At 44.7% G+C, this 71,547-nt stretch overlaps 2 protein-coding genes and 1 non-coding gene across 4 annotated transcripts; all 3 read right to left on the bottom strand.

Annotated features, from left to right (window-relative positions):
• Positions 1-16,524: 16,524 nt before the first annotated feature.
• On the bottom strand, positions 16,525-28,293 carry Tomm20 (translocase of outer mitochondrial membrane 20). The gene is made up of 5 exons (XM_059263792.1): positions 28,042-28,293; positions 23,735-23,781; positions 21,833-21,914; positions 18,917-19,059; positions 16,525-17,028 (listed from the first exon to the last, which is right to left on the bottom strand). Exons 1-5 carry the CDS (start codon positions 28,160-28,162, stop codon positions 16,984-16,986), a joined length of 438 nt encoding a protein of 145 aa, XP_059119775.1. The 5' UTR covers positions 28,163-28,293; the 3' UTR covers positions 16,525-16,983.
• On the bottom strand, positions 27,227-27,359 carry LOC131912135 (small nucleolar RNA SNORA14). The gene has a single exon (XR_009379542.1). It is a non-coding gene; the product is annotated as a small nucleolar RNA SNORA14 (small nucleolar RNA).
• Positions 28,294-33,102: 4,809 nt separating the features above from the next.
• Rbm34 (RNA binding motif protein 34) lies at positions 33,103-54,979 on the bottom strand. Of its 2 annotated transcripts, none has more exons than XM_059263790.1 (11): positions 54,720-54,979; positions 54,468-54,639; positions 53,687-53,817; positions 49,669-49,900; positions 47,633-47,692; positions 43,588-43,631; positions 37,775-37,858; positions 37,389-37,452; positions 35,554-35,593; positions 34,923-35,041; positions 33,103-33,591 (listed from the first exon to the last, which is right to left on the bottom strand). In XM_059263790.1, exons 1-11 carry the CDS (start codon positions 54,767-54,769, stop codon positions 33,313-33,315), a joined length of 1,275 nt encoding a protein of 424 aa, XP_059119773.1. In that variant the 5' UTR covers positions 54,770-54,979; the 3' UTR covers positions 33,103-33,312. The 2 variants fall into 2 exon arrangements, with proteins under 2 accessions (XP_059119773.1, XP_059119772.1); XM_059263789.1 differs by having other exon boundaries at positions 53,687-53,820; positions 54,720-54,976.
• Between the last annotated feature and the right edge of the window lie 16,568 nt (positions 54,980-71,547).

Genomic DNA, 71,547 nt, shown 5'->3' with positions numbered 1-71,547 from the left:
TGCCTCAGTCTCAAGGGTGCTTGGAGTCTAGATGTGAACCATCACACCCAGTACAAATTATTTGTTTGTTTTTCGAGACAGGGTTTCTCTGTGTAGCTCTGACTGTCTTGGAACTCGCTCTGAAGACCAGGCTGGCCTTGAATTCACGGAGATCTGCCTGTCTCTGCCTCCCAAGTGCTGGGATTAAAGGTGTGCACCACCACCTCCTGTCTCAAAAAAAATATTTTTTAAGGCCAGTTTGGAATATGGGTTTGCCTGGGTGTTTGTTTTTGGACTGGATTATTAATTAAATCAAGTTAGTCAAGCCAAGTGTGATGATGCCAGACACCAGAGCTCAGTGAACTGAGGCAGGAGGACTGCCATGAGTTTGAGACTGCCTGGGCTTCATAGCAAGACCACCCTTTCTCAGTATAGAAATCAGTATTCAGTACAGAGGTTCTTCAAAAAGCTAAAATAGATCTGCCACGTGACCCAGCTCTTCCACTCCCAGATGATCTGCCCAAAGCGCTCTAAGCCAGCACACCCCATCAACATTTGCTGTGCACTAGTCACAATTGGTAAGTTCCAGAACCCATGCAGATGTCCAACAGCAGAGGAACAGATAAAGAAAACTTGGCTAATATACATGACAGAATTCTCCCTGGACATTATGTACATACAGTTCACAAGGAAGAGGAAAAGTTACATCATCTTCAGGAAAATAGATGCAACTGGAGATAATCATATTAAGCAAATATATGTTTTGGCTTATACACAGTTTCTAGATGTATACAGAAACATAACTGAGGCAGATTATGTGGGAAACACGCTCAATATGCAATATGTATGTGTATAGACATGCTCTCGTGTGACACTACACCATGTACATGGTGAAATTTTTTTAATTTAAAAATCAACCCATGAACAAATAAATCAGCTTATCAAAGAGAGAAAGCAGAATCAGACCCAGGGGTGGGATGAACAGACACAGCCCAGAATCACGAGGGTCATCACACTTGCCACGGTGCTTTTCAGGTACATTGTTTTGCCCACTGTTCACAGCATCCCAGCTCTGAGAAGGGACACCACCGATCCAAGGGTGTTCTCAACTCTAGCTCTCTCAACAGTCTGTGTTGCCCATGGCCCACGGCTGGAATCCTTTGACCCCGTCCATCGCCTGCCGACTACTGCCTGCTCCTTGGAAAGAACCTGTCTCCAAAAGCCTATATGATGTAGCACACACTTGGTAATCTTTCTGTTGTTTCATATGTGTGTGTGGTGTATGTGGACATGTGCACATATACATGCATGTGGAGGCCAGAAGTTGGTGCCAAGTGTCTTCCTCTATCACTCTCCATGCTTTTGCTTTTGTTTTGTTTTATTTGTTGTTTGTTTTTTGAGGCAGGGTCTCTCACTGAACCTGGGGCTTTCCAATCCAGCTAGGATAGCCATCCAGCCCCAGGTATCCTCGTCTCTCTGCCTCCATGTTAGGATTATAAATGCACACAGTCCCCAGCTTTTACATGAGTGCTGGGGACCGAACTCAGGTTGTCACACTTGTAGAGTGGCATTTTCCTGACAGACGTCTCTCCCGGGCTGGCCTCAAATTCTTGATCTTCTGCCTCAGCGATTACAGTCATGTACCACCACGTGACACATGATTCATTTTTAAACCAACACCACATGGCTCCACGCAGAGTCTGGCTCTTGGACAGGGAAGCCATCTTCACATTTTCCACCAAGGCATTGTGTGGGTGGTCAGGAAGTTGATCTTGTCATGCACCAAGTTGTTGGGGAATATTATTTTACAGTGTGTTACTTTTGTTTATGTTGCATTTGTTTCACTCTGTGAAGCTGTGTTACTGTGCCTGCCTAAAACACCTGACGGTCTAATAAAGAGGTGAACGGCCAACAGCAAGGCAGGAGAAAGGATAGGCAGGTGGAGAGAATATACAGGAGAAAACTGGGAGAAAAGAAAAGAAAGAGCCAGAGAAGGAGGAGGACTCCAGGGGCCAGCCACTCAGCTCCACAGCAAGCCACAAAGAGTAAGATTTACAGAAGTAAGAGAACAGGAAAAGCCTTGAGGCCAAAGGTAAATGGGATAAGTTAAAAAAAGCTGGCTAGCAACAACCCAAGTCAAGGCCAGGCATATAATTAAGAATAAGCCTCTGAGTGTAATTTATTTAGGAGCTGGGTGGCGGGACCCCAAAAAGAGTAGAAAACAACCAACACCACCGAGTGTGGGGAGTTGGAGCCCCTTTGGACAGAGAACATCTGGAACAAAGAGGGTGGGGTTTTTTTGTTTGTTTGTTTGTTTTTTAAAGATTTATTTATTTATTATGTATACAGTGTTATGCCTGCATGTGTCCCTGCAGGCCAGAAGAGGGCACCAGATCTCATTACAGACAGTTGTGAGCCACCATGTGGTTGCTGGGAATTGAACTCAGGACCTCTGGAAGAGCAGCCAGTGCCTTTAACCGCTGAGTCACCTCTCAGCCCAAGAGGATGGTCTTACGCTGGCAGCTCAGCAACTCAGGGGCAGAATTTGGGACTGGATTTATTTACCAGTGCTGACCTTAATTCCCGGATCCGACACAACAATCTAGCTTCCAGAGCGGCCATCCCAGTTCTGGCTCTGTGCTGACCGAGATTACACCAGGCCAAGGGCTTGGGGACCCGGCCACCAAGAAAACCTTCCTTTCTCCCTGCCTTCTCCTGAAATCCTCAGTACCCCCCACTTGCTGGGATCGGCCATCCAGGGAGAATAATAGACAAGACGCAGGAGAGAGACCGGAAAGAGGGTGGGGCTGTCTTCCACACTGACCGTCGACTATGCTACAGGCACCCTGCTGGGCTTTGGGTTTTCATAGTTGGTCCTAAGCACAGGCATTTGAAATGTCGGCCTGCCTGCTGTGTTCTTCGAGTTGACTGTCATTGAAATCGCTCGAGGAGATCACAGGGCTTACCTGCCTCTCGTCTTCCAGGCCAAGACAATGTGCAGCCTGCTAGTCTCAAAGCCCAGACCACTGACCTGGCTGTCCCTCCTGGCTTTTCAGTGCTTCCCAATGAGGGAGGGAAACGGGGCCTCCACAAATCCAGTCACTCTCTCGGCTCCTTGCCTCCTGACTCTGCAGGGTGGGGGTGTGAGAGAGCAGGCACAGCCGTATCTAGGAGATCTTGCAGTAGGTTGCCCTTAATGACACCCACTCTGTTTCTGGGTCACACGGGACAAATGATGACAGCTTGGTGCATCACACCTCTCTTTCCTGTTAGGGAGGCTCTTTGGAGATTTCCTAGGCCAGAGCTCCCGAGAGGCAGGCCCACTGTGGAGCGCAATGTCCCAACACATACCAGAAAATACATGGGGCCAGTTCAGAGGTGAAGGTGTAGCATCCACTGGGGCAGCTCTCCAAAGGCTTTCTGACCAGTCTATCACATGACTCTTCCCTTGGAGTTACATTCTTACTGGCAAAGTTTAACAACAACAGTGACTTCTGGCCTTCTAAAATTGGCAGCGGGGAAATGAACTGGAGAAGTCATGGGCGGGAACCACTCTGTGAAGACATTCTGTATCCTTCACATTTTCTGTTTGTTGTTGGCTGGTTTTGTTTTTTTCCTTCTTCCCCTTTCCGGGCATGTGCGTGCGTGTGCATGTATGTGTGTGTGTGTGTGAGCACGTGTGTGTTTTCAAATGGCAGAAAATATTTTCCAGATACACTGTGCTGGCACTGCCAAGCACATGTTGATGCCAAAGTTATAAAAAGCAGCTGCGGAGAGGCTGGATGGAAAGGCTTGTCCCTATCGTGCTTCCAAGATGTAAACTTACCTTTACGACCCTCGCTTTCTTCACCATGTACCTCAGAGGAACACGTGTGTGGCCAGGGTGCCATGTCCGCCTCTTACTCTTCTAAGTTTTCACATCGCAATGGTTTATGTGCCAGGCATCTGCGTGGCAGGTCCTTATCATCCCTGAAATCCCCTGAATCCTCCAACTCAACTGGATGTGATGGCGCATGCCCATAACCCCAGCACTTGGGAGGCGGAGGCAGGAGGGTCAAGAGTTCAAAATCATTCCCAGCTATGGAACAAGTTCAAAACCAGCCTAGGATATGGGAAATCCTGTCTCAAAAGTTCCTCCCCACCGCACCCCCAAAAAGAATCTCTCTCACACACGTGCACCAGAAACTGTTGAAAGACTCAGGCTACAGATGCCTGGAAGGCTCAGAGGGGCAGAGTGAGGTTGGACTGCAATGGTGAGAACACATGGTGGTCCCCACGGGTCAGTCCCCTACCAACCTCTCCCTTCCTGCCTTGTGTGTGTGTGTGTGTGTGTGTGTGTGTGTGTGTGTGTGTGTGTGAGCTCATCTGTGTGTGCATATGGGTGGAAGCCAGACACCGACTTCAGGGGTCCCCCTCTATTGCTCGCCACTTTGGGTTTTGTTTTGTTTTTTTAGATAGGGTCTCTCACTGAACCTAGACTTTACTGCTTCGGCTAAACTAGCTGGTCAGAGAGTTCTAAAGCTCTCTCTGTTTCCATGCCCCGACCCCAGCTGTGGGGTCATAGGCATGTGACCCACCAAGTCCAGCTTTTTATACGGGTCTGAACTCAGGTCCTTACACCAACTTAGCAAGCACTTTACCTGCTGGGCCATCTCCCTAGTCACAAGAAGGACACTCTGCATGGAACCAGGACTCCCCAGTCTGTAACATCCCCCAGGTGTCTCTCATTCCCATCCAGGGATCAGCTCCAGCTCCATATGGGGGTCCCGTCTCATCCTGTCCATCCAATACCATGGGGCATCCTACACTGAAGGTACACACTGATGCTCGTCCTGGCCTGCAGTAGGATCCTCCTCTCTCCCCTCCCCCAGCTCTAGCCTAATGAAGACAGTAGTAACCTGTACTGTGGCTCTCCTGGGGTGACTAATTGGTTAATCCTGGGAAGGCAGGCCCTTTGAAGATGAAACACCAATGTTACTCATAGGCTGAAGGCATGCACCTGCCCCAGGCCAGGCCTGAGTCAGCAGAGAATGGCTTCCCACCTGCATACAGGCTGGGCCAGCCAGCCTAGGTCCTGCTCAAGGTCAAGGCTGTCTCACAGGAGAGCATAGCAGTACCAACCAAGGGGGATGGAGAGGTCTTGGTGGCCTGTGTGGGGTGGGCTGTTCTGAGCCTGAGAACTGAGCCCTATTGAAGTTTATGTGGTGCAGAAACCCTCGGATCACACCGCCAAGAGGACAGCGCATGCGGCAAATCTTGGTCAAAACAGTACTTCCTGGTCATTGTTTGGGAAAAACATTTTTCCCACAGCAAACTCCTCATGAGCCACAGCCCATCTCTCTCCCCTACATCCTTAGCCCATAGCTGGTGAACTGGAAGGAGAGTGCTGTCAGCCTAAGGCTGGGGGAAAAGAGGTGGGCAGCTTGTGGATTTCCTTGACCTTCCCACAAGCTCTTAATGCAGGCAGAGGTGATGGCTGAAACAGGATCCCACTATTAAAACCAGGCTGGCCCTTCACCTCACTGGGTAGCCCAGGCTAATCTTTCACAACTCACTTGTTTTAGCCTCCTGGGATGCCTGGCCATCCTATCTGTCTATGGGAGAATTAGAAACTAGCCAAGCATGGTGATGGATGGTGATCATCCCAGCATTCCAGAGGTGGAGGCAGAAAAATCAGGAGTTCAAGGATAGCCTAGGCTACGTGAAACCCTGTCTCAAAAAAGAAACGGGAGGGGAGGGGAGGGGAGAAGAGAGAAGGGGAGGGGAGGGGAGGGGAGGGGAGAGAAGGGGAGGGGAGGGGAGGGGAGGGGAGGGGAGGGGAGGGGAGGGGAGGAGAGGAGAGGAGAGGAGAGGAAAGGAAAGGCTAGAAGGCAGGCCAGTAGGCCTGTTTAGAAATCAGAGGTCACAATGGAGAACGGAAGGAGGGAAGGGCCCTGTGACCATGCCCTACACCCACCCTTGCCCCTTCCAGGAGGATTTTGACACCACATCTGGAAGGCAAGAACAGACTGCCTTTAAGATGCAACCCAGGGTCAGATTCCACAGTAACGGAGCAGCAGGCCCCACATCCCGCCCTCCTGCACATCCCCGCAGAGTCCTCTCCCTCCTCTCTGCACCCCTACCCCTGCCTTTCCTCTGCGCTCTTCCCCTTGCATTTCCTTCTTCCCGAAAACAACCTCCAGGGCCTGAAGGATTTCAGGAACTTCTCTTTTCTCTTCTAAAGTCACAAGGTCTTTAACTTTTTCTGCACATCTTCCCTCATGCCAAATGCTTGGGAGCCCAGAGACTCTGAAACACACAGAATGACAAAGCTTTAAAAACAAACAGCTGGATGTGGTGGCGCACTTTTAATCCCAGCACTCAGGAGGCAGAGGCATGTGGATCTCTGTTGGTTCAAGGTCAGCCTGGTCTACACAGTGAGTTCCAGGGCCACATAGTGAGATTCTGCCCCCAAATTATTAAATTAAAATTAAAACAAAAATCCACAATAAACCAGGAGGGCCTGGTAGGAGCCTGATGGCAGGAAAGGGGACAGAGGGTGGGTGACTGAAGGCTTGTATCAGGCCAAGGGGCAGGCACAGCAGTAGACTGAGCTGAGAAGCCTTCTGTTTGCTTTGGGTGGCTGCGGAGGCGGAAGTAGCAGTTTGGAGACAGGCGCCAGGACTGTCAAGAGAGAAGCCTCTTTTCCCAATTCTCACACTGCCATCAAGTGGCTCAGTGAGCCAGTGCAGGATGCCTGGGACAGCCTAAGGTACAGTGGGTTGGCCTGTCAGTGGGAGACTGTCTTAAGTAAGCTGATGCAGGAAGGGAGGTGGGGCTTTACCCAGAGACTCAAAAGCACCCCTCAGGAACAGAGGAGCAGCCTAGAGCATTGAGCTGTGTGGTAAATGCCAATCCCTAGCAGCATCTGCATGGATGTATACAAGATCTTTCCAGGCATGTGCAGAGTGTCTATGAGCGACTCGTCCCTTGCAAGGTAGGCACACCCTGTGGACTTCTTGCCATATGTGGAGACATCTCTGGAAGCATCAGTACAAAAGTCCCTGTCTCAGCTGGGCATGGTGACAAACACCGATAATCTCAGTATGCAGAGGAATCTTTTATTTTTATTTTAAGGGTACTTTTTGAGTGTTTTGCCTGCATGTATGTCTGTGCACCATGTATGTGCCTGGTGCTCATGACAACAGAAAGAAGGAATCAGGCCCTCTGGAAGAGCAGCCAGCACTTTTAACTGCTGAGTCATCTCTCCAACCCCACAGGCAGGAAGATCTCAATCACAAGTTCAAGGCCAGCATGAACTATGTAACAACCCTGTCTCAGTAATGAAAGGGAAGGGACCAGAAGATAGCTCAGCAGGTAAATTTCCTGCTGCACAAGCATGAGGACCTGAGTTCAGGTCCCCAGCACCCATGTTAAGGGAGTGGCGGAGAGGGAGCTGGGCATGGCATGACCTGAACTCTAATCCCAGTGCTGAGGAGGCAGAGACAAGAGGGGCTCCCTGGTACACCAGCGTGACTGAATCAGTGATCTCCAGGTTTAGTGATGGACCTGATCTCAAAAACTAAGGTGGAAAGCAATACAAGATACCCAACTCAGAGCTCTGGCCTTTGTATCCACAAGTACACACATACATGTATACCTAACGCACACAATACACACCACACACACACACAAAGCAATTTAGAATCCAGCCGTCCTACTGGGATAACTGGGGATAGGAATGAGGAGAAGGGAGGGGATGCCTAAAGATTCAAGTCCTGGTGCTCTCTGTCCCTTTATCTCTAAGGAGATAGCTTCCCCTGAGGAAACAGAGCACAGGGCAAGATCCAGGAGATCCAAAGTCAGCTGCATGGCCTAACTATGTGACACCAATTGAGTAGGACTTCAAGCCTCATTCCCTATGGTAGGTAGCTTTAATCGTCAATTTGACACAACCTAGAATCACCTGGAAAGTCTCAGTGAGGGACTGTGAGCTGCCATGTGGGTGCTGGGAATCGAACCTCAGTCCTCAGGAAGAGGAGCCAGTGCTCTTAACCATTGAGCCATCTCCCCAGCCCCTCAATGAGGGACTGTGTACACTGGGTTGGCCTGTCAGTGGTAGACTGTCTTAAGCAAGCTGATGCAGGAAGACCCAGCCCACTGTGGGTGGCACCATTCCTAGGCAGAGGGTCCTAAATGCTATACTAATAGAGAAATTCAGCTGAGTTCAAACAAGCAAGCAAGAGTATATACAGTTATTTCTTTCTGCTCTTGACTGTGGAGGCTTAAGTGACTGGCTGTTTGAAGTTCCTGCCGTGGTTTCTCTCCAATGATGAGTTGTCCTGGGATCTGAAAACTTCCTCCTCACAGCAACAGAAACAACACTGCGGTACTTCCTTTCCCAGACACCTGTCTACTTTCACGTTTAGCTTTTGTTTTTGTTTTTGCTTTGGTTTTTTTCAAGACAGGGTTTCTCTGTGTAGTTTTGATGCCTGTCCTGGATCTCGCTCTGTAAACCCGCCTGGCTCTGCCTCCCAAGTGTTGGATTAAAGGTGTGCACCACCACACCCAGGCACATCTGGCTTTTGAACAAAAGGCTCTATGATGGACAGTCACGTTTGGAGTGAGGTCCATTGCTTTAGACACCTCCTGTCATGCCTGCAGCCACAGCCAGCAACTCATGTTTCTACTTTGTAACTCTAGACCTCAGCCACTGTTGGTTGGACAGGAAGTGGACACCCCTACAAGAGCCCATTCAAATCTCCCTCCTACAAACCAAAATTGAGTCAAATTTGGTCACAGTCAGTCTCTGCTAGAGTCTAGAGCTGTGCATGTTAACCCAAGACCGAGGTAGCACAGAGGCAGCCAACTGACACTGTGCACACCCATTCCCTGTCTCCCAGCACCCACCCCTGGCACCTCTTTCCTGTAACTTGTTCACAAGGACCTCTTCTGTTATGGTTTTATTTCTCTGATATGGAGATCAGCCAGGGTCTTGAGCACATTGAGCAAGTGTTCTACCACTGAGCTACATCTCTAGCCCATGTGTGTGTTATGTGTTTTTATGTGTATTCATGTGCAGAGGTGTACATGCAGGTGTAGGCCAAAGGATCACCTCAGTATTGTCCTGCAAATACTTTGTTCATTTGACAAGGTCTCCCACTGCCCTAGAGCTACAGGGGATCACACAGGCTGGCCAGCCAGCCCCAGGGAGCCACCTTTCTGGCTTTGGGGAGGGTGAAGGGGTTCAACTCATATTCTTATGCTCGAAAGGCAAACATTTTACCAAGTGAGCTATGTCCACATTTCAGACGGGGGTCTCTCACTAGATTGCCTAGGCTGGCCTTTGAGTTTGCAAATCCTCCTGCCTCAGCCTCTGGAGCAGCTGAGATGACAGGTTTGAACCACCACATCCAGCTTCCAAGGACAAGGAGTTAGTGATACCAGTCACAGCACTCATGATGCAAGATTTGCCTTGAGTTTGAGGCTGGGCTAGAAGCAGGTTCAGTCCAGCCTGGGCTATAGTGTGAAACCGCACGCACGCACGCACGCACGCACGCACGCACGCATGCACGCACGCACACAAAGCCAGCAGTTTCTGGGCCTGGCCAGCCAGTCTTCAAGCCCTGCTCAGCCACCAACTACCACAAAGGTCATGACCCATGTTCCTGGTGCCCTGGGATTCTCAGCATTCCAGAGTGCTGCACACAATGGCAGTGTTTGTGGCAACTCAGAGCATGCTGGGAAACTTAAACGTCCAAATGAATGATGTGGAAAGATGAGGAGAGAAGCTGAAGCCAAGAGGCAGAAGCAGGATAAGGGCAGCCATCTGGAGCTCCGACATCCTTTAATAAAGGGTTACTCCCAAGCAGCACAAATGTCAAGAGCTGTCAGAAGCTGAGATGTGTTAAGAATGTGCAGACTCATGAAGTCTGCAGGGAAGGCTGGGTGTGGACTGTTGGTTTTATTCAGGAGCTCCCTATCAGTGGCTAGAGGATGTGAGCTGGTTGAAATGGCATGAGAAGATACATAAGCTCCAGTCTCACAGAGAGGAGTCCCTAGAAACCAAGTCCCCACACTGAAGGCCAGGCCCGTTGTGAGTGCCCTGGGTGTCTTGATCCCTGAGGAACACTGTCCTCCTAAGCCCTTCCTCTGTGGTGCTATGCTCATGTTACTTGCATTGTGCTGGATTTAGGAAGTTGTGGCTTGGCCCCAGACCCTGCCTTCCCTATGCCTAACTCTTGATGTTTCATCTGCAGTGGACCAGGGACTAGATACAGTCCCATTCCCTTGGATGGCAAGAAACCAGCACCCAAGCTGGGGATGCAGCTCAGTAGGAGAGCATTTGCCTAGGACACACAAGGCTTGGTTAATGAGCCCGGAGTAGTCAAGGAGAGACAAGAGGACCAAAGACTATGGCCATCCTCTTCCACATAGCAAGTTCAAGATCAGCCCGAGCTACAGAAGACCTTGTCTCAAAAAAAAATAGATAATACAGGGAGCTCCATTTTGTGGGTGAGGAAACTGAGTCCAAGAGGCAGATACTAAGCTTTTTCAATGAGTTTAGCTGACGGTGGGAATGGCCAGCTTGGCAGGGGGATGGGTGAAAGAGTAGTCCACCAGGATGGAGAGCCACTCTGCCTGCCCCTTCCGTCTCCCCCACCCTCTTCGTAACCTCTGTAGCCTGTGACAGCACTGTTTCCAGCTCCTTGTACCTTGAAGTACCACCAGGAAAAGGAGTGGATCTGCCCGGTGCCTGATGCCTCACGAGGTGGATCCTGGAGCTGGCTCTGCTTCACATGTTACCCCCACCCTCCATCTGTGTTCCTGCACTTCTATCTGCCCCAGCTCAGCCCTTCTGAGGACCCAGAGCTGGTGGACAGCTTCACCCCTATGCGGATGAGGCTGTCTCTTCAAACATCCTTGATTACTTCCTAGGCTACTCCTATCCCAGCCTTCACACAGCAGCCTGCCTGGGTAACTGCAGGGCAGGGAACGTGGAGAAGAAACCTTGAGACACCAACCTACTCCACTCCTCCATCATCCACAAACCAGCCCAGTCCCTGCTCTCCTCTTCTTCCTGGCCGTTCTCAGACAGAAGTGGAAGGGCGGCCCTCCTGCCCGGTACAGCAGGGTCTGCTCACTTCCCCACACACCCTGCCTACCCTTCGGCAAATCACTCCATCCCCTTCTAAAACTTCAGCCCTTTGTCCCTTGTTAGAAGCTTCTCAGTACAGGGCCCTGCTCCTTAGCCAGACACTGACACACTGTGACAATGGCTTGCCAGCAGTATGACCTGCGCCCAGTCCCAAGATGGAAAAATCTATCATCAGCCTTTCAGAGTTCACTTGTAGCCTGGAACCTAGCAAACACAAAGCATCAGTAACCACCCTTCAGTCCCCCAGTCTGGCTCACCCCTTAGCTCCTGATCGTATTTCTGTACAGGCCCTGTTCTTGCTCAGCTGGAATTAGCTTTTATTCTGTCTCTGCGTGGGGAGAGAGACCAACTGTCCATGTGTCTGCTGCAATGTCCTGGGCATAGAAAGCTCTGTGAAGTATTGGCTGAATGAATAAAAAAGCAAATGATGCACTTAAATATGGACATCTACTATGTGTTTAGGTGTCCATAGGGATGGTAGGAGGTGGGAAGGCCAGCACCCTGCAAGACCTACATGTAACACTAGATGGCACAAAAGCACACAAAAATTTGCTGCAGACAGGCAGGAAGGGCTTGTGTTTTCAGTGGAGGGTCTAAGAATGGCTGTCTGCAGGACACACTGTAATCACTAGGTTTTCCAGAGACAGACCCTGTGGGACATACGCTCATGCAGGTCCAGATCTGCAGTGTCCAAAAGTATGGCAAGGCCTTCTACATAGTACAGCCTTGCTTAGGGAGCCCTATCTTTTTTCTCTATGCAGGCCTTCACTGGGTTGGATGTCATCCACCTACATTACGCAGCAACCTGCTTCACTTAGCATTGGCCAACCCAATGAGAATCTTATGCAAGGCCATACCCCAAGGTGACACAACTAACTTTCACACCCACACTGGAGCTGAAAAGCCACATCTTGCATGGAGACCCACGTCTCCGCCTTCCCCTCTCCTGGTAGCATGAGGTCAGGTGTGCAAAGCCTTGGTGTAAGCACTTCTCATCCTCCCAGTAGATTAGTGGCAGATATCTTCCCCCTTTCCTCACAAATCACTTGTAAGGCAATGCAGAGACCCAAGTCTAAAGTGAATCTTTCTTATTTTATTGAGACAGTCTCACTGTATAGCCCAGGCTGGCCTCAAACTTAGGACAATTCTCCTGCCTCAGTTTCAGACAGGAATTATAGCTGCATACCATCACACTCATTAAGCATAATTACAAAGGGTGCTATCCTGACCTGTGAAGATTCTGTACTCTGCAGACTTTCAACTATTTTAAAAATAGCTCTTTAAGGTTTGTGAATGAAGGTAAGTTTAATTGGAGGTGAAGAAGTAGGTGTCAAGACTGCATTCCACTCTCCCAGCAAAACAGAGGTGTAGTTGCTGACAGGAAATAGCTAAGCAAATCTGCTGGTAGGAGTCAGATTTACATAGTGGTTTAAATTGGGGCTTCAACTTTTCCCACTGGCCAACCTGTTAACCCAAGAAATTTCTACATGATCTCAGGTACTGGGCCTACGAAACAGACAAATTAAACATTACTGGTAATAAATCGTAAGAGTATTTATTTTGAAACAAGGTGCCTATGAATGAGATGAATGTGCTTTTACATTACATAATTTTGGGTGAGCATTTGATCCTGCAGGATGCAGAGTGCCTTCAGCATTTCAGAGCTGGTCTCAATATTTCAACTTTATAATCACTGATTCAGAGAACACTTTACACAAACATGGCAATAACATGGAAGAAGTGTTTTTAGGGTCATTTCAAAAAGTGCTGGGAATTCTTCTGTTACCACCAACTCAAAAATTTTCAAACCACTTTTATGAAACTCAAAAACTCTTGAAAAGCAAAGCCATGGAGGCAAATGCCTGTGATTGTAGCACTTGCAAGTTACAGGATCTTGAGAGGGGAGAACGCAGAGGCAGCTGGATCTCTGAGTTCCAGGCCAGCGAAGGCTACACGGTGAGATCCTGTTGTAAATAAACAGCCAAGCCCACACCTGTAAACCCAGAACTCCACAGATGAAGACAAGAGGATCAAGGCCAGCCTAAGCTACATGAAAGTACTCTAAAATATGAAGCAAAACAGAACCCCAGCTCCCTCCCAGTGAGTTTAATCTTGTCAATTTACCTTTCCTAATTCAAACCCTCAACCTTCCAGACTCCACAGGGTCCAAAGCTGGTCTCAAACTCACAATCCTGCCCCAGCCACCCAGTGGTATGCCCCCACTCCAGACTCTTCCTTATCTATTAGTGATATTTAGTTTCGAGGGAGCTGTTCTACCATGACCATGTACTAACAAGTGCTGTTATAGTCTTAATCCCAAAGCTGGGTCCTAAAGCAGGCATAGTGATACATTCCAGAACCCCCAGCGCTTGGGAGGCTGAGGCAAGAGTCACATAGTGGAGACTGAAATGGGGTGTTAGGAAGAGGTTACTCTGTCAGTGGAGCCCTAATTCACACAGGAAACAGGGCCTTTAGGATTGTGACACAGATAGCATCACCAGCACAGGCTGTGCCTAGTCTCTGCAAGGCTTCATCACACAGGTGTTAACTGTCACAGGTCACTAGAATACACAGGATCAGCCTTGGAACTTCAAACACAGAGGACTGCTACAGGTCAACTCAAAGCCTACAGGGCGTATACCTCACTCAGTGAAGCCCAGCATGGCCCTGTCTTCACCATGTTCACTTCACACCTGCACATGGAGGGCAGGGCCACCACCTCCAACCCCACCAAGGCCTGTTGAACCATTCTCTAGGGTCAACTCACCTCCCAGCCCCCTTGCTTCTTGGCAAAAATTGACTCTGGCAGCTTTTGCATGAAGCCTCACCATGCTGCCAAGCTCTTAATGTACTAATGGGCTTTAAAGGTTCATTTCACAATGCCTTCAACTGTATTTTTTAATTGTCTGCAGCGACACCCCCGCCCCCAAACACACAGAGTAGACAAAGAGCAGTACCTGACTTGGATAAAGGTAAGATTACAGGATTCTTGCCTCCCAAAACAGAAAAAGAAACTGCTTAGTGTAATTTTGTGAATAAATCCATCTAGTTGTACTATAGAGAAATTTTAGTATATTTAAAATCTTGAACATTTCAGAGGTGCTACTCAGTAATGCTCCAGACTTTCAATGATGACTAATTATTGTCACTCCATAGTCAAGCTTTCCTATTGGTGGTTCCCACATCACCACTAAACATGGTCACTTTTACAGAGATTTCAGTCTATGTCTACCATCACACTAGCAGTCAGACACCACCCCCACCCCAGCCAGACACTACTACACAGGATTCCTCACCTACTGTCATTAAGGCAAGGGTTCTTAACTTAGAATCTGAGATACTTTCCATGCTGGAAGTCAGGTAGTAAATAGGCTTGGTTTTGTGGGGTGAGGGCCACAAAGCTCTTTCTCAAAGGGATATTAACCTATAAGGTTGGTATGCTTTCTAGGTAGTCACCAAAAATCAACAGCATTCAGTTCTGCAAATATACACCAAGCCAAATGTTCTCCAAACCCTTTAATACAGCTGAGGTACAAGCAATAAACATTTCTATTTTTTTTGTTAGAAGATTTGTTGTCAGGATCATACACCAAATTCCCCACCATTTCTTCAGCAGCAATTCCATTATCAATACTCTGGTCCATAGGTTGATTAAAGGTCATAAAGGCAAGTCATAAAGGCAGGTGGACAATGGTATAAATACCAAACCTGCTGGAGATGTAAGGAACACAACACCTGGACTTTGCCTAAGTATGCACACTATATTAGGGCATTTACACCATCTTTCCAGGAAGCTCCATTTAAAATGTTTTCAGTTAGGAAAAAACAGTGGCACCCAGCAATACACCTTTGCCCGAGGCAGTACACCAACATGTTGTAACATGCACATTCTCGAATGCTCCTGGCAACCCTCAAGCTGTTTCTTTTTATACTACTTGAGTTTGAGTCTTGCCTTCTGGCATCACTTACCAGCACCAAGGCTTCCTGGTTCCATCTATTTAACTTGGAGTGAGAAGAAATAGTGTTCAGCACTTGTTTATCTGTAGGGAAAGTAGTCCCTCCATAAACACAGTTAGTGTTCAAAAGCGGCAATGCTGAAGCCCCACATCAGTCACTTAAGAAAAGTCTTGACTTAATCGGTCTCAAAGTAAAGACAGCATCTCTACCCTCTCCACTGCCAGGAGCCAGGCCACCAGGTGCACAATGCAGAACCCCTCTCCAAGAGTGCCCTACCCCTCACTTCCCCACCTCCACTCCCCCTGTGGTCCTCTTAGCCACACCTGGGCTGATGCAGGACTTTCTGGGCAGTGCAGTCAATCTCTGGTCACCATTATGATACCTGGGACTGGAGATCCTACCAGCAACACTCAGCCAGGGTATTTGTAGCATCACACCCCCAAACACATACCTATCTAGAAAGCACTGGTAAGGGTTCACCATCAAAGGCCTGGAAAGGGCCTACAGATGCCTCAAATGTGTGCCTCCAGGTCTGGCATTCCACCAGAAAATACTAGAGGTGAGTTGTTCACAGCTGTTATCCATACACTAACCAGAGGCAGAAGCTAGTAAAGCCTCATTCCAGATTCTTCCTACTAAACTACCATCAAAACAAGCCCATGGAAAAGGTGAGGCAAGTCAAAACAACTCTAGGGCATGGAGGCAGACAAGCTGCCCATGAGAATGCTGCTTGGTGAACAGATACCAGCACAGACCACAAGGTCTTCACACTTGAATCAGGACAGCCCATGTCACCAGGTGAGAGGTCGCTATCTGAGAAGCGACCACTGCTTCAGCCAAGTCTCCAGTCAAGATGATACTCTATTGTCACTGTGTAAGATAAATTAGTCAATCCACAAGAAGATTGAAGAGATACATTGTTAAAAGCAAAAAGGGAATCAACACTTTCACAAGCAGACCATCACAACTGCCTTAAAGACAAGTTTCTGGTTAACTGACACAATAGTAACAAAATCACTTCACATCAGTAATAACTGACAAGTTATTTTACTTAGAGGTTTAATTGATTACTAAGTCAGGTAAACATGCAAATTCAGAATATAAACAAGTGCAATGCCTGGTGGTTCTGAAATAATCATCAGCCATCAGCTGGAGACGGACCTAAAGACACTCAACGAACCAATTAAACTCCACGCTGAACAGAGCCACCCAAGAGATGAGCAGACTGGATCTCTCAGTCTAGAAAGAGCAGAGTGAGCGGACAGCAGGCAAGGCTCACCCAGGTCGAATCCTGGTGCTTTCTGCAGCCAGGTGCCTGAAATACTAGGGGTTAGTCCCCAGAGGACATTAAGCCACTGATGTAGACTGAAGCTTTTAGGAAACACGGGGAGGGAATGGGATCGCTAACCGCACAACAGCACACTTCACATGTCCAAAAGTAAACAGAAAGAAACAGTCTCTGCAAGATTTTAATGCTCAGTTTTCACAAACACAAGTTTCTATCCAATTGGATGACTTACAGTAAAATGTACTAGAGCTTTTTAAAAAATGGACATTATTCAACTATCCTCCGTAGTCTCTTCCAATGTTTTAAAATTCATCACTGAGTTTTTACCTAATACTCTACTGTATTTACATTTGAATTGCATGTCTTAAGAATAAACGAAATCCATGATATTTTGGTTAACTCGGTGTATTTATAAAATGAAAAGTTCTATCAAAATACTTTTCACTGGAAAAAATAAATAGAACAGACAATGGATCTACTCAAAGTACACATTCACTTTGGTAGACTTCAGTGTAGGACAGTTCATGACAAGTGTATTTGCCCTTATTCCCCAGAGCCGATCAGCTTCCAAGCTAATGGTTAAATCATTTTTAACTGAGATTTTATCGTGTTGATATCTGGCTCATTCCACATCATCTTCAGCCAAGCTCTGAGCACTTACAATTCTCTGAAAGAAAAAGAAAATTAATTTTGAGAAGTGTCTAATTTCAACTTAAACTGCTCTTCACATTCAAAGAACCAACTCTTGCTAAAATTCTCAGATTCTGACACAGATTCCACACTTCACACACTATCGTCTGAGAAGACAAAGATCAGCTGGGAATGGTGACATCTACCTGAAATCTTAACACTAGGGATGCTGAGGAGGGGAAGGAGGAGTGCTGGTGATGGCGTTGAGGGGTATGGTCATACAAGCTTCAGTTCCTTACCAAAATTTAAATGAATAAATGAAGTACATGACACAATGCTGTTTGTCAATTATATAATCTAAAGACTTTTCACCCCCACACAAACCAAGAACAGCAATGAGAATATCTTACCAAGCCTCCTTCTATGCTTCATAATTTCCCTTTCCAGCTCACAGCCATTACAGGAAGCAATACTGCATTACAAAATTAACACCCCCACAAAAATCTGCATATATAACTTATGAAAGACAAGGTAACAGAGTAATACAAGCTGTTAAAGAATTTAGGTGCCAACCAGGCAAATCTATGACGTTCTTACAGTGCTGCTTCGGCCTGGCCTTGCTTTGTTCCCAACAGTCCCTGTACTGGACACTTAGGCACCAGTGTGGCAGTATTGAGAATCCTAGAGGACAGTGATGAGATCTGTAAGGTTCCACTCTCCAACTGGATCAGTTCCTGAACAAGCAGCTAAACACCGACTCCCAGCCTTCACTGCCCATTCCACACAGGTCTGGTTTCCCTTGGTTCCCCTTTCAATTCTGTGTCACGATGTGACTGTCGGGTGGCTCCTGGACAGATACAGCCAGAGCCAAATGCTTAGTCTTCTCCATTCTCAAAACTGGCTGTGATCACAGCAACACAAAACAGACTACGAGAGCTACTCCTTCAACAGCACCTAACAGTAACTGAGGTGTGGACAGAATGGAACCATATTATCTAACTTTAAAAAGCCTTAGCTCAAGTTCTTAGTTTTCTAAATCTTCCTCAAATCTTTGGGGGAATTTAATTTTCCCCCAGACCTCTAGCTGAGTTAAAAATCAATATGAAGGAGCTAGGAATGTGACTCAATGGTAAAGCCTTTGCCTAACTTGAGTAAGACACAAGTTACTAAAAAATTTTATGAAAATTTCCTTCCCCTCACCACTTTGCTAATTCTTAACCATATCAAACTGAAAATCAGCACATGCAGTACCTGTTCTGAGATTCATTTTGGATTCCTTAGAAAGGATCCGTATGAACAGAATCCACTATATTGAATATTTACCCAATTTGTACCTACTGTTTTGAGACAAAATCTCACTAAACAGCCCTGACTCAGCCCCCCCAGAGTACTGGGATTACAGACATGTGCTACCATACTCAACTACATTAATCATTAATACGTGCACTTTGCACTTCTGAGAAGAAATTTGGGGATATATACCAAATTCAAAGCCCACAGCAGCAGCCCAAAGAAGTACAGACAGTACCAAGAATGGGCACAGGGACACCAGGATGGTCCAGACTATGCTCTGCTAAGTTAACTAAACTGAAACCTTGATATGATATCCTACAAGCATGTCCAGAGCCTTGAGGACAATGGACAAGGGCTCCAAAACGCACTGCATCCCCAATAGGAGTAGCCAAGTGGCCTAATTTAGGGACTCAAATGTAAATAAAGGCCATACACTGAACACCAAGCATGTACACTTATGATTCTTACCTAACAGAAGCCCGGACCTTATGATAGTCACCTGCACAATGTATCATTAGGAAAACCACTTCCAGGTCTGGCACATTCAGTATTATATGCTCAGCAGACTTGCCCCTGAGCGTATAGTTCTCAGATCAATCCATGTGTTACTCTCCAACACTTCAACTCCTTACCTGACTAATGGTTGGAAGCTTGGTCAGAAGCATCTGGAACACTGGTGGTGGAAGAGTTTGCTGTAACACTTGCAGCAGCTGCTGAGGCTGTCCACACACAGCGATTGCATTTGTCAGGTGGTCCACACCCTTCTCGTATTCACCTGCAAGATTGCACATAGTATCTGAAGCCATCAAAATTTAGTCATCAACCAATCCTAGCCTAAATCAGTGGCAAGTAAAAAATTGATACTGAATTTCCTTGTACCCACGGAATGAACATATTTTACCAACTGACTGCTGTGGATGGACTGAGGCACCAGCACCGAATGCTTTCAGAGCCTCCCAAGCATGGTCAGAAATAGCTATCTCGGCTCTTGTGGGAATTATGGTTATCCCACCTATACAAATCGGGACACGACCTGACTGTGTTGCCCACTGTCACCTGGGTATGTGCAGCCATCACTCTGACTCTGCACGACCAGTTCCTTTCCTAGGGTACTGAGATGTAATGATGCCACCAGGAGGCCCTGCCCAGGGACAGGCCCTGAGACCATGTGATACAGAGCTGAAGGTGACAGAATGACTGGCTCGCTTACTCAGTCCCTACTCCAGCAGACACCAGGCCTCCTCTGAACCAACACTGGCAATAATCTTTTCTGTTTAAACAGCAGTGCTCATGCTGCAGCTGGCTAGACCAGAGGAACTTACTCATTCCAGGCTGAAGCACCACCCTAGTGCTAGGAACACACAGTGCCTGAGCCTCTTTAGGGCACCTTGGGAAATCTATTTTTCTGTACTTATGATTTGATTACTCACATTGTTCTTAATCTAGGTAAAGTTTGGAAACTAGTTAAGTTTGCTAGTTATTTGAATACAAGAACTAGGCTACCTGACTCTTGGTGAAACTGACTGGAAAAACTAAAACACAAAACTACTTCTCTTAAGAAGTAAGTTGGAGCCAGTGAGGTGGCTCTGCAGATATAATGCAAGCCTGGATACCTTAGTTCAATCCCCAGACTCACATGAGGGTGGAAGATAACTGTTTCCAAGTTTTCCTCTAACCGCCACACCCACACATGGAATTCATGTACACATCCCACATTTTAAAACTTTAAGAAGTGTAAAGTGGATCACTACCATAAACTTTCCTCATAAAACAAATGGAACAAATATACATTATGCATGAAGTTCAACTCTATCTGAATCCAATATAAAATCTGAAACATGACACCAATTTTATATTAATGATAGCAACAACTTCAAAAATACTTTTGCAATAAAAGCTAAAAAACAATCTCCCTAGGAACCATTTTATTGTATAGAACAAAATGTTACCCAACTCTAGAACAAAAAATACCTATTAAGATGTTTAAGCCGGGCGGTGGTGGCGCACGCCTTTAATCCCAGCACTCAGGAGGCAGAGCCAGGCGGATCTCTGTGAGTTCGAGGCCAGCCTGGACTACCAAGTGAGTTCCAGGAAAGGTGCAAAGCTACACAGAGAAACCCTGTCTCGAAAAACCAAAAAAGATGTTTAATAGCTGGGTGTGGTGGTGAATGCCTTTAAATCCTAGCACTAGGGAGGCAGAGATAGGCTGGTCTACAAATTGAGTTCCAGAACAGCCAGGGTTATTACACAGAGAAACCCTGTCTCAAAAAATTCAAAAAAGATATAAGGAGAAAAAATAAAACCAAACAATAAAACAAAACCATCTTTCAATACAGGTAAGTAAATAAATAAGGCCCAAAGTAATTAAGTATCTAAATTCTGGACCACATAACTGATCAGATCTAAAACAAGATGCTAAAAACACCTGGTATGATGGCTACTCTGGCTGTCAACTTGACTACATGTAAAAGTCAACTGAAACCCTAGCAGCTACGCACATCTGAGTTATTTTTTAATAATTTATTTTTATTTTGTGCATTAGTGTATGTATGTCTGTGTGGGGGTGTCGGGTACCCTAGAACTGGAGTTACAGAGAGCTGTGAACTGCCATGTGGGTGCTGGGAATTGAACCCAGGTCCTCTGGAAGGGCAGTCAGTGCTCTTAACTGCTGAGCCATCTCTCCAGCCCCGAGTTACTTTTCTTGGTTGGACTATCTGAGGTTGGAAACCCACCCTAAATCCTGGCCACACATCCTGGAGGCAGCCCACAGACACGAAAGAAGGCTATGCTTTTCTGTCTGCTTGCCCTCACTCTCAGCAGCAAGTTCATCTACCCCAAGCCATTCCCTTTCAATGGTGTTAGAACACATTTCATGATTCCAACGTAGACTGAAAACTGGCAGCTCTCTAGGACATCCCTGGGACTAGATGAGACTAGATCGGGACTGCTGAGACAGTCTTGTGAACTGGAAAACTACCAGATCCTTGACCTTTCTATGAGGAGATGCCACTGCTGACACTAGTCAGACCACAGCCCATAAACCACTCAGGTGTGTATGTTCATTTTATTGGTTCTGTTCCTTTTAGAACCCTAATATTCCCTGTGACCCTGGTTAGGTAAATTAACTTTCTTTTGGACCAACACTGAGGAAAAAAACCTGATTAGCAGGTGAGTGTTGGCAAACCCAGCTCACGTCACTTAAGTTACTATTTATACTGCACTATGAATACACACACAAACACACTTTAAGTGACTTTAGAGTCATCTCTGCAAAAATGAAGTTCTCTCTTAGTTTCACTCAACTACTATCTTCCATATCCTGTGACAGAGCAAGTAAGCCTAAAACTCACTTAAAACAGTGCCAGACAATGGCACTCATGAGTCTGTCTTTCTAGAACCAGCCTTAGTATGAAGTACTTAAAACTCACCTTGAAATGTTTGAAATCTTTTGTCTAACGACAATTATGCAAGAAAGTCCTGCCATTATAAATTTTTATCAATATGAATAATTCATTCTACTTCTTTCTGAATCCTGAAATGATTATTACCTTGTGCTAATAACTCTTCACCAAGCTGTATCTCTTCAAGGAAGAATTTCTGAACAGCTTCAGCATCTTTTAAGTCAGGTAACTGGAAAAGGAATAAGAAGAAATTAAGCCACAAATATAATCAACACACAGAAAACCAACTAAAATTTAAAAATGGAGGCAGACAGGTGAATCGGAGTTCAAAGCCAGCCTGGTCTTCAGTGTTCCAGGACAGCCAGGGCTACAGAGAGACCCTGTCTCAAAATACCCTTCCCCAAACAAAACACAAACACACACACACGGCTCATTCTAAGAACAAAACCAGAGTCAAAAAAAGCTAAAGAGTACAAATATCTATATTGTCTATATATCTATAAAAATCTCCATTACCTATACATGTATCATCTATATAATGCTGTTTTAGCCATTATAGATAAACTATCATCCATTCACTCTTCTAATACTTCATACACATTTTCATGTGCACCCAGAACTTCTCTGTATTTGTTACACCTGTATATACATATATATAATCAGAGGTGTACAATTTTCTTGCTGGTAGAACTTGAGGTTGAACTAGGACCCCCTACATACTAGAAAAGCACTCTACTACTGAGCTATATTTCCAGTCCTCTTTTTATTTTGACAGGATCTTAACAGGCTGGCCATAAACCTTCAAACCTCTGACCTCAGAAGGATCACAGGTCCTTGTCAACGGGTCTGCCAGACTGAGTTTCAAATGGCAGAACATACCACTGAGAAATGACAGCATACTCATTGTGCATTTGTTGGTCATATCAGTTACTTCTAATTTTTCATGATAAACAACCATAAGCAACTGACAGGGAAAAGGATACAGCTCACAATGCCCAGTTCTACCTGTTGAATTTTAAATAATATACCTCCTGTCAGACTGTCACACTTACACACAGGTCTAAAGTTATCTATCTGTATCCCACATCTTGGAAAGGTAGTCTGGACATATTAGAAAAACACAGCAGTTCCCAGCTTCAATTCACTAGAACTTGTCAGCTATGCTGATCACTCCAATGGTTTAAAATAATAATAAAAGTATAACATTTATCAATCCCATTTTTCCTTGCCTGAATAAGCTTTAAAAAGAACAATTAAGAGCCAGGCAGTGGTAGCACTGGGCTTTAATCCCAGCACTTGGGAGACAGAGGCAGGTGAACCTCTGTGAGTTCAAGACCAGTCTGGTCTACAAAGCAAGTTCCAGGACAGCCAGAACTGTTACAGAGAGAAACTGTTTTGAAAAATAAAATAAAAGATTTAAATAAAAAAAGGGAACAATTAATGATTCAATAATTGTTCTGCAAATCCAAGGGAACGTCAGCAAGGGAAAAGTGACATGTATAGTGACTAGCACTTGCCTAGTTTACTTACATATCACAGATTAGTTTTAATCAAGTATAGCTAAAAAAGCATATGTAGTCATTAAAAATTATGAACACAGGACCTATGGAAAGAAATGAAATAACTGACATTCTACAAGTTACGGTTTGTTTTTTTAAATCCATCAGAACCTAGACAATTCTGACCCATAGGTTTAAAAACTTTTAAAGAACTTTGAATTGAATACACAGGGTTCCTTTTGTTATTTAAGACAGTCCACTATGTTGCCCAGGCTGCCTCTGCCTGAGTTTCTCAAATACTAGGATTACAGGTGTGGATCTTTTAAAGGACACTAGAGGAAGGAAGGAAAATTCAATCAAATGCTGCATTTTAAACCATTATGAAGTAGCTGAGAACACTTTTACCTCTTGGTGTGCACATCTCTAGAGACCCTCACTCTGCTGCTAACCCAGTAAGACATTTGTTGTCACCACCAAAGGAAAATATAGCAGGCCTGGATAACCTACAGTCTAAGTTACTCTCTTACAAAAACACAGACCATTTTATTACCTTGGAAAGCCCAGCTCTCTCCTTAGCAAGCTTCTGTTTCTTTCTTCCTACAAGAAAAATAAAATAAAATTTCACTTGGCTATCATCAAAAGAATCAACACATCTAACTGCTTCAGCAATCATTAATTCTACAAAACATTCCTAACTCCAGAATCCCTGCCTCCCTGGTCCGTGGTGAGTGAACTGGCATTTCTGGATAGCAGCTTTCACTTTTCCTCTATATCACCAGGTCTAGCAATTCACAAGATAGAGACTGTCCCAACAGCTGCACCCCAGCAGAACAAAGTTCCCTTTCCAAGGTAAAAGCATTAAGTGTTTGTTGCTGAATTATACTAGATTCTAGCTTTACTATGAAGAATTATCCAGCATTCTTAAGCAACAAGGTTTTGTAAAAACAAAATATTTGACTTTGGTGTTTTTTTTTTTTTTTTTTTAAGACAAGTTCTGTATATCCAGGCTGGCCTGCATCTGTTACACAGCCAAGGCTCCTGACCTCTAGATCCTTCTGCTCCAGCTCCCAAGTTCAGGGATTACAGGCACGCAACAAGGTCCCAGTATTATATATATATGTTTGACCAAAAAAAGAAAAGGGGAAGAGGTTGTACTCCAAAATGCATTCTGTTACAAACAGCTGGCTAGTTAAAAATGGCCTCACAGCTCTCTCTGGTATGCGCCATAAGAAAGAGCATTAGTGTATGTGGTCCATCGACTTACAATAGAGTAAGGTACAGTACCTGGCCCTATTAAAACTGATCTAATAATAGTATTTATATAATTATGGGGCCTCTAGCAGGCTTGTGGGTTAACAGATGCAAACATCTGGCAAGAGTACCTAGGTTCATATTCTGCCATTTTGGCATCCCACAGTTAAATATTTAATACCTAGAAAGTAACAATCACTCAATACTATGACTTTGGACAATAACTAGGTGGCCCAAGTGAAGGGCTCTCTCTAGCGTAAATTGTAAACAAGAAAATCTAACTTCAAAAAGTCTCTGAAAACCTTAAAGTACTCTACGAATCCAAGTCTCACCGCACGACTAAAGGACCTGTTGGTTAATCCTTAAAATGTAAGAACAGCTATTCAAGCACCCTAACTTCAGACCTCCTGTCCTCAGAGAGTGTAGAGACACACCATTCAGATCAAAAGCACCTCTTAAAACAAAGGAAAACTGTGTAATACACAACAAAAAATACAATGTACTAAACCATAATTTTGAGAAAATAACAAAATGAATCCCATTAGTTTTCCATAACCATCTAACTTATTAACAGTGCAAGGGCGTAGTTTATAAAAGTGTCTCTGTAATGAAGGGACGGATAGAAAAAAAAACACAATAGAACAAGGTATACATTCAATCAGCAAAATAAGGCCTTGTTTTTTATTTGTTGATATTAATCTCAAATGACATTTGTAAACCTTCTTGGTTTAAACAACTATGCCCACTTTAAAAAAAAAGTAGTGGGCAGCAGTGGTGCACACCTTTAAACCCTGCGCTTGGAAGGCAGAAGCACGCAGATCTCTTTGAGTTCGAGGCCAGTCTGGTCTACAGTTCGAGTTCTAGGACAACTAGGCTACACAGTGAAACTCTGTCTCAAAAAAACAAAACCCCATGTAAACCAGGCTTTGTGGCACACACCTTTAATCCCAGTACTCGAGGCAGAGAGATCTCTGAGTTCAAGGACAGCCAGGCTTAGAGACTTGGGCTCAAAACCAAACAAACAAAAAAAACCATGCAAAGCCTAAGTTCAGAACCACCCCAAATCCAAGCCATTATTTAAATATTTAAATAAACCACCTATTTAATATATTCCTAAGTGGACTATGTTTCACAGAGCAGTTACATAAATGGAATGTACCTGAAGTGGGCACAGCAACTATTTAAATATCCGAGATCAAGCCACTGGGGGAAAAGTGATGATCATCTGCTTACAGAAGCCAAAAGTCTGAATTAAGATATCTAATTTAATCTCAAACCCTCAATTTAAGCCCCTTTTCATTAAATAACAAAACAAAAATGAATTGAGAAACTATCCTTTTATTGCAGATGTAAATGATTTGAGTCAAACTATTTAACTCAATTCAAATGACTCACATCCTTAAGAATCAACTATATAAATAGCTTCAAAGAGACTGAAATTATTCGTTACTTGCTAGCAAAAATTAAACAATAAATGAATCTAGCATTCATTAATACTATGGTCTGCAATGGTACTAAGGACCCCTAAGTGTAGATTCGTTTTTGTCAGTTGCAGTTAGTAATTCACTTAAGTTATTAGATTCTGGCCAAATCTAGGAGGAAAACAACCCCACCAACACAAACCGGCTACAACAGAACATGATAGGTAGGGGCGGTGGTAGATCTAGCCTGAAGAAAAGGCCATGGAGTCCATCGCCAGAAGGGCAAAAAGGAAATGCTGGAAAGGTTATTTTGAAAAGAACACCGCTAGTAGGGCATTGTGCCCCAAGTCTTTAATCCCACCACTCAAGAGGCAGAGGCCAGCCTGATCTACATATTGAGTCCCAGTCTCAAAACAAAACCAGCCGGGTGGTGGTGGTGGTGGTGGTGGTGGTGGTGGTGGTGGTGGTGGTGGTGGTGGTGGTGCACGCCTTTAATCCCAGCCCTCGGGAGGCAGAGGCAGGGGGATCTTTTGAGTTCAAGGACAGCCTGGCCTACAGAGCTAGATCCAGGAAAGGAGCAAAGCTACACAGAGAAACCCTATCTCGAAAAACAAAACAAAAAACAAAACCAAAAAACCCCAACAACCCTAATTTTCCTGAAATGACAACTTATGATTTCTTCAACCCAAAACCATTTTCTCATGATTTCCAACAAGGCTGTCCAAAGGAATGAACCTGCTTAGATATCCCCATGTGTGCAGACACAGAGCACTCTGAGCAGACTGTACTTGTGTACTCAGGCACAGTTCGCAGCCAGCATTTACGGAGGGGTCTTCCTTCGCAAATCAACTGTGGTGGACACTTGTCTCACCAAACAACAAGAGGCAACTTGTACTACCTTACTTCACAGTTAAGATAGATTAGGACTTGGAGTTGATGCTGTGGTCAGAAAACAATCTGGTCCCGGAAATGCAGTCTGAAGCCAAGCAGCATTCTTTCCATTACTCTACCTAGCCATGGACAAAAACGAATTCTCTGTATCTCCCTACATGATGAAAATAATGGGCTACTAGGGGCACACAGGCTCAGGAAGGGACAGAACTCCTACAGTAGGCGGTAAAGGAAGTACAATGTCCGATCACCTGTAACTACCCGAAAAGTTAAAAATGACTTAGGATGGCTTAACTAAAGAAGTTCGGTAGAATGGATAGTGACTCAAGCCACTGGCTGACCGCCCTACACAAGGCGCAAAAACGCTTACTATTCCAACAAATGTTCTTTTGGACTGTTGAAAAGAGTCCCTTGAAATGCAGGGGGGGAACACGCTGGTTAAAGGAGAGCCACGATTCCCCTCTGGTAAACCTCTTAAAAGATGTCGCAGGTATGAAATAAGACTGAACCACGTGAGGAGCGCAGCCCTTTGGACTCCCCCGCATTTCTCTAGCATTCACTCATATCTTGGAAGCACCAGAGCGAAGCCACCAAGAGGGTTTAAGAATGCAAGGGTGACACCGCACTGAGTCTGCAGATTCAGGCTCTAGCTAAAACGCGTCAACACACTTTCGGGGTAAGGATTGACTTAGCCATGTGCAGGCGCCCATCTGTAAAGCCAGTCATGGGAGGCACCACGAGTTCGAAGCCATCCTACAAAATGCAGCAAGACTGTGTCGCCTTTTTTTTTTTTTTTTACCAGTGAAGTAGGCAGAGACGGTTCGTGCCTGTTATCACAGCACTCGAGAGGCTGAAGCAAGGGGGCTGCAACGAGGTCGAGGCTAGCGTGGGCTAGAGTCTTATCAAGCCAGCTGGAACTACACCGAAGGACCCTACCGTAAACAGGCACACACCCCACACAAGTTTAATGGCTGGGCGGGGTGGCTCATGCCCGTCGCCACAATATACCTGAAAGGCTAAGGCAGGAGGACTGCCGTGACTTCCAGCCTACTCGGGACTAATCACTCGTCTTAAGAAGGAAAAAGATAAAACTATAGAGAGGTGGGAGGTAAAAAGTGCTACCCCTCCCGGGAGCCCAGCGTGCATTCCACCGCCAGCAAGATGGAGCCAAGCCGCCTCCAAGATGGAGGCCCGCGGGCACGGGCGGGACCCTGGCCGCAGCGCGCGACGCCAGGGAGGCCCCTTGGGGGCGCGTAGGCCCGAGGAGGGGCGGGAGGCGCGCGGGCCCACTCACGTTCTCGAAGCCTGTTCTTGAAGTTGGGGTCACTCCGCCTTTTGCGGTCAAAGTAGATGCAGTACCCGATGAAGAGGGCACCGCACACGCCCGCGGCGATGGCACTGTTCCGGCCCACCATCTTCGCTCGGCTGGGGCGTGCGCCGGGCCGCGGAGGCCCGCCAGGCAGCGGTTAGCTCCGAGCGATCGGAGCACGCCGGCCGCTCGCCGCCTCCACTACAGACGGAAAAGGCCGAGCACGAGCACTTCCGGCGCGCGAGGACCCCGGAGCGTCCGCGGCGGTGCCTGCGCGGGAGCGCCTGATGCGCACGCGCAGACGGCCCGGCCCGCGCGGCTGAGGCGCCATGCTGGGGGAGGGGCGTGCACTGCGGAAGGGTTTATGCGTCACCACGCGCTTATCCCCCCCCCTCTTTCCTCCCCCCCCCCCCCCCGGCCTGCGGCGGGGGGGCAGCACGCGGTTGTCCTACGCTGAGTCAGAAGCCCGTCTCCGCCATCCTTTCTTGTGAAAGACAAAGGTGACAGCCCGCTAGAACAGCACCTCTCCTCACTGTGTCCTTTAGAAATAGTGACTTGAAGTGCCAGCCTTTGCTTTTTTACGTTTTTGAGACAGGCTCTCCCTTTGTATCTTAGTCAGGCCTGGAACTTGCTGTGTAGTCTACCCTGGTCTCAAACCTGCAAGCTTCCTGCTTCCTGCTCCTAAGTAATGATGGTATTGCAGGCCTGGCTGCATTTGCTTTTTGAGTTGAGACTGGACTTGGACACAGTAATTGATTCCAAAATAATTGTATGATGTGGCCCCGTCTTATGTTGTGGGGAAGAAAATTGGTGTAATTCTTTAAAAAAAAAAAAAAAAATTAACCTGTGAGGGATGTAGAGAGGCAAAAAATGTCTAGGGGTGGTTCCTATTTGTGTCTGTAGGCTGTCATTAAACTGTAACCTTAAGTGTAGCAATTCTCTGGCATTTTGAGTGAAATTAATTAGTAATGGAGAAAGCCCCAAACACTTAGGCCACCTATCTGTACTGAAGGGACCCACCTCTTCCTGGGGAGCTGAAGCAGAGCTGGGCATTATTGAATACCATTAAAGGCTGTTAGAATGGGTGTTTGTGTGGAGCTTTCCCTGAATCTTTGTTGTCTACATCTTTTTGGTGCTTTCTGTGAAGGAAGTGAAGCAACCCACATGCTTTAAACAGCCCCTGCTACCTGTAGGACATGCCCGAGCTGCTTGTTGGCGAAGACCCACTCCAGCTCCAGAAGGCACTGTTTCAAACGCTTGTGCTGATGTATTTGCCATCAAAAGCCATAGCGGACTCTGGATGGCTTTGCACCAAGGCTAGGGTGAGAAGCGCTTCCCTTAGTGTTCCAGGATTAGTGCAAAACACGAGGCTTCATTTGCGTGAGGAGTTGTTGTGTCTGCTGCAAGCACTCACTTCACCCCCTCTTCCTCCCCCACAACCGGGTTGTTCAGCTCAATTTTTAAAACGTGTGAATGTGCAGAGAAACCAGAACAGGTCAGCTGACCTGTCACTCACTATTCTTCTGAGGCAGGGACAGCCACCCCCTAAACTGGAGCTAGTGTTTTCTCTCATAAGCCAGCGCCCCCATGAGTAGTCTCCACTTGCCTAGTAGCTTTGGTTACAGGTCTGCACCAGACACTCCCAACTGATTTTGTTCAACTAGCAACTAGAGGGGTGGCAGTCAGGTGTCACCAGCTGCGACCATGCCACACCACCACCCTTCTGTGGCAGGAGCAGCAAGAAAGAAAGAGGAAGAGGAGAGAGAGAGAGAGAGAGAGAGAGAGGATGGCAGAGAGCAGAAACTGAAGATAGAAAATTGTGAAGAGATGAAGATGAGAAGCTGCTGCCTCTGGACATTGCAAGAGTTCCAGGAAACAGCCACACCTAACAGACAAGGATCTTGACCCCAGAGCTATAACACTGGCCACCCAGGATGAAGATCCCAAGGTCCAAGGCCCTCCCAGGGGCGATAACATAAGCAGGTGTTGCAGCCATGGGCTGTTCTTAGAGCTAAGGATTTTACTAGCTGACCAGTGCTGGGTAGCTGGCAATCAGAACTCAGAGCTATCTGGTTTGCAAGGCCTGAAGCCATCAGGACTTGGAAGTATAAGCCTCTGGATCTGTAAACCCCAGCTAATAAGCTTTCAGCACGCAAGGACCCAGGACTACCACCCCTACAAAAGCTATTCCTTACCTACTTGATTTCCATCTGAGCAAAGAATGCCAGCCAGTTCATCAGTAATGGTGAGCATGTGAAGGAAAGGCAGTCTGGTAGAACACTGCACCTTTCACTTAGAAAACTTGGTCTGAGTCGTTGGTATGAAAAGTTACTGCACAGATAATGCAGAAAGATGTTGCTGGAGGACCTAACCTAGCCTGGGAAAGCCCTGCTTTAAGAATGAACATGAGCCCTCCATCAGACCAGGAATTAGCCCTGAAGGCATGTGTACACTATGTGAAATGGGCTTGGGGAAAGGTAAGGGGTAAGGATATAGAAGAGCAGATAGAGCAGAACCAAGGATTAAGACAAGGCCCATACAATAGAGCAGCACACAGAGCTGCTTTCTTATACCCTTCATACATTGTGATCTTCCTCATCCCCAAAAGCTACCTGTGAACTTCAACTTCCTGAGCCTTGGGTACACAGAACAGAAAATAGTTACTCAAAGCAATGGAGTTGACATGAGAGACCTTGAACACCTAACAGTGGGTAGTGTTTGTAGCCATGACTTAGGGATAAGCCAGAACAGGATACCTTTTTCTTATGTATAATAAATACAATTGTTGAGATAGCAACATGTTAACACAAAAACACACCCACAAACTCCTGCAAGGGAAGCAGGCTGGGGGTGAGTATACACAAGTGTTTGGGAATGGAACCATCAATGGGTTCTGGGATGACTTAGAGGAGTGATAACCAGCATTTTTTACTTTAATTTGTTGTGGTACTATGGATTAAATCAAGAATGTCACACATGCTAGGTAGTGCTCTGCCTCATCAGTGATATTTTTAATTGTCAGCAGCACATACAGCCATGTGAAATGTTCATGTTCGTCAAATGTATCCATAATTATTAGTTAATAATGCAAAATTGAGAGTAATTCCATCAGACTCAAATTCCAACCTCTTACTTCATCTACGGAGGTATTCACAAGGGAGTTGGGAGATGTGCTTAATGTTACAGTCACTGACTTGGGTCTGAAACATAAACATCCTTTAAATCCACGCAAGGGGCTTGTTACATGAAAGTCTGGGACAGGAATAAGCTATGCTGCAGTCACTTAGAATTGTCTACAGCGACAGGTAAAGGGTAGGCAATAAAAGCTTCCTAATGCCTCTCATTGTAAGAATTCTTTAACTACTTGTAATCCTAGCAGAAAATATTTGAGGCCAAGTAAGGGAAAAAACTGTTCATGAGAAAAAAATGACTAATTCTCATGATTACAAAATACATACCCAGTATTTTTATTACAATTAAAAGCCAACTTCTAACCACTGTTGACCACTCATACATAGTCTTGGGGCTGTAAGTATTTAATCAGATATAACATAAGACAAGTATTTTTCCAAGTTAAAAAAACTATACAGAGCATCTTAGGAAAATGTTTTACAAAATACTTTTTTATATTTTAAACATTAAGTAGTACACACATATTCTGCTTATGAAAGTAGAAATTTCAATAATTACACAGTAATAAATTCCAAAACATCTGGTCCAGTAGGATGGCTCAGTGAATAAAAGTGCATGCAGTGGAGAGAACTCCAGAGTCTCTAACCTCCACATGCAAATTGTGGAATGCATGCACCTGCATCCACATATGCACACACATAAGTTAAATATATGTGTCTATATATATATATATATATATATATATATATATATATATATACATACATACACACACACACACACACATACATAGTATTATCTGCATGCTTTAAGCTGCTCACTCACAGGAGTCATAAGTATGCACACAGATCACATCTGAACACACAACCTAATGTTGCATCTTTTATATAATTTAGGCAAAAATGCTCAAGAATGATCAAGTAACATTGCTGAGACTTAACTGAAAAGATTCTAAATACTGTAAGGGAAACAAAGCATAAAATATCCAGACTTGGATACAGGAAATGGAGCTTTCTCTGCTCTCGAAGAGCTACACTTTCATTTTTAATTGTATGTATATGTCTGTGTGTAGTTATATGCATGAGTGCAGATGCCTGAGGCCAGAGGAGTTGGACCCAGGAGCTTAAGTTATAGGCAGTTGTGAACTACTTGACATGGGTGCCAGGAATTGAACTCAGGTTCTGGAAGAGCAGTGCATGCTCTTAACCAAGAAGCCATCTCTCCAGCCTCTACAGCTACGTTTTAAACATCCTGTTAGATTTTCTACATGGTATTTCCTAAAGACAGAAATTTCAAAACTAAATGAAAACTCATCCTGCGCTCTTGCCTACCTAAGTGATAGGATGTGCTTTTACTACAGACTCTGCCTGCCTAAATCAGCCACCTTGGCTTACCCCTTCCTACAATTCTCCATCCTGGACCTAGCCTCAGCTTGGTGAGATCAATGTCATTAGCTATAACCAGGCCAAGCCCCTAGGGGACACAGCAGTATGCTGTCCTGTCATTCATCTTTAAAGTTTGTGATTTAATTACCATAATTCATTAGGAAATGTCTTTAAACTTTCTGGGGCAGCTATTTCATTCTGAGTAGCACTAATTTAAGGATCATATTTACCTGTGAGAGAATTTTCCCTATGAAACCAGTTTTATAGCCAACCTGTCAAGGACATTAATGACCACTCTCGTTGCTGGCTATGTACTAGAAGTCAGTCACACTTCTCCTGGTGTTCTTATTGGTTAGCAATTAATTAGATGGACGGAATAAGATAGAAGTGCAGATTTCTACTACAGGAGCAAGAGAAAGAAAAATGAGAGGTGAAGGATGGATATATATTATAGACGCTCACAGTCTTTCTTAGGGACCATGACTACATTTGGAATCAGTATTCCCACAGTAACCACTTGAACACCTGATCTAAGTACAACCAGTATTAATGTTTATTATTTTTCTGTAAATCCATTTCTAAGAACAATGCTTCAAAGAAGCCTTATATATAACATGAATATAAAACAAAAAAACCACAACACCACTTGGAAGTCTCCACATTTTCCACACAATCCATAAAAAACCCAGACGCTCGTTGCAAGGGTTCACCACAGAAAGGAAGGAGGCAGCTTCTGTCATTACTGCTGGTCTTTTGGTTTCTTTGTTCTGACTTTTTTCTTTTGTCCTTTCTTCTTTTTCATGAGAACTGCCTTTTCTCCAATGAATGCATTTTTGGAATGTCCTGCATCTTTGGAAGTAAAATTAAGTTTTTGCTTCGGTTTACTGGCATTCTTCAAGCTTGGATTTGAACTTTGTTGTTTTAGTTTTTCTTTATTGACAGAACGCATGACTCTCAGTTTTCTTCCCATTAGCTCAGAATTATTTAACTTCAAAGCAAGATGAACAGCATCTGTATTCTGTAATAATAAAAAGACACATTAATTTCCACCAGAAACTCCTCATTTGTAATGAGACAAGTGAAGTCAGAATTCAGTGGTATATGTCCGTCTTAAAGCTTGCACACAAGCTGGGCGGTGGTGGCGCACGCCTTTAATCCCAGCACTCGGGAGGCAGAGCCAGGCGGATCTCTGTGAGTTCGAGGCCAGCCTGGGCTACCAAGTGAGTCCCAGGAAAAGCGCAAAGCTACACAGAGAAACCCTGTCTCGGAAAACCAAAAAAAAAAAAAGCTTGCACACAGAAGGCAAGCCCTCTTCTTCAACTCTGTGCTCTAGAGGTCAAATCTGCAGAGTTCTGGCGGCCTGCTTGAGCCCCTGTTGTTCCTGGCAGCACTCAAGCTACCTCACCAAATGCTCAGTCACAACCACGGGTTCACTTTTATCATCACATGAGGTTTCTTTAAAACGGAAAATAGCCCACAAGCCAACTTTCTGTAAAATTTCTGTTGTAAGTGGAAGGCAGGAAACTCTCCTACAGTCCCTAAGATGTGGGACTAGAGATCCTAGAAGGTTCTACAAGTCCAAATTCCTATTCCAACACAGAACGATTAATATTTGAATGTTGAAATGTTCTCAAAGAGGCAAGTTACATCTAGACAAACACATATCAGTGCAATAGAACAACATAGGCTTCACACACACAAGACTCTTCTAGAATCTCCCAGGCAATACCTATCAAGAGTCAAAGAGCCTCGGTGCTGGACAGGTATCTCACCCAGTAGTTAAGAGTACATACTGCTCTTAAGGAGAATTGGAGTTCAGTTCCTGGCACCCATGCCAAGTGGCTTACAACCACCTGTAACTCCAGCTCAAGGGGGATGCCACATCTCTGGCATGAGTACCTACATTCACATACACATTAAAAATAATAAAAATAAATCTAAATGCCATCAAGTAGTAGGTATATTCTTCTACTGCTTAAGAATATTAGGAAACACTGATTAATAGTCACTGAACTCAATGTAAGTAGCCTCGTACAGAGACTGAAATTTCCTTCTAATGGTCAAGTGTTTGCTCCATCTTACAGAAGGTAAAATTCAGAGGTTTTAGTTCCTCTAACACCTAACATCTGGAGTATTACTTAGTACTGTTAGCATGCACAAACAAGGAACTACAACATGTTTTGCTTGGGACAGCTGTAGCCACAGCACTCTGTTGTGGTGGTTATGAATTTAGTGTCCCTAAGTAAGAACCTGGGAATTCAAATAACAGCATTATCTGAAAGACAACACAGCACTGACAACCTCCCCCACAGGCATTTCAAGGAGCATCAGTATATTAGTCTCCCATACCTCAAAGAGCACATAGCCAAACCCTCTGCCGACTCCTGTGAGTGGGTTTCTCAAGATCCTCACTGACACAATGCTCCCACAGTCCAGAAAGTGTTCCTCCAAAGCAGCCTCTTCAACTTCTACAATAAATTCAAGCACAAATGAGGTGAACATGTGAGCTCTCCTTAGAAAGCTAGAGGGGCTTGATAATACTTTGAGTTAAGCAAAGCCCCATAAAAACACAACATTATACAGCATGCCTTTTAAAAGTGGTTATAAGCAAATCATTAAATTACTCAAGGTTTGTCTGTGTGTGTTCTGGTAGTAAGGGAATTGAACTCAAAGCCTCACAAATGCCAGAGAGGTACTCTGCCACTGAGCAACAATTCCAGCTCTTTCTACATTTTCCTGAGGCAGCTAAAAGTTGGCCTTCACTTTTCAATCTTCCTGCCTTGGCCTCAAGTAGCTGGGCTTAAAGATATGCACTAAGCTACCACACCCAGATCTACTCAGTTTCCTTTTGTTGTTTTTTACTGTGCTGGCTACTGTACTCATGAATGGTAGGTAAGCCCCTGGCCACTGAACTATGCCCTGCTCCTTCCCTATCACGTAATAACAACAGTTAGACTTTTATTTGCTTAAATTAACTTACTGTAAGGAAGATTCCCAACAAATACCGACCTCTTGTCCCTCTGAAACAACAATATTGAATAAAAACCAGTCAGTGTATTAGAAAACACAAACTATCCTACAATCCACCCCCACCCCATATCTCCCTCCACTGGCTGTAGTCATCCACTTCCTGACTTGATCATATACCTGCCCATGTCTGTTCTTATCTTCACTCTGCATAATACAAGAGCACCAAAGAGACTTCATTCATAGTATTACTCACAGGCAGTGCTTAGGGAAGGCCTGCTATTCAAAAGTTTTACCTATGAGAGGCCAATCCGTAAACACTTTAGGCTCTAAGGCAGTGGTTCTCAACCTGTGGGTCATGACCCCTTAGGTAATGGAATGACCCTTTCACAGGGATCACCTAAGATCACTGGAAAACACAGATATTTACATTACAATTCATAACAGTAGCAAAAGTGCAGTTATGAAGCAGCAATGAAAATAATCTTATGGTTGGGGGTCACCACAGATGAGGAACTTTGTTAAAGGGCCGCAGCATGAGGAAGGTTGAGAAGCACTTAGAGTCTAATGACCACATGATCTCCACTGCAATTTCTCATCCTGCTATAGTAGCTTTCGAACTGCTTAAGACAGAAACAAACCTGTGGTGTGTGCAGTTAATCTTAGTAACAGAGACGACCAACACCACAGCTTGTTAGACCCTCTGTGGTAGCTATCCCCAGTCCAGCCGGAGGTTTTGCGCTGACCGTTGTTCTCTTTCAGCTAAGTAAGCCTGACACCAAGAGAAGCTCACTTCTGCAGGCTAACTCTACAATCCTCCTTCACTGTCTGAAGACACAGCTGCCATATGCAATCTGGTCACACTGCTCCTGAACAAGACCCAGACTTTGCATGAAATGAGGCAAAGCAGGGTTTCATGGTTTGCCTGCTAACCTATCTACCCAGCAGCACTCTTAGCCCCCATACACCCATTAGCCACACAAAGCTCTTGCCATTCCCTGGGCAAGTTAGGTTTCTGTCCCCAGTGCCTACACCTCACAGGTATTGCCACTGTGCTTTGAAAACACTTGCCTCCCCAGGTAAATCTTTCAAGACTTCTATGAGATCTGTTCTCCTACAAACTGTCCTCCTTTCTTGTTGGCCTGTTCCCAGGTGCACCATTCTGAGTAGACAAAGCATCCTGTGCTTATGACAATATTTACATAAAACAGAGCCACAGCCTGTCCCTCTATATGTCTCCAGCACGTTTCAAGCACATACAGTCTTCAGACTGCTCCTTACGTCTAACAAATAACAACTTTGCTTTTGGTTTCTGAGACAGGGTCTCACTGTATAGCCCAGTGTGGCCCAAAACGTGTGCTTCTCTTGTCCCTGCCTCCCCAGCACTGCCACAGGCAGGAGCTAACAGCCTAACAGGAATAACAATATTCCTGACTTCAGTCTGTTAAAAAGGTGCTAGACCCGATGACCTCTTACTTTCTCTACGCATCTGCTCATGGAGAGTATCTTCAAATGCAAAGTGACCTGTTTGTGAAGGTAATGTTCACCTGAGTCCTGTGACTCTGTGGGCACCGATACTGTGTCCCTAAAGAACAAAGGTCTCTTTCTCCCATTTCCCTCCTGCTTACACTATTGGTTCCACCTTTCCACAAGGCTCATGTTAAGATCTTTTTGTTGTTGTCTTGTTTTCTTTTTTACTCCTTTGGGACACAGTCTCACACAGTCACCCAGGTGAGCCTGTAATTCCTGTTGCTGCTTGTCTCACCCTCCTGATGCAGGGATTACAGGCATGAGCTACCATCTCTAGCTGTCTTGTTAAGATCATTAAACAAATCACATTCTACTTACAGAGGTGGTTTCAGATGCGATATCAACTCGAATACGAAATCCTTCTGCAATCTGGGCCCCATTTCTAATTATAAAGACAAGGGGAATGACTGCTGAAAATGAACACTCAGTTATGGAAACACTTGCTGTAGTAAAGCCAATAATAAGCCCATCTCTACAGGACAGAGGACAGTAATGCACCACCCCAGCAATAGTGAAGCCAATAATAAGTCCATCTCTACAGGACAGAGGACAGTAATGCACCACCCCAGCAATAGTGAAGCCAATAATAAGCCCATCTCTACAGGACAGAGGACAGTAATGCACCACCCCAGCAATAGTGAAGCCAATAATAAGCCCATCTCTACAGGACAGAGGACAGTAATGCACCACCCCAGCAGGATTACCTCTGCAGGGCTTTTGCAGCAGAACTCTCATCCTTAAACACTACATATGCGTTGATGCTTTTCTGGTCAGGATGAAATTTACGTCTATAGAGAAAAGAGAAGGGAAAAAGATAATGTAAAACTTGCTAACCTCAAACTACTCAAGAGAAAAATCTAGTTTCACTTTCTACAATCAATACATGATAAGACTTCCAGAATGCAAGTCCCACATTTTCAAGTAAAGATGCAGTAATTTGAAAAGGAACACAGATTTATAAAGGTAGCAAAAGGAACAAGAAGCCTACACTTTCTTGGGAGTCATCACTGTGAGGGAATGGTAAGAACAGGACACCCACATGTGTCACCTGGAACAATAGAAGGATTAGAAATGTCATCCTGGCTTCAACTCTGTACCTAGCAATACTGTTCTTTTCACTGCAAGACACACACCTAGAAAGTGCACATCCACAAATAGCTCAGCACACAGGAGCCAAAGCCCTGGCAGCCACCACCCACCTAGGGGCCCATCCTTCCTTCTGATGGTCATCACCATCCCTAACTTCCACAGGGACTGCTACCCTCTTACAATACCGCCCTAGAGCCCTATCTACTCCCATACATTACACTTTGACTTGTCCATTCTCCCTTCATCTGTCTCTTTGTTTGACCTGCATTATTTCCAACAGCCTGAATTTGCTGGCTGTGAGAGAACAGTTTGACATGTACCTTTATCTTCTGTACGTTGTAAACTTGCTACTGGATCCAAAGGTTTAATCTGGCTCAGATGAGGCCCCTTTGTCAGGACCACAGTTGAATGTTATATTCTTTCTTAGCAAGGCACATTATAGCTACTCTTCACTTTCGTGTGAGTGTGCTTACACATATGTGCATGTATGTATGGAAGTCAGAGTCAACCTCATCTGTCATCCCTCAAGTGCTGTCTACCATTTCTGTGCATATTTTTAAAACATTTGTTTAGTTAGTTGTAGGTAAGGGGGCATGCACACTCATGTGGAGGCAGGGGACAACTCACGGGAATTATGCCTTTCCTTCCACTATGTAGGTTCCAGAGACTGAACCAAGGTCATCCAGCTTGGAAGCAAGGACTTTTCCTTGCTGAGCCATCTTGCAGGCACTACTTACATTTTTGAGACAGGGTCTCTCACTGGCCTAGGTCTCACCATCCAGTACTGGGATTACAAGTGTACCAACCACTATGCTTGGCTTTTTTACAAGGGAACTAGGGATCAAGCTTAGTCCTCATGCTTGCAAGGCAACCATTTAACCAACTGAGCATCTCCCCAGGCTAGCTCTTCACCTTTAATGATTATGGCCACTGCTGGGTAATATAATATGGATGTGATTCTGTAGAAAATAGTAATTAATATTAATGGTGAGACAGACTGGGGCTGGAGAGATGGCTGAGTGGTTAAGAGCACTTGTTGCTCTTGAAGAGGATCCTGGTCAGTTCCCTGCACCCACAGGGCAGCACACTATATACCACCTTAAGTCTTTTCTTTTTTTGTTGAAAAAAATAATTTTTCAAGCCAGGTATGGTGGCATACACCTTTAATCCCAGCACTCAGGAGGTAGAGACAGACGATCTCTGTGAATTCGAAGCCAGCCTGGTCTACACAGCCAAGTTCTAGGACAGTCAGGACTGTTACACAGAGAAACCCTGTCTCAAAAAACAAACAAACAAACAAAAAAAATCATTTTTTATACAATATATTCTGATCAGTTTTCTCTTCCTTATCTTCCCCCGATCCAATTCCATGCCTTTGCTCTCTCTCTCTTTAGAAAACAAAACAAGGGCCGGGCGGTGGTGGCGCATGCCTTTAATCCCAGCACTTGGGAGGCAGAGCCAGGCGGATCTCTGTGAGTTCAAGGTCAGCCTGGGCTACCAAGTGAGTCCCAGGAAAGGCGCAAAGTTACACAGAGAAACCCTGTCTCAAAAAACAAAACAAAACAAAACAAAACAAACAAATAAATAGAACAAAACAAACAGAAAAAAATAATAAAGGATGAGAAATGTGCAAAAACTATAATATATAAGCAAAAGACCAGTAAGGTCAAAAAATGCCCAAACGAAACAATATGAGACAAAAAAAAAAAAAAAAAAAAACATCAAATCTTCAAAAAATAGCACTGAGTTTGTTTTGTGCTGGCCATAAGATCTCACTTAAATGTGGTATACCAAGTGAGACTCTGTTGGAAAAAAACTAATTTTTCCTTTGTGAGCCATTGACACTTGTAGACATCTTCTGGGTTAGAGGTGGGGGCTCGTGTCCACTTATCTCGGTATTGATATCCTGTGTACAATCTGACAGTTTCCTATTGAGGAAAACAGCTATGATTTACTAGATATAAAGTACTGCCAGGCACTGAACCAGACATTTCACGTCCCTTAACCTCACACCTGACGTGGGTGTTATTTTTCTGATTTTACAAATGAAGAAACAGAGGTCTAGAGAAGTATGTGATGGTGATCAGAAAGCGAACAAGCTAGCTCAGGACAGAAACTCAATCTAGTGGTCTCCATCACCTAACTCTCCCCACAATACACAGCTGTTAACAAACCCAAAGCTGACAACACCCCAGTGACACAGAACAGATGTGGCTTTGCTATTCTGTCACATGAATACCAGTGGCAAGCAGGTGGGTCTACTTCAATGGACTGTAAGAACTGGCCTACATCAGACTCAAGGGGAAATAGGAAGCGCTAATGACAGGCAGCGCTCTGCTTCTCCTATAACACAGAAGCCAGAAAGGCATCTCTCCGGCCCTTAGCAGCTAATTCACAGCATCAGAACTTGGGTGGAAGCCATCAGAGAGCAGGAGCCTTGGAGGAAAGCAGCCTGGACACTAAGGCCAGGCTCCTCCTCCCAAAGAGAAACAATAACAGCATGGTTCAGTCTTAGCCAGAACCCCAGAGGTCACTGATGCTGCAAGGGGACCATCTCCAGGGTGTACTCCGATCTAAGCTGGTATCCACAGAAGATGGAGCATGGGCCCAGAGAACATCCATGCTAACAACAGGCTAGAGAAGAGTGGCCAAGGCCACCTGGATTCTCCTCCAGATGAAGGAGAAACCAAAGATGCGGCAGGGAGGGGGCAGTAAGCCTGCCACTCACGGCAGAGAGAAGACTACAGGGCCAGAAGACATGGGACAGTAAGCCTGCCACTCACAGCAGAGAGAAGACTCCAGGGCTAGAAGATGAGGGGCAGTAAGCCTGTCACTCACGGCAGAGAGAAGACTCCAGGGCTAGAAAACGAGGAAAGGGGAACCTCTTGTCAGAGAGACAGTATGGAGCGTTAAGACCCATCAAAGGCAAAAGGCTAAGACTAGCCTAAAAGATGGCTCAGTGGGTAAAGATGCCTGCCACCAAGACTGACAATGATCCTCTAGTACCCACTTGGTAGTAGACAGCCAACTTCCACAAGCACACTGTAGCACATGCATGCCCATACACATGCATCATAAATAAACAAACACTAAATAAACAAACACTAAAGCGGGGGTGGGGGGGGTGTCACAGCAAGGAGTAGCTGAACACAGCTCCTTGACAGAGCCCTGGGCCCGCTTGGCTCTGAGACTAGGCCAGGACAACAGAGCTTTGTGCCCTCATTCCCACTACACTACAGGCTCACTAACAAATGGCAGCACTCTATACTGGATCCTCAATAAGATGTGAAACTTCTTATCCTTCTGATCCTTTCAAAGACACCAAAGCTTTTGTATGTGGAATATATAACTCTCCCACACCTTGTCTGTCTGTCTCTCCCTTAGAAACAAGAGAAAAAAGAATGTAGTAAACAGGTGAAGTTTAGCCGGGCGGTAGTGGCGCACGCCTTTAATCCCAGCACTTGGGAGGCAGAGGCAGGCGGATCTCTGTGAGTTCGAGGCCAGCCTGGTCTCCAAAGCGAGTTCCAGGAAAGGCGCAAAGCTACACAGAGAAACCCTGTCTCGAAAAAAAAACAAAAAAACAAAAAAAAAAAACAAAAACAAAAAACAGGTGAAGTTTTTATAGTACTTGACCAAACAAACATGTAAATACCCAGTAAGCACATAAAAAGATGTTTGTCATCTTAAACTATGAGAAAAACACAAAAGCATAGCAAGAAGCCTGTAGAAAGGCTAACACTGAGTAACTGGCAGCACCTAGTGTTGGAGAAGACATGAACATCTGGTGTTCTCACCTACGGCTGGTGGGATGGAAAACCATGCAAAAATGATGGGATGGTGGGTGGCTATTTTTTTAGGAAGCTAAAACACACTGACTATAAGGCGCAGCCATTCTACCTCAGGGACTTTGTCAGAAGTAACCTGCATACAAATGGTTTTAGTCCTTTATGCATGAAAGGTCAAAACTGAAATCACCTAAATGTCAAAGGGCTAGTGAATAACCAAACTTTAATGCTAATTTTCCACACAAGGAAACAGTAGAGACAAGGAGCAGAACACTGATGCACACAGAACAATCTCAAAACCATGCTGAGGAAAGTCAGACCAGAAGATAGAGTGGGCTAGAGTGTGCTCAGAGGTAGTGTGTGTGCTTAGCATAAACCAGGTCCCACGGCCCCTCCCCAGAATCAAGGAAGCAAAGCACCCATGAAGTGTGAGGAGTCTGCTTACATAACACACTAGCACATATAACTCAGAGATAGAAAGTAGGTGAGTGAACTGCTGCCTACGGACAGACGTGGAGGGACACACAGCAAGGGCACAGAAGTAGACTAGGCTAAGGAGGCGTTCAGGAGGCAGACTGGCAATGCTTTCACCAGAGCCCAAACATCACGCTCCTAACGGGGGCCAGATGTGGTGGTATTCCCCTATGTGCTCATACTCAGGAAACAAAGGCAGAAGAATCAGGAGTTCCATGCCTACTGAGCTACACAGCGAGACACTGTCTTAAAACGTAAGGGCTGGCTAAGTGTAGCAGTGCATGCCTTTAATCTCAGCACTTGGGAGGCACAGACATGCAGATCTCTGTGAGTACAAGGCCAGCCTGCCATCCAGGCCTATATAATGAGACCTTGGCTCAAAAAACCAAACCAAACCAAACAAACCAGGGTTGAGTGTAGTCCACTGACAGAATAGTCACCTAGCATGTGCAAAGTCAGAGTTCAACCCCCAAAATAGCAAAAAAAGAAAAGAATCCCAGAGCTCTACATCTCTAATGTGCAATTTTACTGATTAAATTCACTTTTATCAAAAAAGAAACAAAAACAAACTTAAGCATAAAGTTTCCCATGGCAAGATTCCTCATTACCCGCCTCCAAAAGTAAATGAAACAATTGTAAATTCTACCACAAATGATTAGCTGATTTCATCCCTATCAAGCAACTAAAAAACCAATAACTCAACAGCCAAAAAAGGAGTAAAAGACAGCAACCTCTCAGATAAAAGGCACAGGAATGCCCCCTGTGCACAGGCAGATGCTCATTCACCTTGAACCACAAAGACCACTTTCTCCTTCCAGGGTGCCCTTGACCAAAAAAGCCAAAACCACAATTTTTATAAAATAAAACTCTACTCTTTATAAAATGTGTGACTATAAACAGGTGACCAACGCTGAGGGACAGCAGTCAAAATTATAAATGCAAAGTATCCTTACTACTTCAAGTGCATTCTACAGAAAAATCAGCACATATACAAAACTACCCAGATATAAGATCACTCATTGCAGTTATTTATGATCACAAGACTGAAAAAAAAAACCCTAAAAATCCACTAATTAGCCATCAGCAGTACACTTAAATAAAGTATAAGGTAGACCTTACAGAACAGAAGGATGGTCTAAAAAAAGAAAATAATCTAATTATAAACTTACTTTATCGCGGCCAACTTTTTGGTTAGTGTTCCCTCTGCTGGCATCTTTTAAGAAGAAGAAAAAAACATTAAAAATTTGAGTTTGGAGTCTTTTTTCAAAGTGATTAACCTTTTTATTCCTTTTTTCAGACTGACTTCAGGGCTTCATGCATGCCAATACGTGGTCTACCTCTGCTACACCTCCAGCCACGTAAGTTACATTTTAGTTTAAAATATTCTAACCACATATAACTCAAAACACTTTAGGGAAATTGAATCAAAACAGCTATCCTAATGCTTGTGAGTCAGGAGTTGTGGCAAACATCTATAATCCTATAATCTCAAAACTCAAGACAAGAAGATGAGGAATGTAAAGTTATCCTCAGCTACATAATGGGTTTGAGTTCAAGGCTACAGGAAGCCCTATCTCGAAATAACTGAAGGGGGAGGGGGGGAAACCAGGAGGATTAAGATACAAGGAATTGCCGGGTGGTGGTGGGGCACACCTTTAATCCCAGCACTGGGGAGGCAGAACCAGGTGGATCTCAGTGAGTTCAAGGCCAGCTTGGGCTACCAAATGAGTTCCGTGAAAAGTGCAAAGCTACACAGGGAAGCTCTGTCTCGGAAAAAGAAAAAAAAAAAAAGATACAAGGAATTCCATAACGACATCACACTCCACAACCACTCTCGAACAACACAGGCACAAGTACAGACAATGGGCGCTCAAACAACAGGATGACTCCAAGATAGTAGTCAGGAAAAACATGACGCAAACAGTTTTCAAAGTAAATGTGGGGGGGGGGGGGCAACATTTATAAATAAACCTTACTCTTCACTCCATGTAATTTAAAACGTCTAAACTGGCAATAAGGAAACTTGATTTCCTTTGCATCTATGGAATCATATATCGAGTGGGCCCCAAATTAGTGGAGTCTTTATTTTTTATTTTTTTTTAAAGATTTATTTATTTATTATGTATACAGTGTTCTGCCTGCATGTGTCCCTGCAGGCCAGAAGAGGGCACCAGATCTCATTACAGGTGGCTGTGAGCCACCACATGCGGTTGCTGGGAATTGAACTCAGGACCTCTGGAAGAGCAGTTAGTGAGTGCTCTTAACCACTGAGCCATCTCTCCAGCCCTGGAGTCTTTATTTATTTGTTTATAGCCCAGGCTCAAATGGACTCAGTGTGCAGTTGAGGATGATCTTGATCTTGGTCCTGAGGAACACACTCCAGGAGAACCAAGGGCAGGCACACCATACCAGCAGCACAGTGAACAGCAAAGTGACAGAGGAGCAGCTATGGAAAGGGTCACAGAGGCCAGCAAAACAAGCAGCTTCAGTTCAGTAAGTGCTGCACTGAAAGACGAGGCTAGAGAACCCACAGGGCCACCGCACGCCGGTAGCCGTGGGGTGCTGTATAAATGAAAGGGGATTGAAGGGAGGAACCACAGCATGGTCAGCTGTTCTAACAAGAGGAAATAAAATGGCTGCAGCGACGGCTCAGCAGTAAAGAACACTCACTACTTTTCCAGAGGACCTAGACTGGTCTCCCAACACCAACATGAGGGCTCACAACTACCTGGAACTCCAATTCTAGGGAATCTGATGCCCTTTTCTAGCCACTAAGAGCAATGCATGAATATGACGCAGTCATAACTGAAGGCAAAACACCCACCCATACACATAAAATAAAAATAAATCTTAAAAAGAGATTCTTAATGAAAATAAAAAAACTTAAAAAAAAAAAAAGGGCATGAATAGACATAGGCCAAGGAGAAAAGGAGTGACTCAATTAGGGAAAACCCCATGTGCTGTGGAACAGTCCTTTTCTACATTATGAATATGTATTACTCTCACTGGCTAATAAAAGCTGATTGGCCAATAGCCAGGCAAAATATATAGGTGGGGTGATCAAACAGAATACGGGGAGAAAGAAGGGCGGAGTCAGAGAGTCACCAGCCAGCTGCTGAGGGAGCAAGAGATGCTAGGGGGCAGTTAAAGCCACAAGCCATGTGGCAATACATACATTAGTAGAAATGAGTTAATTTAAATGTAAGAGTTAGCTAGTGACAAGCCTGACTATTGGCTGAGCATTTATAAATAATACTAAGTCTTGTGTGGTACTTTGGAAGTGGCTGCCTGAATGGAAAAACTCTGCCTATACACATGTGAAAAGCAAGCAGAGCAAGTAACAGATAAGGTGGTCCAAAGGAGTTAAAGGCAAAGCCACATCTTACAAGGGGTAAACACAGGCATCCTGTAACTAGGGTGTGGGCCAAGACACCCCAGTTAGTGGGTCAGGTAAGAGCTTCATATTAGGAAATAGAGCTCAGAAGAGCAGAAAAAGTAATAGTGGGGAAAACACACATCAACAGAAGTGATGAGGACTGTTAAAATATTAGAAAATGTCTGTTTTGTTTTTTCTTTTCTTTTTCTTTCTTTTCTTTCTTTCTCTCTTTCTTTCTTTCTTCTTTTTTTCTTTTTTTTTTAAAGACTTATTTATTATGTATACAGCATGTATGACTGCAGGCCAGAAGAGGGCACAAGATCTCATTACAGATGGTTGTGAGCCACCATGTGGTTACGGGGAATTGAACCTTTGGAAAAGCAGTCAGTGCTCTTAACCTCTGAGTCATCTCTCCAGCCCTTTTGCTGTTTTTTCAAGATGGGGTTTCTCTGTGTAGCTTTGACTGTCCTGGAACTCACTCTCACTCTGTAGACCAGATTGGCCTCAAACTCACAGAAATCCACCTACCTCTGCCTCCTGAATGCTAGGATTAAAAGCATGTGCTACCACCGCCCAGTGAGAACATCTACTTTTAAAGAAGTCAGTTTCTTCCACAGGACACTTGGCAACCTTCAAGGATGCCGTGTTGGATGGGGAAAGACTGCAGGCATTTAGTGACTAATCCCAGGGATGGAGTGGAACATCCTGGAACACAAATGGCAACAGCCACAAAATCATCCAGCTCACACTTAATAGTGTGGAGACTGAGAAACTACATATGCTAGGTAAGCATTCCACTGCTGATTTATGCTTTCAGCCCTGAGAAGCCCTTGGAGAAATCATGTAAGAAAGGGCAATTAGAAGCAAGGTAAGCACTAACCCGTGCATGCCAAGTACACTGAAAATAATGTTCAAAAACATACAGCTGAGTGTGATGATACACACCTTTAATTCCAGCACTCAGGAGGCAGAAGCAGATGGATTTCTGTGAATTCTAGACCAGCCTGATCTATTCAGTGAGTTCCAGGACAGTAGGGGCCATGTAGTAAGACTCTGTCTCAAAACAAACAGAAACATATACTTTATTATGTAGTTTATCCTCTGAGAACATTAGCATAACTGGTTGAGGGTGAAAGTAGATACCAATCACTTCTACAAGTGCTTAAGACTGCCTGCAACAGTCACACTCATCTCCTGCATACAACACTGCTATGGAATAATCTTTTGTAGACTGTGAAGATACGTCTCTGCCAAGGTGCCTTCTGATTGGATTAATAAAGAGCTGACTGGCCGATAGCCAGGCAAAAAGGTTAGGCCAAATTGAAAGGACAATGGGAAGAAGGGCAGTCAAGGGAGTTACCAGGAGATGTGGAGAGAAGCAAGAGGAACATACCATACTGAAAAAAAAGGTACTACCACATGGCAGAGCATAGATAAGAAATATGGGTTAAGTTGTCAGAGCTAGTTAGTAACAAGCCTAAGCTACCAGCAGAGTATTTATAGTTAGTAATAAGTCTCAGTGTGGTTATTGAGAAGCTGGCGGTCCTGACGAAAAGCTCCACCTACACAACACAGGTCAGGCTGCCTACAGCTTGAGGGAGGCTGCTTGGTGAGGAGCAACGCTTCTGCCCACTCTACTGACAGCAGATACAATCATCTGACTGCCTACCAATCCCCAGGGCTAGCCTTGGTGACAGATGTCACCTTACTGTGTGAACTCATGCAGTTACCTACCAAGTGTAGACTCAGCAGTGGACACTGGACACTAAGAGGCCAGCAACTTGAATTTACAGATAAAGCACAGTGGGATGCATTTTTCAAGGGGAGAGGACACTTACCACAGAACGAAATCGTACAGATTCTATCTGTCCATACTCTTTGAAAAATGACTTCAGCTTCTAAAATAAACAATATACACATACATGTTAGTTAACACTCTGAATGTCTGTGTCACAAAAGAAATAATGTGAATGGTCTAAGCACCCTTCACTGCTATACTTTATTTTCAGAACATTCCAGAACCAACTGTAGTAGCATATACCTGCTATCCCAGCATTATAAACACAAAGTGGAAGCAAGATTAATGTTCACATCCAGTGTCTAAAAACCAAGGAGCATATCAAAAAAAAAAGGTGACTATTCAGCTGAATGGACAACAAGATTTTACAGAAACTTGGGAAGAAGAAAAACACAATTCATGTTCACATTAGCATCCATTCATGACCTGCATGCTAGTTGTGTGTTTCAATGCTTACGATCTATGAGATACTTAAATTGAGGTTAGACTTGTATCTTGCACATATTCTCTGATCTCTTTACACTGGCTGAAACCAAAGTGCCTATTATGATGCTGCTCCATGGGGAAATTCTCCAGCTATTTAATTCAGAACACCACTGTAAGGAGAATCTTAGTCAGCCATTTTTGGGCATTAGTCTTTGACTATTTCAAGATGTGCAGAACATACATTGTTAAGGAGTAGGACAGTAAAGAGTAGGACAGTAATTTCTATGACTAATTCTAATTAAAAAGCCATTTAATGTATGAGTATTTTTGCAGAGCAACCATATCACACACCTCTCTGAGTTCTTATGACCTAAAAGGAAGATCATAACCAACAGCCAAATGTATACAAGAGGCTGAGGCAGGAGGACTGAGATTTCAAGGCTAGCCTAAGGTGAATAGGGTGATTCATAGACACCTGAAAATGGTCTCTCATCCTAGCACTTGGGAGGGAGGCAAAAGGACTGCAATGAGTTAGAGACCAGAGTAAAGACATAAGGAAATCTTGTCTCAAAAAGGAGGACTTGAGGGATGGCTCAGCAGTTAAGAACTCTGGTTACTCTTTTTTTGGTTTTGTTTTATTTCGTTTTGTTTTTCGAGACAGGGTTTCTCTGTGTAGTTTTGGTGCCTATTCTGGATCTCGCTATGTAGACCAGGCTGGCCTCAAACTCACAGAGATCCGCCTACCTCTGCCTCCCGAGTGCTGGGATTAAAGGAATGTGCCACCACCACCGGCCACTTGTTATTCTTGCAAAGGACCTGGGTTTGGTTCCCAGCACCCAAATGGTAGCTCACAATCATCTGTTACTCCACTTCCAGGGGATCTGATGCCTTCTTCTGACCTCTACAGGCACTAAACATAAATGTAATATACATACATACATACATGCAGACAAAATACTCATACACATAAAACATCTAAAAAGAAGATATATTTTAAAGAATAGCACATGATATCTTTATAAATCAAACAGTAGGGGAGAGAATAAAAGTCAGTGTTTCCTAGGCTGTTTTGTTTTTAAGGAAGGAGAATAAACATCCTTCCAAAGATGAGCAGGATTTGGGCCTGAGGATTGCTCACGCAGTGACTACCAACCACATGTTCACAGAAGGCAGAGGTATGGCTTTAGTGAACCTGCAGAAGAAAGGCACCTAAGTGCTCATTCTCGCACACAGCAAACATTCATTGAGCCCGTGCTGTGTGTCAGGCACCCTCCCATGTGTTCTGGACAGAACAGTGAAGGAGAGAGAGAAATCTAGTTTACATTATAGTGGCATTAACAGGAAGGAATCTGAAGAGAAAAAAAGCCAGAAAAAGCCACTGACATTTCAATAATGACATTGAGAGGCCTGAATTAGGGCCGGGAGCCAAGCCCCAGCACCACACGCACACATAACACACATACACAAACACACAGCCCAAGTTAAGCCTGTGACTACAGAATCAAGGAGGTGTCGGCACCAGAACGCATCTATGGTGTGGTGATTAGGAAGCACAAGGAAGCTACAGTAATGAGTTATCAACTATTGGCTCAATAAAAAAGCAATCTTAGTCAATAACTTCCTTGGGTTTATACTATCCCTCCCACTCACCTTCTTATTACATGTGACAGGCAAATTGCCAACAAACACGGTCCTCTCGTTTTTCAACCGCTCTTCTTCAGGGTTGAGTGGGATTTTTGTTCTTTGGTCCCCATCGAGGCTGAGGGCAACACCAAGCACTTCTCCATCTGCTGCTTTACCACGAGACTGAGACTTTCTCCTTTTTTGCCCCTGCTCCTGATGAATCTCTTCTTCTAGATCAGCACTTGCTAGAGCACTTTCCCTAGTTTTTAAGGAGCAATCAAAGAAGAGTCAAAAACAAAACAACAAACAAAAAAAACAGCACAAGACAAAGCCAGTCCTGCCTCCTCAGTACAAAAACCTCCTGCTGGCTTCTACTTCTCAAAATAAAGCTTAGCACTCGGAAATTACCAGAAGTGTCAAAGCGGCATTCTCTTTAACAAGGTGACTGAAACCTTAGAAAAGATTTCAAGAATTTAAGTAAAGTCTAGTATTTGAAGATATACTAAAGAACCACACAGTAGCAGCAGCAGCACAAACATTCTAAAGAAAAGCCAGTCCACTTCAAGCTCTTCAGGTTTAGTTTACACTCCACTGACCCTAATGTATTATCATTCTCGGCTCTAGGACCTAGACACTGCAACATTCTCTAAGAATCTAAAAAGGCTGAGATGCCCACCAAACACTCTGAAGAGGATCTGGTCCACTAAGAAAACCAGAGTCCCAGGTCTAAGAGTTGTGTCTAATTGAAGGGCTGCACACTACAGTGAGCTCTGAAATGGTAACGTAACAGATGACACCAGTGTATGTGGACACTGAGGTCTGATGTTACACTGACTCTTGTCAGAACGGGCAGCAGGAGCCATGCAATCAATCACTCACTGGCTTCCCAGTGAGCTCCTCACAGCTTTTCAGCCGTGATTAAAGGGGGAGGCAATGATCACATGGCAGGCAATAGCTAGAATATAAGGTACAGAAACCATGAGAGAAGCATGAAGACCGAGAAAGGCTTCTCAAAGAAGAAAGCAGTTTGTGCCACTGCTAGTCTTTAATAAATATAACTACGATTACTCCTCCATCAGATCAAAAGCTCCATTAAGAAGTGTTATGTGCCGGGCAGTGGTGGCGCACGCCTTTAATCCCAGCACTCGGGAGGCAGAGCAAGGCGGATCTCTGTGAGTTCGAGGCCAGCCTGGACTACCAAGTGAGTCCCAGGAAAGGCGTAAAGCTACACAGAGAAACCCTGTCTCGAAAAACAAACAAACAAACAAACAAACAAACAAACAAACAAACAAAAAAGAAGTGTTATGCTCACTTCAATGTCTAGTGCATCTGGCAAGAAAAAAGGTATGATGGGGTTCAGCTGAGAATAACATGCTATGCAAAAGCATTTGACTGTATCCTTTGGAAGACAAGAAACTACCCATGACTAACTACCTGAAAAGATCACTGGGTAGAGTGACACATGCCTGGGCACTGGAAGCCAGCTTGGACCACATAGTAGGGCGGCACTTCAAAAATTAATTTGAGTCCAGCGACACAGCTCAGCGAAGCACTTTGCCTAACATGTGTTTTGGTTTGTTCAACGTCCTGCACTACAGAAAGTTATTTTGTGTGTGTGTGTGTGTGTGTGTGTGTGTGTGTGTGTGTGTGTGTTTTCTTGGTTTTTCGAGACAGGGTTTCTCTGTGTAGCTTTTGGAGTCTGTCCTAGAACTCACTTTGTAGACAAGGCTGGCCTTGAACTCACATAGATTCACCTGTCTCTGCCTCCCAAGTGCCAAGTGCTGGGATTAAAGGTGTGTGCTGCTACCACCACCCCCACCCCTACCCCAGCTCCCACCCCTCACCCTCCATCTTTGCACTACAGAAAGGAAAGGAGGGAAGAAAGAAGGAAGGGAGAAAGGAAGGAAGGAGGGTGGGAGGGCAGGCAGGCAGGCAGGCAGACACACAGACACACACACAGACAGGCAGGCCCAAGTCAATCATGCAACAGAGAAGATAGAAAGGGAACAAGGTGTTTAAGAGTGAACAGGAAAGATATAATCATGACAGCACAAGAAAAAGCAGGCCAACCAGAGCAAGGATGGAGATGGAAAGAGGACAGACTAAAGAGAATTAAAGAACAGTACTATTTCAATGACTCGAGAAGCTACGGCAGGAGGATATTCAGCTCAGGAATAACAGACTGGCTTACAGAAACGTAGTAAGACTACTCTTTTTATTTAAAAAAAAAAAATAAGAAGATAACAGCTTTAGGGCTTAACAACTAGGAGTTATACATCGAGAGGGGAGAGCACTGGCTTAAGACAACTAACTAGATGTGAAGTGCCATTAACGCAGGAGGATTTCAGTTTGAAGCATTATTTTACTTTTTGGTTTTTGTTTTAAGAAAGCGCTTCATGCAGCCTAGGCCGGCCTCAGACTCACTGTATAGTCCAGGATAGCCCTGAATTTCTGATCCTAGTGCTTCCAGCTCTCAAATGCCCAGACTGCAAGTATGTGTTACTACACACGGTTTAGGCAAGAGCTAGGGACTGAACCTAGGGCCTTGTGTGCTAGGCAAACACTCTACCAACTGAGCTACATCCCTAGCCTCATGAAGCATTATCTTAAGGTGAACAAGGAACATACAGGTGCAGATGCTGCCAGTCAAGACTGAAAAGGTCGAGAGATCAAGACAGACATCCATGGCAGTGCCTACATAGAACAGTTGTGAGAAGACGACTAACATGAACCCTAAGGAAATGTAGTTTCCTAAGAGCAATCTGAAGAAAAGGTGTTCACCTTAATTTGGAGAGAAAACCGAAGCAAGAGAAGAACAGAATATTATTCACAGAATCTACCAGTTAGCAAGTGTTAGCAACAACTAGTCTTCAGAACATGGGTGATGGTAAGTGGGGGAGCAGCACAAAGGCTCAGCAGGTAAAGGCATTTGTCACCAAGCTGGATGACCCCAGTCTGATCCCTGTGACCCAGACAGCAAAGAGACAGAAAATGGACTCCTGTGAGTTCTTCTTTGACTTCCACATGCCATCATGGCATGGGTGCACCAACACACATACATACAATACAATACATACAATACATACACACATACATACAAAAACCATACAGGTTTCCTGAAAGAGATGGTAAAAAACATGCAAAGAAAATGAGTTCGGTTTTTGGTTTTATAGATATATTTAATTTTATAAATATATATGTGTATGTATATATATATGTGTATATATATATATATATATATATATATATATATATATATATATATATACATGAGTGTTCTGTCTGCACATATCTCTGTATACCAGAAGAGGGCAATCAGATCTCATTATAGATGGTTGTGAGCTACCATGTAGTTGCTGAGAATTGAACTCAGGTCCTCTGGAAGAGCAGCCAGTGCTCTTAACCACTGAGCCATCTCTCCAGCCCAAGAAAATAGGTTTGAAGGAGTGGAAAGGAATTAAAAGCCAAGACTTTGTGTCACATGGCTATAATCCAGAACTGGAAAATAGAGGTGGGAGGGTCAGAAGCTAAAGTACAGCTCAGGTTATATAATGAGTTCAAGGCCCACCTGGGATATAAGAAACCTCTGCCCTACCTCACCTCCCAAAAGACAGTGCAGAACAATAACTGGAAAAGTAGTAATGGTGTAGCTATTTGGATACTCACTCAAATATTCTGTGAAAGAATTTAAGTTAATGAGGGAAACTTGGTTCCCAAATGAAAAACCAAACTCATACTTGACATGCTGAAACACTGAGGACATAAACCACAGGGTTACTTCCAACCTGCAGGGAACAAGGATGGCCCAGAAATAACAAGAGGCAGGGACAGAAGTAAAGTTAAAGATCTGAAAGGTTGATCTAGCAGTAACTCATCACTTTGGATAAATGGGTTTCTTACATTTTTAACTCTGTCTACTATGAGACTTTATATAATGTATTTTTTTTTAATTTTAGAAATATGCAATGAGAAAAATTAAGATGGACATTCATTTTTGAAAACTGCCTGACGCATTTATCACAGCAAAAGGGAGAGTTTCACCAACCTGTTTGCCAGCCTCTTGTCTGCATCAGAGAGTTTCTTCACTTTCGCTTTCTTTGCAGGTTTCTGCAAAGCTGGCGTTGTCATCTGGGGTGTACTTTCTTCTTCACCATCAGGTCTTCTCTTTTTAGATGTCTCCTTTCAAAAGTTCCAAGTCATACTTAATATGTCAAACTCTTAAAAATTCTGACCCCAAGAAAGTGTGTTGTGGCCTCCACCTGTGATTCCAGCGTTCAGGGTGTGGAGGCAGGGGGAGCTGTGCCAGGCCAACCAGGGCTACACAGCAAAGTCCCTGGCTCCATATCCCTAAGCAATACCGTGGTGTCTTTCTCAATTGATACTTCTTCCTCACTTGTTATAGAGAGAAGCAGAGAATTCTTGACATTAGTCATGAAGCCATAGTTGGTGGGCTTGGTCGCACATGCCTGTAATACCAGCCATTCAGTGGAAAGCTGAGGCAGGAGTATACAGTGTGTGCTAAAGGTCAGCCTGGGCAACTAGTGAGACCCTGTCTTAAAATAAAAAGTCAAGTCAGATAGGATGGAGCAGCCCTGTAATCTCAGCACTCAAGAAGTTGGTGGAGGATCGGGAGTCTAAGATCATCCTTGGGTACATGACAGAAGTTGAGTCCTTAATAGTTACAAGAGACCCTGTCAATCAATAAATAGGGCTGAGGGTGAAGTGCTTGCCCAGCTCAAGGGCCCCGACAGCTACTGCTGTCAGGCGAGTTACCCCCCTCAACCTAGTTCTAAAGGGACACTCAAGACGCAGCCCCGGCGACTCACCTGGGGCACAGGCACAAACACAGGTGGGGCCCTTGGCTCCGCGGTGCTGAAGAGAGCGGCCAGCCGCCCAGTCCCGCCTCCAGGAGGGCGCTGGCCGCCCCGCAGGCTGTCGGCGACCTGTCCCACCAGGTAGTCGGCGGCCGCATTCCCCACGCCATCTTCAGAGCTCTGTCTGCAAACACAGGCACACTCTCAGCCACGCCGCGCGTCACTCACCACCCCCCACCCACACCAACGCCGCGCGCCACTCACCTCCGCTCCCGGCCCTTCTTTCTCTTGGCTTCCTTGCCTCCCAAAACCATGCTTAAACCTGAGCTTCCGGAAAAGCCGCAATGCTAGTCCGCACTTCCGGGCTCCGGCTAGTCCTGTGTTCTCACTGGTTCCGGGTTCCGGCTGCCTCCGGGTTCCGACTACGTCCTTTCTGGGGACTTTGCTCTTCCGCTCAGGACCACGCCCCTTCCTCTCCAAACAGTCCGCGGCTGCGCAGCAGCCCCACTGGGCTTAATACTAAGGCTCGGTGGAACTGAGGGTATAGGAGCGAGTTGGTCCTGTTCCCTCAGGTTGTCATGGAAACCAAGGCTTGCGCGTGCTCTAAGTCTAACGAGTAGCTGAGGCCTCAAGTACGAATGAGGGTCAGCCAAAGCCAGGCATGACGGCTCATGTTTTTAATCCCAGGATTTGGGGGCCGAGGCAGCTGGATTGCCACGAGTTCCAGGCCAGCCTAAACTCAACAGCTCTAGGAGGGCTTTGGCTACAGAGTGAGACCTTATCTCAAACAAAACAAAAAACACCCAGGTTAGGGTGGGGTGTTTGTTGGGTGTTCACAGTTCATTGAGGAAGAGGATTTTGAAGAAAGGAGGCTACCGTGTGTGTGTGAAGAGGATTTTGAAGAAAGGAGGCTACCGTGTGTGTGTTGGCAGTCTGCAAGTTGGTGTGAAGGGTAAAAAAGGCTCTGAGAGGGAGAAGGGTCTTTACACCTTTTCTGAAGTTTGACATTTCAAAGTAAGCAAAAGGAAGCAGTTGGGGCCCAGCTCTAAACAGTCACATCCATGTACTGTTCCGGTTTCAAACTGTCCTGCCATTCTCTCAATAAATATTTGGTACTTAAGATCTTTTATGATGGCGCATGCTTGTAATCCCTGTGTTCCAGGGCTTGGGCCAGAGGATGGCCATGAGTTTGAGGCCAGTCTGGGCTACACGGTCCAAGCCTCTCTGAACTGCAGTGAGCCCCAGTCTCAAACTGTTCACACCCATTCAGACCTCCATAATTAGCCTTCCCTTCAGGGCTCCTGCTCCCTTACTTCCTTCTTTCCACTTTAAAATCGGTATCCCTCCTTCAAACCCACTTTCTGACTTACAGACATTGTTACTTGGGAGCTGTAGGCAGTTAATGACTGCTAGGAGAGGGGAAATTATTTTTCTTCTTAAGTACCATAGCCACTGGTAAGCTGCTCGTGCAAGTAACCCTAATTAAATGCAGCGGGTCATTAGAAAACAAAAAGACATTGTGGGCTGGAGGTATGGCTCAGTGGTTAAAAGTACTTGCTGCTTTCCCAAAGGACCCAAGTTCCAGCTGCTCACTGAAAAAATGAAATAAAAATAAAGTAAAATAAAAAATAAATATAAAATAAAAAATAAAATAAAGTATGAAGAAGATTTTTATTGTAGCTATAGGGGGAAAATGAAATTCTAATTTTGAAGGCAGTGGTGGCGTACACCTTTAATCCCAGCACTTGGGAAACAGAGGCAGGCGGATCTCTGTGAGTTCGAGGCCAGCCTGATCTACAAAGTGAGTTCCAGGACAGTCAGGGCTGTTACACAGAGAATCTCTATCTCCAAAAACAAACAAACCAAAAAGTTTTTAAGAAGACATGAAAGGAGGGGGACTGATGGGGAATGAGAGAGGGTAATGGGTGAATATGATCAAAACATCTTTTATACATGTATGAAATTGTAGGTCAGTAAATCACAAGATAACTTCTTGTAGTACGAATGAAAAATCGAAGTCCTAACCATCTTTATAATGATCATACTATGTCTTAGTGGTATCAGCAGACTGCTGCTTTTTTTTTTTTTTTTTTGGTTTTTTTTGAGACAGGATTTCTCTGTGTAGTTTTGGTGCCTGTGCTGGATCTCACTCTGTGGCTGTAGACCAGGCTGGCCTTGAACTCACAGAGATCCACCTGGCTCTGCCTCCCAAGTGTGGGGATTAAAGGCATGCGCCACCACCACCCCGCCAGACTGCTGCTTTTTTATAGTCAAAGTTCAGCTACCTGCCCTGGTGAAGTCACAAACCCTTGGCCATCTCCTTGTGAGTAGGCTGTGAGCAAGCTGACACATGTACATACCAATGACTATACTGTGCACCGGGGGTGTGTGTGCATTACCCCTTGCCTGTTCCAAGTGATCCTCACAGGTCTCAAGTTCATGTGATAGATGTGATGATGCTCAAGAGGTGTCAAGTATGGGGCTCAGTTGAGTGTAAACAGGCTTGATTAGGTGCATGTTTCCTGTCCTGATTTCCCCGGCTGTCTACAGGCAAGGGACATTCCTGGTGGGGGACCCAGCTCTGCTCTATCAGCCACCGGCATTCTGTGCAGTTGGGAAAATGAGTACTAAAGAGGGAGAACAAGAGCCATGCAGCACCCAGATGAGACTCCCCTTTGTAGGTCCTTGTTTCTTACCTGTTTAAGACGAATAGGGTGAGCTCTGGCGATCTGAACACCCCTGGGCTCAGATCCCAGCAACAGCTCATTTGTGCCAATTGGCGACGTTGGCATGCATTTTCTCATGCCTGTTGTAACCCAATGACACCAGATGGTGGCCTGGGAACACCTGTTTACACTCATGCATTGTCCCAGCACTGCTGCCACGTGGCTGTGAGAGCATGCCTGTTCATTTGCTTTCCACATTCCTGCACCACCATCTGGTGGCCTGAATGTGCCTGTTTTGCATTCATGCCATGTCTTAGCACCACCATGTGGTGGCCTGGACTTGCCTGTTTACAAACATGCAGTGTCCCAGCATTGCCACGGTCTGGCTTGGTTGCTCCTGTTTGCACACCTGTTGTGCCCCACCACCAAATATAGTTCGGTGACACGGTGCTTGTACAGGGACCTGGGCTCCATCTCCAGCACTAAGACTGTATAAATTGATGACGTAACTGCTCCAAGTTAAAGCAGAAGGTTTTCTATTGTAGACACGAGAATGAAAACATCCAGATGCATCTGGAAGAGTCCAGAGCGGAGAGAGAAAGTAGTAGAGTGAAGATATCCAGCAGACTAGACTTGACCATTAGGGGAGGGGGACAGGGGAGTTAGTGAGAGATGAAGAGGAAGTGTTAATCCCAAAGATGGGAGGAGAAAGGCCGCTGACCCAAATCATCATGGCCAAATTAACTAAAGCATGTCATTAGTTAAAGCAAGCATTTTTATTCATGTACACAGGCTGCCTCCCCCTAAGGTGGGTTCTGGAGATCAGCATTGGACGTGAGGGAGATAAGGCTTTTATAGCTCAGAGGTAGGGGTTTCCAAATGGGAGGAAATAGGCAGTGTTACAGGATCAGAACATAATAGGTGGTCCAAACAAGATCATCACAACAGGCAGTCATAACAAGGTCGTCACACAACCTTTTGAAGGAAAGATGGGGGTGCAACATGGTTATAAACAACTTTTTGAAAGACAGACATGATTGCCATTCCTGGAACAGGCAGTACAGAACCATTGGTAATTACGTTACAGATGGGACCGGGCAGACACCTTTAATCTCAGTTCTTGGGAGGCAGAGGCAGGCAGATCTCCATGAGTTTGAGGACAGCCTGGTCTACATGAGCGAGTTCCAGGACAGCCATATCGATTTCACAGAGAAACCTTTTCTGTTGTGAGAAACTAAAAGAAAAAAAAAAGTTACAGGTGGGATATCGCCCAATCTTTGAGAAACAGAGGCTTAATCATAAACAGGAATAAACTTAGTTTGTCTTTACTGTAAGATGGCTTTTAAACCTAAGATGGAAAGCAGTCTGGTTCTTCATTCCCCCTTGTCATGTGTGTCCCAGGTAAACCCTTGGTAAGGCTTAGCATTCTTTATCTGGGGGAAACAAAATTTGTAATGCATCAAAAGATGCATTGCTCATTTATAAATTATAACTGGTTGGCATAGCTAGAACAAATATTTTTAAACCATATAATCATGGTAGATCTATAGATAGCCATTTTGTCCCCTTTGCCAGGGAATTTCCTTAGACCTAATATTCCAGCCCTTCGTTGAGGACAAGGGGTAATGTATTCTCCTTTGTAACTCCTGCTGAAGTTAGGATGCTGTTTTCAGGACACGGGAAGGCTAGAATATTAGCCAAGACATGTGGTGATATTTTACTTAGAAATTCGTCTACAAAGACAGGAGGGGATTTGGGCAATGGGGTATTCATCAGAAGCATCTGGTTTACTGAGCCAGCTGAAGAGACAGGGAACAAGCACATTGACTGGATTGGTTTACATCAGCTTTCAGCAAGTCCAGGGCTTTTCAGTTTAATAGGACTACCTGAGTGTGTAGATCACCTTTGGAGCAGTTTGTAGTCCACAGCTGATTTCTGGATGGTGTTTGTCAGCTGAGTGGAACTCTGACAAGACACTAGGGACAGAAGTTAAAGGAAAGAACTTAAAGGAAACTTTTATATTTGGAGCCCCCGCCCCCCCCTCCCCACACACACGCAGGAATAGGCAATCGGCTGGGAAGCTTAGGCTGTTGATTGACACATTTGACCTGAGAGGTGGATCTAAGTCTTAAGAATTTTTTTTTGACTCCCTGAAGCTTACAATACCATTGTTTTGGTTTTTTGTTTGTTTGTTTTTGTTTTGTGCAGAGGGGTAGGGTTTTGTTTTGTTTTGTTTTCTGAGACAGGGTTTCTCTGTGTAACAGAGTCCTGGAACTCACTCTGTAGACCAGGCTGGCCTCAAACTCACAGAGATCCACCTGCCTCTGCTTCTGAAGTGCTGAGATTAAAGGTGTGCACCACCATGCCCTGCTTCAATACCATTGTTTGTAATATTATTTGCAAAGCAAGTTCTTTAAATAATAAAAGTTACATCTGAAACCTGTTTATCCTTTAATATGGAGCCTGTTAGTAAGGCAAAGCTGCCTGTGAATTTGTCTTTTTTAGCAAGTGACCTAAAAGCTCTTGAAAGGAAGGCCTGGTTTTTATATGTGAAATGCATGACCAGGCAGCTGCTGCTAAACTGATGAAGTTATAGTTAGCTATCAACACAACCAGCAATCTGAGAAGGATAAGTTATAGCAGGAAGTTTAATCCGAATAGCCTGTGTAGCAATAAGTGACAGAGACTTACCCATTACCTGGATGGTTGCCTTAGGCTCCGCTGACCTTGATTTGATGGCTTCACTAGGGGCAATGGCTGTAGGTCTTTGACTGTCATACAGGACGGCATTAAATCTTCAGCTATGATACAGGACAACATTGGCCTTTGACTGCCAGACCCAGGTCTGAGAGATTTTCCTGTAAAGGAAGAAGCTGAGGGACTGACCTTACGTTGACCAGACAGAGGAGAACAGTCAACCCAACAGTGTTCACGGTGTGAGCAGAGCCCTGGCAGCAGGCGAGGCATGGGGCAGTTTTTCCCAATGGTTAGCCTTACCACAATCCAGGTGGAGTTGTGCCCTGTTATCATTTTTGGATACCTCAGGGTTGCTTCCAGGAGCTGGAATCTCTGTCTGTCACAGTAAGTTTTTGGCATTAAACATCTCAAGTGCCATATTCAGCAGATCTCTGAAAAGTTTGAGAGCTGTTTATTAAGTATACCTAATTTTAAATAAACCTTACTTGTTTTTAGTTACTTGTGCTACATATATAGGAAGCTAAATAATGCTTGCCCCAGCAAATGAATTACATTTGTAAAGAATTTGATCATTTATAAGGTGACTGTTAATCTGCATGTCTTAATTATCTTTAACAGTTTACAACAAGTTAGTAGTTTTCATAAGATTAGTATTCTACAGTTTTATCCATGTTAAGTTTAGCCTTAAAAATTATAATTCTTGAATGGAAACTTACTTAGTATCAAAATAAAACTTTAAATCTTAACTACAGTCCATAGGGAGACTGACAACTTTACTTTCCTGGTCCTTTCTTAGTACACCATTGCAGAATATCGTATGTGACACGTTTATCAAAATAGCTAAAGCTTGGCAAAGTTAGCAAAGACAAGAGGGCTGGACATACATTCTTAAATCTGTCTCTGTCAGCCTGAAGAGACCTTAGGTAGGGGACATTTTATAGGGTTTTTTTTAGACTGCTTAGATCATTGTCTTGCTACATCATAAGATAGGGATATCCCAGTGTCTGGTGTTTAGTAGTTGTGGCCCTAAATTTAGTTGGCTGGTGACTATGCTGGGTGTTTGGGATTCTAGTGTAACCTTGACCCTTTCTCAGGGTGGGCCTTTAAGCTTAAAAAATCATGTTTGGGGTTGACATATTTCAGTTAACAAAAACCATCAGAAGCAGAACTACAGGGTTTTTAAAACAAGGTTAGCACATTTGAATATTAGCCCAGCACTATCGACATTGGTGGATTAGGTCTTTGTTTTAAGATTACTGATGTAGCCTTCTAAATATTAACCTTGTGTTATAAGTTTTTTGTTTTTTTTTTTTCGAGACAGGGTTTCTCTGTAGTTTTGCGCCTTTCCTGGAACTCACTTTGTGGACCAGGCTGGCCTCGGTGTTATGTTTTAAATCAACTTTTGTTACAGATTCTACAAATTTTTAACTACATCCAATAAACTTATAAATCCCGAGGCACAGAAAGGCTCATATAATAGAGATAAGGTTTATATCTTAGTAAAAATTTTGGGCAATTAAAACAATAGTCATCATCATTGCCCATACCCAAAAGACATTTGAACCCCTGCTAAACTTAATCCAGTGACCAGAAAGCTCAAAGATGAGGAATTCAGAGCTTTGGCTATCAAAGCAGCTATGGCAAGCAGCAGCAGTAGATGTGGGCCTGGGCTGGGGGAGTGCACAAAGGGTGCACACAGGGTAGCACGCTGGGCTGGGGGAGTGCACAAAGGGTGCACACAGGGTAGCATGCTGGGCTGGGGGAGTGCACAAAGGGTGCATACAAGGTAGCATGCTGGGCTGGGGGAGTGCACAAAGGGTGCACACAGGATAGCATGCTGGGTTGGGGGAGTGCACAAAGCGTGCATACAGGGTAGCATGCTGGGCATGGTGCCTGAATTGTCCCAGCCTAGCAGCGTGGGAGTGGTGGTAGTTAAGCTTGGTCCAGCTCCAAAGTCTGCCTGTAACTGGCATAGAAATACACACAAAACTGGGCGGTGGTGGCACACACCTTTAACCCCAGCAGTTGGGAGGCAGAGGCAGGCAATCTCTGTGAGTTCAAGGCCAGCCTGGTCCTTGGAGTTCCAAGACAGGCTCCACGGCTACAAAGGGAAATTCTGTCTCAAAAAAAAAAAAAAAAAAAAAAGAAAGAAAGAAAGACACACAAGAGATGGAGAGAGGGAAAATCAATACATAGAACTCACCCCGTTTAGAATGCACAAAAACAAGCAGCACATGAGACAAGACACAGAGCAAAATGACAACACAACTGGGTTTATTCAGAGTGTCCCATTGGAATCTCCGGCTCACCCCTGCACAGTCTGGGAAGCCCCATTCCTGTCTTTCTCTCTTTCTCTAAACCCCACCTGTTCAGAGTCTCTGAACAAAGGGAATGCAGGAAAAAGCCCAGTTCTGCATTCTTGGTGGCTACTGCAGCTCCCTCCCCTGAAGTTGACAGCTGCCCAGGTCCCCACCTAAAGTGCTCAGCTTTTGACCATACTTGGGCACAAACCCAGCCTGTGGCAGACACGTTATCACCTCTCACCTGCAACCTATATAATCTCCCTGCTTTAGTTTGGGCGTGCAGCTTCTCTGGGCCTCGATCTCTGGGACTGGAGAACCCACCTGGGAGTCGCTTTGCTCAAATAAACCTGTTGTCTTACTTTTTCAGTTTGCCTTGACATGGCTTCCTGCAGAGAAACCTACTAGCAGGGGACAGAAAACCTATTACAGAGGTTTACCAGTTTAACCAAAGAAATTTTCTTAACAAATTGGAGGCTTTTTTCAGTTGCCTTCCTGCACAACCCAGATGCCAGGAACCCACCTGTCTTAGTTTGTATTTCTATTGCTGTGAAAAGACACTATGACCATGGCAACTCTTATACAGGAAAACATTTAATTTGGTCTGGCTTACAGTTCCAGAGGTTTAGTCTGTTATCATCATGGTGGGACATGGCAGCGTGCAGGCAGACATGGTGCTGGAGAAGGAGCTGGGAGTTCTATATCTTGACTCACAGGCAGCAGAAGGAGACCATGTCACACTGGCCAGACTTGAGCTTATAAGACCATGGAGCCTGCCTCTATAGTGACACACTTCCTCCAACAAGGCCACACTTGGTAATAGTGCCACTCCCGATGGGCCAAGCATTCACATACATGAGCCTATGGGTGCTATTCCTACTCAAACCCCCACACTACCAGAGGCTTCCTAAGCGTCAGTTGGGTTATTTCCCAGTGTTCCTTGGATCCTGGAATGCCTGATGTCCTGCACCGGGCCTCTCCAAACCCTGGCCTTGGCCCCTAGTACCATGGGACATCCTCAGGGTTCCTTAGCTCTGTTGTGCGGCTTAGGCATTGGAACTCTGTCCGTGGGTGCTCAGGTGCCAGGCCTCTCTAGTTTCTCAGCCCCCAGTCTCACCAGGGTGTCCCCTGGGTCCCAAGGCAGGTCAGAAAAAGAGCTGGTGGCTCGGACCTAACTCTCAAATAACCAGATATAACCAGTGGGTAGTGGGCCATCTCCCTTTGCCCTGGACAGAGGAATGCCTGGCCTTGTCAGACCACCCCCCACCCTCCATCCCCAGGTCAGGATCCCACAGAATCAGAAGAACCAGAAACCAGATGTCACAAATAAATAAATAAATAAATGCATAAATGCAAGCTTCTATGACTTACCAAAGGAGGCCTCTGTGAAAAAGAAAAGGGAGCGTGTGTGTGTTTGTTGTTTCTCTCCCTATCTTTCTCTTTTCTTTCTTTTTTCTTTTTTCTTTTTTTTTTTTTTAATTTTGGTTTTTCAAAACAGAGTTTCGCTGTGTATTCCTGGCTGTTCTGGAACTTACTTTGTAGACCAGGCTGGCCTCGAACCTGGAGATCTTGCTTGCCTCTGCCTCCCAAGGGCTGGGATTAAACCAGCTGTTTTTCTTTTTCTTTTTTCTTTTTTTGATGCAGCTATTCACTCAGGCAGTCTGACAAACGGAAGTCATGTCTCAGGGCCCCGGAATATCTCTAAAGTACGCACGCCCTAGAGAGCAGCTCCTTAGTCCTGGAGGGCTTCCTGCTTCTGAATTTCTGAATTTGGGTTGAGGGTCTTAATCTTGCTGGGGAACTCCAAATGTTTATCTCAAAGATGGGGGAAGAAAGACCACAGCCCGAATCATCATGGCCAAATTCATTAAAGCAAGCTTTTTTATTCGTGTACACAGGCTGCCACCCCCTAGGGCAGGTTTCGAGAGGTCAGCATTGGATGTGAGGGAGACAAGACTTATAGCTCAGGGATGGGCAGCTCCCCAAATGGGGGAAAATAAGCAGGGTTACAGGACAGAACATAACAGATGGTCAAAACAAGATAATCACACAGTTGTTAGGATTTGTGAGAATCTGGAAATCAAGTGTGCCAAGTTTTAGCCATTGATCTGTCCCGAGGCCAAGCTGTTTGAGTCAAGGAGAGAGGATGGCAAAGCGAAAGTCTGCTGGAGGGAATTTCTGTAAGCTCCGAGAGGGAGCTGAGTGACTAGACACTGAGGGACAGCAGGTGGGAGCTGAGAGCTAGTGTAGTGGGACTTCGGTTCCTAGGGACAGGTGAGAAAAAGCTAGGAGACGGCAGGGGAAAGGGAACTGGTAAGTGTCTTTAGTAGAGAGATCCAGATGGGTGTCTCAGGTCAGAGCCCAAAAATGCAAGTAGAAAGGTGCCCATGTGGTGGGTGCCCTGAGGGCACAGCAGACTCCCAGGAGCCAGAGAGACAGTAGGACGTAGGAGAGGAGTGGTTAACAGACAAGGAACAACATGCTGGAACTCCACCGAGGGAGGGTTCCAAAAACATAGAAGCCACGAGGGCACAGACAAGCTGCAGGACTTCCAGGAGGGAGCTGAGAGACAGGAGGGACAGGGTCACAGAGGTCAGAAGGACTTAAGGAAGCTGGAGGACTTAGCAGGCAGCTCCTGGGAGGAGGCACAGAAACTCACGGGCCCAGAAAGGCACAAAGAGAGATAGAGCAGATAGCCAGAGAAGCAGAGGAGAAAGAGCAGGAGTGAAGTGTCCACGTGGGTCTAGCAGGTCAGAGGCGTAGCAGGCTGAGGGACCGGAGAAACACATAGGTGCCCACACGGAGGGCATAGCCCACCGGAGCCCGGGGAGACACTTAGATGAGAGACAAGTAGTTAGGAAGCAGGTAGAGGGAAGCAGCAGCTGAGGAATCAGGCTCTACACTTTGGAATCAAATTTTGTAGGTGGCAGAAGCCAACAGAAGCAAATGATCCATATATACCTTAGGAGAGTCAGAGCAGCAGCTTGGTTCCGAGTGGCGAGTTCCTTGAGAGGGAACTTATGTATGCCATTCCTGGGGTTTCGGCACCAAATGAATGGAAAGAAAGAAAGAGAGAGAGAGAGAGAGAGAGAGAGAGAGAGAGAGAGAGAGAAAGAAAGAGAAAGGAAGGAAAGAAGGAAGGAAGGAAGAAGGAGAGAGGGAAACAAAGAAAATAAAAAAAGGAAAGGATATGATTGCTTTTAGGTGTGGTGGAGGAGAGAATTTATTGTAGATAAAAGGGAGGGACATATCAAGAGGCAGGGACATCCGGGAGAATGTACGGGATGTACAGGACCCTGAGCCGTGTGTGTGTGTGTGGGGGGGGGGGGGTGAGAGGAGAGGAGGGAGCACCGCCAACCAAGAGGGGCAGCCTGGGTCAAGAAACTGGCCGTGAGGTTGGACAAAAGGGCGCCAGGTAACCAAGGTGGCTGGATTATATGGGGAAGGGCATCTGGGGAACAGGAAGAGCAGAGAGAAGGCTTAGAGAGGAGCCCTGGCCATAGACAGAGGATGCTGCAGGAGGGAGCAGAGAGATGCACCAGGCAGTGAGGAGTGTGTACAGGGTGTGTCACTGGGCTGGGAGAGAAAGTGTGTGCAGGGTGTGTCACTGGGCTGGCCTACACCTTTGCTTTCTCTCCCTCCTGCTAGGTCCCGCTCCCCCAACCTCCCGCTTTGCAACAAACTTACAGATCCACGAACCTTAACTTAAAGACAGAACATTTACACAGTGTGGGCGCGTGTGTGTGTGTGTGTGTGTGTGTGTGTGTGTGTGTGCGCGCGTGCGGGTGTGGGTGTGTGGGTGGGTGGAGGGCGGTTTAAGACCAGACAAAAACAGGGCTTGGAGCAGAGAAAAGAGAAATAGAAAATGGGGGAGACCTTTATCCACGTCCCTCCCTCCTGTGGCTGCACCCACCCCCATTCACTTGCAGTGTTTGTAAATAATATTGGGATCTAGAGTGCTGTTAGGCAGCCACATTTGGATTGATTATCTAAGGGATATTGAAGCCAGATTTAATTGCAAAAGCAAATAAATTTGGGGCCCTTCAAGTCGGGTGCCAGGTGGAGAGGCTGCAGGTTTTCTAAGAGGCATCCCAAGGGGGAGGCAGAAGGTATGGATGAAACTGTTCCCAATAGGACTCAGGGAGGACCAAATGGGGAAGACATAAGCCCATATGTCTCAGTCTGTATCGGTTTCAGAGTCCTCCTGGATGGCATTGCCTGCCCCCTACCCTAAACTTCTCCAGCCCAGGGGCTGGGTTGCCCCCGACCCTCCCACACAGGTGCTCTTCCCTATATAACACAGCCATTTTGCCCCCTTACCCTCTTGGCCGCTGCACCTGGTTCCCTCTCTCCCTCTCTCCTTCCCCCTTTCCTCATATGGCCCGACTCAGCCCGCCGATCAGGTTCACTACAGACTCCCCCAAATGACTCTGTCTCTGTTTTCTTCCTTCTATCTATAATAAACCTTCACTTTAACCCCTTAGATGTAGTCATGACCTCCCTTTTATTTTATTTTATTTTATTTTATTTTATTTTATTTTATTTTTTTCATTCAGCTGATTTGACAATTCACACTTACTGCTCTCAACCAGTTAGCTTAACCATTTTGATCTCAAGTTCTTTGAGCTTGTGGTTTGTTTCCCAAATGTCTAATTCCCAAGCCTCATATTGCCCAGGAAGGCATGGCTGCCACCTAGTGGTGCTCCATGAAAAGACAAGCTGTACAATAGAAAAAAGGTTTCCCTCTTTCCATAGAATTCACTCAATCTACACAAATGTAAAAAAATAGTACTGGCCGGGTGGTGGTGGCGCACGCCTTTAATCCCAGCACTCGGGAGGCAGAGCCAGGTGGATCTCTGTGAGTTCGAGGCCAGCCTGGTCTCCAAAGCGAGTTCCAGGAAAGGCGCAAAGCTACACAGAGAAACCCTGTCTCAAAAAACCAAAAAAAAAAAAAAAAATAGTACTGAATGTTCTCTCGTGCATGGTGGCACGTTCCTGTAATCCCAGTACTCAGGAGGATCACTGCAAGTTCAAAGACAACCTGGATTGCATAGTGAGAACACACACACACACACACACACACACACACACACACACACTGCTGTGAATTGTCCTATTTACCAAATGATGAACCAAAAAAAAAAAAACCCCAAAAAACAAAAAACCACTAGTTTCTTGTCAATGTGGTTTATATATCAGTGCACATGCAGCAGCATACAGCTCTGAGAGAGCCCTGGCTATTTCTTCTATGCAAGATACACAAATCATTTCTTTATAAAAATTATTTATGAATGAAAGAAAATGAGGAGATGACTGCTCCAGTGTATGATTGAGGAGAAGGTTTGTTGTACATTTGAGGGAGAGCATAGCCAGAGGCCTCTGGAAGGATCCAGACTGCACACAGCTAGCAGACTGAAGCTGGCCATGAGAGGAGAGAGGGGAGGAGAGCTAGAGAGAAAGAGAAGAGAGTTGGGGGCAAGAGAGGAGCTGAGGAACAAGAGAACAAGAGGCCACATAGCCAAATGGCTGGGCTGTATAGGGAAGAGAGGCCAAATCCCAGAGGTTAGAAAAGTTTAGGATGGGGAGATATGTCAGCCAGGATGACTGTGCAACAAGTTCTTGAGATGCTGCATATTAAATAGGCACCTCAGCTAGCCACTTGTCCTGAGTTTCTTTGAGACATAGTAATTTATACGAAAAGCCTCTTTGCAGAACAAAGGGGCTTAATCACTACGATTTTACTGCCATTTATTTTTCACTTAAAATAATTGGAAAATTAAACAAAAAGCTAATCAGATCGATCATCTGATTAGGTGCTGCATTAGCCCAATACCATCAAGGTTTGTTCAGTAACTGTTAGGCAGTGGTATTATAAAGCACAAAAGAGTTCATTTGTACAATAGGGTTAAACATGTCTGCATTGTTAGAACTCTGACTTTCTTATTCAAAACAAGGGAACTCTGGAAAATACCTTTTATCCTTTCATAAGAATCAGGAACAAAAGCTTGTGAACAGTGAGGAGGTATATATACATTTTAGAAATTAGTAAGTGCATGCATGTCTCATCTCGGTTGCATAGTTAGTAATCTATAACAATCAAACTCATAGTCATGTTAGGTATTATAATTCAAGGTCAAGCAGAGATATATTTTAGGTAGATAAATGGTCTTCAAACACTTCAGAGATCTACAGAATATGGCATTTAAGATATTTTAATAACATAAGACTTTTTATGTCTGCTCCTGGCAGCACCAATTTACTTCCAAAAAGGATGATGGGCATCAAAGAACCTCCATATGGAGTTTCCTTTCATTGTGGCAAAGTTAGTCATTGGGTAAGAAACTGTCCTTGCCTCAACTGCTGACAGTATGCTGTCTAAATTGGACAAGCAGGACACAAAAGAAGGCAACTGCCAAACTTTGCCAAGACAAGGTAGGACAGTCCTTTAAAATTCCTGCTTCACAGAAAAGTCTGTCAGATATGCTAGGCCTGTAGGGCAAAGTTGGATGCCCCAATGTTACAAAAGAATTTTGGGTGACTGTCCAGGCAGCTAGATGTCTCTGTCGTTTCTATAATTTTGAAAGTTGTTTGCTCTGCACTTCCTGTTTACTCAGGTAATATTATATCCTTCTTGGGTTTCTGATGGCGTTCACGACTAGATAGTTATAGTTACAATTTTCCTTGTTACCAAATTAAAAACAAAAGCTCACAAAAGAGATGTAAAGTTTACAAGGTTGAGAGACACAAAAACTTGTTTATCTAAGTAAATGTTTTAAGGTCTAAGAAGATATTTTTAGGATGGTAATACAAATTATGATAGAAAGTAAATTAAGTACAAAACTTTAGACTCAACAAGATAAGATAGATAATAGATTATTTTCTCCAAATTTGTCAGATAAAAATGGACTGGACATTGCAAATGTAATTCTCATCTGATAATTATTCTTGTTGTATATAGTTTCACTGTGCTACAGTTAAAAGCTTTTTTTTTTTTTAATTTAGACAAAAAGGGGGGAATGTTGCAGGATATTTGATTGCACAGTGAAACACTCCGAGAATGTTAATAAAGTTAAACCTTGAATCAAGGGGCAGAGTCCACAACTAGCTGACCAGAATTAGCCATGCAGATTTTGGAGGACCAGATAGAGAGGTACAGAAAGAGATAAAGAGGGGCTTAGAGAGATTCTCGTTTTTTTTGATTGGAGAAGGTGGAGAGGGGTCAGCTATTAGTTTCTCTGCTGCTTTCTTGATCTATCAGGTTTACACCCCAATATCTGACTCCTGAGTAGGGCTTACATGAGACAAGAAGAGCAAAGAGCAAAACATAGGGTGCTTTAGTGCCCCTGCTAGACTCCCATTTTTTCTCTTCCTTCAGACTCCTTCTCAGGTTCCCAAGCTCACACTAGACCAGGCATGACAAGCTAGGACGCCTTAGAAAATTCTGATAAATATGACATTCTGATAAATTTCTTTGTTTTCTGTCTTCATTTTTTGAGCTGTAGACAGAACCCAGGGTCCTGTGCAAGCACCCGTCTAAACCCCACTCACTTTAAACTCTTTAAATTCTTTAAAATTTTTCCAGAAAACATTCCCATTATCTTCACGAGGCAGATGCGCAGAGAGCGTGATTAGAAGCGCTTACACACCCAGCACAGAATCTAGTTAAAACAGTCACACAGGATGCCAAGCACAGGAGAAACAGAATGCAGTGGAGAGATTTAAGGGATGAATCTGGGACCACCAAAAAAAAATTTTTTTTTAATGCTGAATGAACTGAACACACATTTAAAAAGAATGAAATTTAACAAGCTTAATCTCTTGAAACTATTTTAATTCTATTTAAAATATAGAATAGAAACTGCAGCATTTTAAAATAGGGTTAAAACAATGAGTGGGAAGTAGGGCTTTTCAATGGGAAACCCTGAAAAGAAAGCATTTAGACTCCCTGACTGCATTTAGCACAGAAATACTATAATATGAGCATTCTGTGGAGCTTTCAAATTTTCCAGAGAGTTTTGAATGGGCATTAAATGCATATGGCATAAAGTTCAAAGAAGGCAAATGCAAATTTAGTGAAAAATGAAGTCTTTCTTTTCTGTCCCTGAGCTATTCAACCCCATCCTCAAAACACAACTGCACTTTTGATTCTTTTCGCCTGCCTTGGTAAATTAATTTCTGATTAGGAAATAACGATCTCTTGAACAGCTCATGTCTCACAGCTGCTAGTGGATTTTCAGAAGTTCAATCAAGGCAATATTTTCAAGATGGGATACCCAGAGAAGAAAATGCACACTGAAGGGGCATCAGAGTTGGCAGAGAACACACCCCAGACACCAAATTCTCAGCACGAAGGAGATTTTATTATCTTGGGGGGGGGGGCGGTGTCATGCTGCTGTTGGATTGATCAAAGACAGTAGCAGGATAGTGCTGCATCTGTATATTTAATTTAATTTCATTATTTATGTATGAGAGATAGATATCTGTGTTAGAACAGGAAATCTGTGTTAGAATGATCTGGTAAATCCCGATTGGATATGATAGTCACTGTAGCCAAATAGTGAATTTTGATTGCTGGACCTTGGTGTTTTGATAGTCGGACCTTGGAGTTTTAGCTAGGTATAAGGAAGTGGGCTAATAAGGGAGCAGACCTTGGGGACCAGCTTTAGGAATGGAATCTAACGGTTTAGCAAGGGGACCTAGGGAAGAGGAAAGGGCAAGACTTGGCTGGCACCATGTTTCCAATGCTTGGATCTGCAGGAGTTCCCTTCATAATTATTATTTTAAACAGTTAAAATAATAGATTTAACTGCTGCTATCTCTGACTTAGAGACGAAGAAACAAAAGTTCCAAAAGACAAAGTTAATCACTCAAGTAATCAGAGTAAGCATCAGAGCTTAACACCAGACGCCTATCTGACTCAGAGCTCTGAGATCTGCTACACTTTCCTGACTGTCAGAATGACTAACACAACATGGTGCCGATGACAGGTATTCAAAGTTAGTGACCAGTGTATCGGCTGGCTTCAGCCGGTCTACATTCACTGAAATACAATCTGACATACAGCCGAACGACTGCAGCACGAACATGGAAGACTCATGTGTACAATCCGCCTGAAAGCTCAGAGACCATCACAACTGTCTGTCTTCTGTCCGCCGTTAGGAAACTCCTCCTACGGCTCTAGCTCGTTGAGATGTTCTGCAAAGAAAAAATGGCAAGATACAATCTGAGTATTATTAGACTCGCCCAACAACTTGAGTCCGTCCCAAAAGCCATAAAATAATTAATGTATTTATTACAGAGCATTTGAGATTTTTTTTTTAAGATTTATTTATTTATTATGTATACAGTGTTCTGTCTGCATGTATGCTTGCAGGCCAGAAGAGGGCACCAGATCTCATTACAGATGGTTGTGAGCCACCATGTGGTTGC

This window comes from Peromyscus eremicus, chromosome 5, assembly GCF_949786415.1.
Source record: "Peromyscus eremicus chromosome 5, PerEre_H2_v1, whole genome shotgun sequence".
NCBI classification, from domain to species: domain Eukaryota; kingdom Metazoa; phylum Chordata; class Mammalia; order Rodentia; family Cricetidae; genus Peromyscus; species Peromyscus eremicus.
Note: the sequence above shows the minus strand (reverse complement) of the source record. Positions and strands in the feature narration are given on the sequence as shown.

Bases quoted from the DNA above. Each gene is read 5' to 3' on its own strand.
- Tomm20 (XM_059263792.1), bottom strand. From the start codon at position 28,162: ATGGTGGGCCGGAACAGTGCCATCGCCGCGGGCGTGTGCGGTGCCCTC. The intron at 23,782-28,041 runs GTGAGTGGGCCC...TTTTTCTTGTAG, and splicing joins CAAGAACAGGCTTCGAGAAC to GAAGAAAGAAACAGAAGCTT. The intron at 19,060-21,832 runs GTAATAATCATT...GCAATCTTGCAG, and splicing joins TGAAGAGTTATTAGCACAAG to GTGAATACGAGAAGGGTGTG.
- Rbm34 (XM_059263789.1), bottom strand. From the start codon at position 54,769: ATGGTTTTGGGAGGCAAGGAAGCCAAGAGAAAGAAGGGCCGGGAGCGG. The intron at 37,453-37,774 runs GTAATCCTGCTG...CTTTATAATTAG, and splicing joins GCTGCAAAAGCCCTGCAGAG to AAATGGGGCCCAGATTGCAG. The intron at 35,042-35,553 runs GTAAGTTAATTT...AATTTATTGTAG, and splicing joins TGTTGGGAATCTTCCTTACA to AAGTTGAAGAGGCTGCTTTG.